General features: G+C 41.2%; 4 protein-coding genes and 1 long non-coding RNA gene across 8 annotated transcripts in view; 3 read left to right on the top strand and 2 right to left on the bottom strand.

Annotated features, from left to right (window-relative positions):
* The window catches only part of LOC124271578 (endoglucanase 8-like), a 3,595-nt gene extending 1,091 nt beyond the window's left edge, over window positions 1-2,504 (top strand). Inside the window, 5 exon segments of the mRNA XM_046706730.1 lie at window positions 229-389; window positions 697-901; window positions 1,135-1,305; window positions 1,689-1,876; window positions 2,297-2,504. Coding sequence (XP_046562686.1) covers window positions 229-389; window positions 697-901; window positions 1,135-1,305; window positions 1,689-1,876; window positions 2,297-2,467 — 896 coding nt within the window. The 3' untranslated portion in view covers window positions 2,468-2,504.
* A 9,280-nt stretch (window positions 2,505-11,784) lies between these two features.
* Window positions 11,785-24,587, bottom strand: LOC124271584 (endoglucanase E-4-like). Its single transcript, XM_046706738.1, has 11 exons — window positions 24,412-24,587; window positions 23,782-24,031; window positions 22,662-22,835; window positions 22,061-22,248; window positions 21,611-21,770; window positions 21,265-21,376; window positions 18,717-18,867; window positions 14,414-14,558; window positions 13,610-13,781; window positions 12,140-12,330; window positions 11,785-11,960 (listed from the first exon to the last, which is right to left on the bottom strand). The coding sequence occupies exons 1-11, from the start codon at window positions 24,580-24,582 to the stop codon at window positions 11,935-11,937; spliced, it is 1,740 nt and encodes a 579-aa protein (XP_046562694.1). The 5' UTR covers window positions 24,583-24,587; the 3' UTR covers window positions 11,785-11,934.
* A 9,990-nt stretch (window positions 24,588-34,577) lies between these two features.
* Window positions 34,578-45,354, bottom strand: LOC124271583 (endoglucanase A-like). Of its 4 annotated transcripts, none has more exons than XM_046706733.1 (12): window positions 45,300-45,354; window positions 42,692-42,867; window positions 41,939-42,146; window positions 39,271-39,444; window positions 38,510-38,697; window positions 38,120-38,279; window positions 37,385-37,496; window positions 36,984-37,134; window positions 36,273-36,417; window positions 35,456-35,627; window positions 34,858-35,048; window positions 34,578-34,677 (listed from the first exon to the last, which is right to left on the bottom strand). In XM_046706733.1, exons 1-12 carry the CDS (start codon window positions 45,337-45,339, stop codon window positions 34,613-34,615), a joined length of 1,782 nt encoding a protein of 593 aa, XP_046562689.1. In that variant the 5' UTR covers window positions 45,340-45,354; the 3' UTR covers window positions 34,578-34,612. The 4 variants fall into 4 exon arrangements, with proteins under 4 accessions (XP_046562689.1, XP_046562692.1, XP_046562690.1 ...); XM_046706736.1 differs by lacking the exon at window positions 45,300-45,354 and adding an exon at window positions 44,183-44,303; XM_046706734.1 differs by lacking the exon at window positions 45,300-45,354 and adding an exon at window positions 44,164-44,185.
* Window positions 45,355-46,061: 707 nt separating this feature from the next.
* LOC124271577 lies at window positions 46,062-48,389 on the top strand. The gene is made up of 4 exons (XM_046706729.1): window positions 46,062-46,232; window positions 46,994-47,191; window positions 47,714-48,014; window positions 48,385-48,389. The coding sequence occupies exons 2-4, from the start codon at window positions 47,018-47,020 to the stop codon at window positions 48,387-48,389; spliced, it is 480 nt and encodes a 159-aa protein (XP_046562685.1). The 5' UTR covers window positions 46,062-46,232; window positions 46,994-47,017.
* Window positions 48,390-48,505: 116 nt separating this feature from the next.
* On the top strand, window positions 48,506-49,118 carry LOC124271586. The gene is made up of 2 exons (XR_006897084.1): window positions 48,506-48,617; window positions 48,928-49,118. It is a non-coding gene; the product is annotated as an uncharacterized LOC124271586 (long non-coding RNA).
* Window positions 49,119-71,252: the final 22,134 nt, after the last annotated feature.

Genomic DNA, 71,252 nt, shown 5'->3' with positions numbered 1-71,252 from the left:
CATACCAGCAAGTCACAACCAGCCACCCAATCCACAGTATTCGAATTAAAATGTCTCTTATGAAATAACCATTTCATAACTTTGATAGGATTTGTGGTGTTTAACTATGTTACTTTCATACTATGCTAACACAGAATAGCAGTCGTTATAATTATGTTCTGAAATGTGTGAGACTTTGAACATTGTCAAGAAAATATATCTTTCAAAATACATGCATGCTGTTATAAGGCACCGGTATTGGTGGCGGTGAGGAAGTTATCACCAACAAGATGCAGATATACAACGACTGGGGTAACAGATTCGAAGCCGAATTTAGTTTTCCTGTCCACCAGAGGATAGAGGGGTGGGAAGTAGCCATCAACTTTTCAGAGCCTGTGGACAAACTGGATGTAAGTTTGTGGATACAATAACCGTATAGAGTTTCGTAGTGTAACAACATGTGTATGGGTTCTCTTTCATTGTAAATTTCTTCCCACGATGTAACATGAAGATGCATGTTCTCCCCAACTGTCTGTTATAATCATTCTTCATGGGGATTATATTATTGAAAGATTAAGTAGTGATAATGATATCAAAAGAATGATTGAGTAGCGATGATGATGATGATGATGATGATGATGATGATGATGACTTTATTGGGTGAAAGTCAATGTTATAGCCAACGTATTTCTTTTAACTCATGTGTACGATATACAGATGTGGGTAGCTGATGTATACAAAAAGTCTGCCGATGGTAAAACCTGGGTGGTCATCAACAAGCAGGATCATGTCTTCTTTGACAAAGGGGACACCATCAAACTCCGCTTCTTCGGCAACACACAGGCGTCGTCCGCCCCATCTGCTGTTGCTACACTCACCAACCTCGGCCACGACGACAATGGATTCCCTAATGTCAAAAACAGCAAGTGCCTTCTCACATAACCCATGAATGTATAAGAAGGGAGGCATGTTTATAAGTGAACCTATATGACAATCCAGCAATAGTGCCAAGGAAGTAAATATAAAGAAGTAAGAATAGGCAAATCTCAAACAAATATGTCAGTTATGCAAATTATTATTTAATTGCAGGTGATCTACAGATTCCTGTTTTCACAAGTAAACACATGTTTAACAGCTTACCTATCCTATAAACAGCCGAAGGCACCAAGTACAACTACGACGAAGTCCTCTACAAGTCCATTCTGTTCTATGACGCTCAGAGGTCAGGCAAACTTGCGGCCAACAACCCCATCCCCTGGAGAGGAGACTCCGCCCTAGGAGACAAGGGAGATAATGGGGAGGACCTCACTGGAGGATGGTAGGATGGTACGAAGTTCTATTGCCACTTGACAATCCATGTGTCTCTTTCTATCAAGACGAATTCACATCCAGGTTATCTTGTCGCTTAGGCGGTATCTCCACTGAACTGTACATCGTGCAATTTGTCAGTATCTTATAAATAAGGCCATCAGATGAAATCGCATAATGACGTCAACGATTGTTGAAGGGAGCGTTGCTGAGATGTTGTCAAGTAAATTGCGTCCCTAAACATGTGATATCAACACCATCATGCTCTGAGCTGGTGACAACCTCAAATGTGTCAAGGGAAAGGGGGAAGGAATGGATGTTTGGTCTTGTCCTGCTACTGATTGTTGAATTTTAACTAAGCAGAAGTGTTACGGTTGGTGAATCTGTCCATGTCTTCCTAGCTGGTGACCACGTCAAGTTCAACTTCCCCATGTCGTGGTCCACCACCATCCTCACCTGGAGTCTGCTGCAGTGGAAGGAGGCGTACGTGGAGTCCGGCCAGTACGACAACATGCTGGACAGCATCAAGTGGCCGCTCGACTACCTCCTTAAGTGTCACACAGCCAAGACGAACTCTATGTACAGGTAAGTCCCTTAGAACTTGCTATTTGGTTTGTTGTTTACGGCCGCACTCACCAATATTCTGCTTTATGTAAATAATCGAGTCTGGACCAGACAATCCAGTGGTCAACAGCATGAGCATCGATGTACGTAATGGGATACGACCAATCGATCACGTTAGTCGCCTTTTTCTGGGGGCTAATTCAACTCACGGGCCTGTGAACTACAGTACAGAGGAGTCTCCTAGAACTCTATGTACAGATGAGTCCCCTGGATCTCTATGTACAGGGCGTCTCCTAGAACTCTATGTACAGATGAGTCTCCCAATGGCCGCTCAACTACTTCCTCAAGTTCCACACAACCAAATGGAACTCTTAAACGCCAAATATGAAAGAACGTATCTGTTCTTCGCTACATTGCGTTTACAAGTGTCTGCTGTATATCGAAGGTTGGAAACGGAGGGGCAGACCACAGTTTCTGGGGACGACCGGAAGACATGAAAATGGCCAGACCCGCGTTTAAGATCACCCCTTCAAAACCCGGAAGTGACGTAGCTGGACAAACTGCAGCTGCCTTTGCCGCAGGATCGATGGCATTTAAGGACAAAGGTAGAGAATAACAATGATCTAGATCTCTCTGATCAGCCGGAATATGCATAATGACGTCAGATAGTTTCAAAAGCATTCACCTGATCATCCCAATCATATGTTTTACAATAAAATATGTATATGTTACTATGTAGCACGATACAAGAGAATCGAGACCCTCTGTATAGATCTTGTCATGATCCTTTCGTTGTGGAAAGTAGTTGGATGAGATCTGAACTTGTCAGCTCTTGCAGTGCACATGGTAACATTTGAGACCCACTTTCATCCCACGTCTTGCTGTGGTATGATTGGTTATAGCTTATATGGGAATACGATTAAAAAAGTGTATAAATATGTAGGCAAAATAGTCACTTGAAATCTATTTACGTTTGCAACGAGTTATTTACGTCAATGCTGTCGACGGCTTGGTCAAAACGAAGATGTGCTGTCCAGGAGTGCAGTTCCTTTGTGATACCAATGCAGGCCTTTGCCTGGAAGCCTCCGTTCCAGTGGTTGTTGAGGGTGACGTCCACCGCCGACCCCACCGCCAGGACTGCCGCCACGTGGAACACGTTCATCGTGACTGAAAGGAAAACACACCTCACTTTCAACATCAACATGTACGAGGACAAGGGATAAAGGACAATTCTGCCGACAAAGCACGCTATAGGTCTACAGGTATAAGTATGTTGGCCATGTTCGATGTTTACGCTGAATAATGTTTCTACGGTCAGAGGAACTAATATGGGGAAGTAACATAATGTGCAATGTAGTTCTTGTAAAAAGAGAGTACATTAGATTTATCTCCGGTCTGCCTTGGTCATTACGCCATTAACCGGACTCCGGAAGGCAAGAAGGCCCTGGTTCGATTGTTCACATTGGAGCAAGGGTTGAAGTCCATCTCTGTGGCTTCTGAAAAACAAAGATGTCCTTACCTTCCTATGTTCAGTCAAGGGACACAGGTCCGTACAAGTCATACACTATATAGGCTTTGGATCCCGCACCCTAACCTTCTAACTTTATTTGCCTATCTAATCGGCTCACCCTTGACTCAACTTTTGCACGTGGTAAGACAAATCAGAGCAACCGTTGGTATTGGATACCCAGTTGTCTCGGTCCTCATAGTGACAATTGCTACAGTTTAAAGACTTTATACCTTCCTTAATGTGGTATCTTTTGTTATCCCCTGCAACGCGTTTTGCTGGGGGAACAATGGACACCGTCCGTCCGTCCGTCCGCGCACATTCGTCTTTTCCGGAGCAGAACTTTAAAACCGTTAACTATTTCTTCACCAAACTTTGCACATAGTTAGGTCTGGTGTTAAACAGGTGCCTTTTGGTAGCTTTGGATTAATATTTACGTTTCCATGGCAACAGGTTTGGCTTCGACTGAATTTGGGGGTAGTTCTTCCACTTTGCTATATACACGCCAAAACATTTTACATAGTCATAACTAGTAGACATATGCATAAAGAGTATTTTACCATTGCTCGGGATATTGATGACTTTGTCTTCTTGTTGTATGTATTTAATACCAAACCCAGAAGAAACCAATATTTTGGAATTATGTAATGCTTGCTATTAGTGCCATTGTTTCGGCAAAATGTATTCATTACAATTAAGGACGTGATACATACGAGATGCGTTCAAAAGGTATTCAGCCTCACCTAGAAAATGATACAAATACATCTGTTTTAATGCTATATTTTTCTACATATTATCTGTCAACCTCAAGCAAAATTGTTGTGCTAAGTTCCAGCCTCACGATCCCCATATTGTTTGACTTATTATCTTGGTGCCCCCCAAAAACGCAAAATCTCACAAATCACAAACCTCAGGAAACAAAACATGAAAGGAACATTTTCGATGTCTGAGATAGGCAGAAGTCCGCTAGAATCAAACTTAGATATTAAAGTGCATAAAAAAGCAATTTGAACCTACAATCGCTTGTTAATGTGACTCCCCCTTCGTGTTAACTGAAAGAGCTGGCTTTGGAGGCACTACCCACCCACCCCTTTCAGATGACGTAATCATAAGGACATAACTTATTCTAATGGTTTCACTTACTCATACATGATGCCAAGGGTTCAAACGAAACACCGAATGGTCACTCAAGTGTCAGCTCTCAATATATTGTAGACAGTGCCACCTTGAATATCTGGACACAATGTTTTTTGAAAGATAAAATGGGGGTGTCTTTAAAAACAGCCCCCGTCTAAATATAAATCAAGCAATCCAAATATTTGAATGTTGATTATGACGGGACGTCATCCAATACTATACTGAACATATTATATATAATCTATAGGGCATACCATTATCCAAAAGGTACCAAATAACAGATCGTTTTTCATTTTCTGCATTTTTTAAGGAAATATTATGCCCCAATGTGATGTGATGACTAATATCTCGATAACAACATTACCCACATGTGTAAACATTTTGGATATGGCTTTGCTAATGATTCATGCATGCAAAACAGAATGGAAGCTTTTCAAACATTGGACATCGAGAATATAGTTAGGCTGAGATGCCTTTTGAACACGTCGTATTGGCCTCTCAGACAAGATATAAAACACTAAACCATCACATTCAATCAGGACGCTTTCCTTCAATCCAGCTAAGACATATCCTTTCAAACTCCTATCAAGACACGTCCATTCAATTCAACCAAGACACATCCAGTTGATCCAAGCTGATCCTTCGACGGGGCTTTATCGTTTGCATCACCTTTATAATGTAAAAACCTTAACACATGTGGGTTAACCGAATATATGCACCTTCTTCTTTTCCCTCCTCATCCCCTCAATGATGCAGAAGTTCAAGGCAGGATCATGACATTATCTTGGTCGTCAGACTGAAATACATTTCGGGAAGAGTCGGCTGTGTTGGTCTATCAACAGAAAGAAGTTGCTGTATTTCTCACAGAACGACATGTTTTGCTAGCTAGGCAAGAGGATACAGAAAGTGTACATGGCCAAATTCATCACCAAATTTTCTCCATGTGGTTTTCGGTTTAATAAGTTATGTGACGGCTACGTTCTGAGCTCTGGCACAAACAAAAGGACATTGGCTGATATTAAATCACCGTGCCTTGCTCGAGCTGCCATCATCACTGAATAGAGACTAAGTACAACAGCTGTATTACTATTGTGCACGACTATAGACATGGTACAGCGTGTCGCAACACCCAAGACACCATGCGTCAACATGAAGTATATGGAATGTATATTGATTTAATTTTCCAGCACACAATGCCTTTAAGAGTTAATACTCTTCAGCAAATCATGGAAATGTTATCAATTTCATCACACATGTCAAGGCATAGGAGGTTTGGGGTATGACATTTTGGATCCTGAATATTTTATTGGGCTCATGTAATAAACGGATGGGAAAAGGAATTGCATATGTTACCATTAACCATAGCAAAGGAACTTATCCAAAAATCAATATATCTTACCGTCTGGGTAAACTGACCCCTTCGGAATAATGACATGGCAAATGTAAACGCAAACAGAAAGCAAGATTGTACTTTATTCATAGAAGTAAACGTGTCAATACGGATGACTCAATTGGTAGTGCTGGTAACTTTGGTCGGTTGACGTAAAAAGGTGTTGTCATTTTTACGTTTCCGGCATACAACCCTCAAGACATCACATAAGTATCAATAGCTGCGCACAATGACAGTATCTGGTGTAACATCCACCAACTTCAATAGCATACTAGACAGTCCTCCTCATTGGCTGTAATAGACGCAGAATTTGACTTTGAGGTATTGCGTTCTATATGTTCCAGTACATCAAGATTTCATACTACAGGATCTCTCTGGCGTATTGTGCACCTCATAATGTCCAGCGAAGCTCTATGGGCTTCAGATGTGAACCCCAGGCGGGCCAATGTATATTTGCTTCCGCCTCTTGCCGTAAGATATCTCCAACGGCACATGCTCGATGTGGCCAAGCATTGTTGTCCATGACGAATGGCCTTGTGTTCAGAGATGTCCCTTTGCCCTTTCAAATTTTGTTTGATCGTCACAAGGTCACGCTTACAGTCACGTGAGAGGTACCGCCCACACCGCCAATGATCCCCTGGCAAACGGTACTTGCTCCAGATATTCCGTTGGGAACATACACTGTTTCTGCAGCCCCGAACACATGAGCCCCGAGGAATGAGCAAAATAAATCGACTTTCGTCATATCAGTGGTCTTTTCCCCATAACCTCAAATTCAAGTGACGTTGAGCTTGACATCAAGCTAGTCGTGCTTCTTTCTGCTCTGTGGATAACAACGGACGTGTAATGGGTCATCTGGCTCTATACCCAGTCGATTGTAGGCGATTTGGGACAAACGACGATCTGGAATCCACTCTGCTTTTAACACGCTACTTGACATGGTAGATATGAAGTCTAAATATTCTGAATATCGCTGTATCCTTCCTATGAGTTTTTACTCTTTAACGTCATACATTGCTATTTTTTTCTGGCCAATCGGCTGATAATCGATGGATGACAACGACCATAGCCTCACTGACATGTCAGCATACCAATAATTTGCTCTCTTTGAGCAGATGTTAGCATTAGAGGAGGCCCCATATTTGCTTGTCAACAACGAAATCAATGTATTTTTCAAAGTTAATTCGAACTGTCAGAACAGTTTACCGAAACGTGCATAATGCCTAATGACGGGTACACGCATTGCACGTGGTGCTCACCCTCTTATATATTGCAAATAAAACATAATTATGATACGAATATAAATGGCTATATAGAGGTAAAAATCAAACGTGTGCGGTACCTTTTTCTATGTGCATATTTAAATATCCTAATTCGAGGTCGCAGATTGTCTGGCTCTGGCTAGACTTTCCTTAGCTCCCTGTGTATGCTGAGTGAGTGAGTTAATCATTGAAGTTCAGATTAGGATGTGAACAGTGAACAATGTGAATGGTAGTTACTCCAGGTGCTGATTATTGTATCGTACCATTACATCGAATGAAATTTGGGGCTTTCTGGAGATATCAGAATCGATAATCGCAAGTGACCCGTATCATATCCTACAATATCATGATAACATCCTTGTAACTGGCATCACTCACTCACTCACTCACTCACTTACTCACTCACTCACTCACTTACTCACTCACTCACTCGTCGATTCCCGATTGGCGAATCATTTCTTTGTCTATCATAAAAATCGTAAAATGGATATTTTGGTTTATGAAGCAAAGTTTTGGCAACCGTAGTTAAGAACACAGACCTAATTAACGATACAGGTGCAGGTGGACCGTACTATATCCGTACGCGTCATGTAAGACGTACAAGGTCGACCTAGTTTGTTCGTCTTGATTGGATTACCTGGGCCTCACGCTACAACCTTTTTATCATGTTAACCTTTGATGTTGGAATTACAATTCCTAACATGAATTATCAATAAGTTGTATGGCTACTTATAGATATGTGGTATTTATAGATATATATTTTAGCTCTATAGATAAGTCTAACAGTAGACACTTTAAATATTAGGCGGTGGTACACGAGATGCGTACGTGTTATGAAACATGTTGGCCAGAATATCATGAATCGGGGAACTACCACAGGCATTGAGTTGGTATAAAAATGAAACAGGTGAGTTAATTGAAAACGTTAACGCTAGACAATAATCAGTGTCGAATAATTACCGACTAGGTGTAAAAGATAAATAGTGACGAGCATTACATTCAAAGATAAATAGTGACGAGCATTACACCAAGAGATACATAGTGACGAGCATTACACACAGAGATAAATAGTGACGAGCATTACATAGAGAGATAAATAGTGACGAGCATTACATAAAGAGATAAATTAGTGACGAGCCTTACATAAGAAGATAAATAGTGACGAGCATTGCATAAAGAGATAAATAGTGACGATCATTACATAAAGAGATAAACAGTGACCAGCACTGCGTACAGAGATAAATAGTAACGAGCATTGCACACAGATATAAATAGTGACGAGCATTATATAGAGAGATACATAATGACGAGCATTCCGTAAGAGATACATAGTGACCAGCACTGCGTACAGAGATAAATATTGACGAGCATTACATAGAGAGATAAATAGTGACGAGCATTACATAGAGAGATAAATAGTGACAAACATTACATTCAAAGATAAATAGTGACGAGCATTACACCAAGAGATAAATAGTGACGAGCATTACACCAAGAGATAAATAGTGACCAGCATTGCGTACAGAGATAAATAGTAACGAGCATTACACACACAGATCAATAGTGCCGAGCATTACACACGGAGATAGATAGTGACGAGCATTACATCCTAAGATAAATAGCGACGAGCATTACTTACTGAGATAAATAGTGACGAGCATTACACACACAGATCAATAGTGCCGAGCATTACACACGGAGATAGATAGTGACCAGCATTACATCCTAAGATAAATAGCGACGAGCATTACTTACTGAGATAAATAGTGACGAGCATTACACACACAGATCAATAGTGCCGAGCATTACACACGGAGATAGATAGTGACCAGCATTACATCCTAAGATAAATAGCGACGAGCATTACTTACTGAGATAAATAGTGACGAGCATTACACACACAGATCAATAGTGCCGAGCATTACACACGGAGATAGATAGTGACGAGCATTACATCCTAAGATAAATAGCGACGAGCATTACTTACTGAGATAAATAGTGACGAGCATTACACACACAGATCAATAGTGCCGAGCATTACACACGGAGATAGATAGTGACGAGCATTACATCCTAAGATAATTAGTGACGAGCATTACACACGGAGATAGATAGTGACCAGCATTACATCCTAAGATAATTAGTGACGAGCATTACTTACTGAGATAAATGGTGCCGAGCACTACTTACTGAGATAAATAGTGACGAGCGTTACACACAGATATAAATAGTGACGAGCATTACATACAGAGATAAATAGTGACGAGCATTACATACAGAGTTAAATAGTGACGAGCATTACATACAGAAACGAGCATAATATAGAGAAATACACAGTGACGAGCATTCCATAAGCGATGAACAGTGACGAACATTACATGCAGAGGTATATAGAGCATTGCAGAGAGATTAATGTGATAATCGTATGTTCGCCACTTACACAATTTGAATATCAAAGGGGCGGTGGGGTAGCCTAGTGGTTAAAGCGTTGGCTTGTCACGCCGAAGACCCGGGTTCGATTCCCCACATGGGCACAATGTGTTAAGCCCATTTCTGGTGTCCCCCGCCGTGATATTGCTGGAATATTGCTAAAAGCGGCGTAAAACTAAACTCAGTCAGTCAGTCAGTCAGTTGAATATCAAAACAAGTCGTATATGTGTCTAACGCTGTACAAAGGAACGGGTCAACCACCAGATGTAAGCAATCGATTCTGGCCCAGACAATCCAATAACAACTGCTTTCACTGAATTTGATTAACGAAAGGTTTTGTTGCAGTCTAACAAAGAGATGCATTTGTGCATATAATTTACAACCCAAATGTGTATGTTGAGGGTTGAGCTCAGTTTTAATGTTCTCGAAATTATTAAATGTCTTCCAATTCATGTCATAATGTAATCACAAGCTGTTCACCATTTAACATACCGATACGGATGTCACTGAAATCACTCATGATATTTGCAATGTCTATTGTTCGTTCGTATATTATTTGTATTGATGTTTGGTGGTGGTTTCATGCTTCATACGCCTATTACAATCACCGATGTCACTGCGAGCAAATGAGCAAATGAAAACAGAAAGATAAGAACCGACATGTATTATTCACAGGACATCAAGGCAAATACATTCAAAGGTACTACATATTTTACTCAGTTTTTCGTCTTATATTTCTATTTTCTTAATTGATTATTATTCAAATAGCAATTGCATACGCCATAAATGATTGGTTGATTAGGAATGTAGCCATACACTACCTGAATCAATATAATTATATACTTACTGAAATATTATAGCAATACATTCACTGAAGGGAAGACATAGCCACAAGGAACATAGCCATATATTTACCGAAGGAACATACCCGAAGGAACATAGCCATATATTTACCGAAGGAACATATATATTTACCATATATATTTATCGAAGGAACATAGCCATATATTTACCGAAGGAACATATATTTACCGAAGGAACATAGCCATATATTTACCGAAGGAACATAGCCATATATTTACCGAAGGAACATAGTAATATATTTACTGAAGGAACATAGCCATATATTTACCAAAGGAACATAGCCATATATTTACTGAAGGAACATAGCCATATATTTACCGAAGGAACATAACCATATATTTACTGAAGGAACATAGCCATATATTTACCGAAGGAACATAGCCATATATTTACCGAAGGAACATAAGAAGAACATAGCCATATATTTACCCATATTTTTACCGAAGGAACATAGCCATATATTTACCGACATGAAGGAACATAGCCATATATTTACCAAAGGAACATAGCCATATATTTACTGCCATATATTTACTGAACATAGCCATATATTTACCGAAGGAATATATTTACTGAAGGAACATAGTCATATATAGCCATTATTTACGAAGGAACATATTTACCGAAGGATTATAACCATATATTTACTGAAAGAACATAGCCATATATTTACTGAAGGAATATTTCTGAAAGTCGACATATTGGAACCTAAGTGTACATTTACTGACGAAGCGAAGCCATGATCTGAAGAACGTTCAACCATTTACGAAATCATATGTCGTCTAAGAAATAATACAGCCTTTAGTGACACTTTTGCTAAAAATCAAAACATATTGTTAGATCGTGTGAAGCCCACTTCTAGTATGATCTTACTGTAATATTGCAACAAGCGGCGTAAAACTAACTTCACTCCTATATCCATTTCGAGCAAGTGACCGTTATCTGAAAGGACAATCGATGGCGTTTCTCTGGAGTTACCAAGGAACATCAGCATCAGACGCATAGGCCATCGTCGCATGGTGGGAATACAGCTCTGTCACGTCATGCAATAAATACCATTTGTAGGCAAGTTTTGTGAGTAACATATATTATTGGCAGCTCAGGACGTGCCTACCCTGATACGCTAACCTCTTGAGCCATTTCTGATTTTTAGAGATCCGTTCATACAACTATTTTCCCCTTTACACCTTATATAATTTGTTTGGGTTGAAAGTCTAGACTGTGTGTTCTTTCTTTTCACTAATGTTCTATGTTTTGTTTTATGCTTGCTACTAGACGAGTTGACACTAGACGCACTACCGTGCGTTTACCTCAGTGAGTGAGCACTGATACAATCACAACACCAAGACTTTTTATAAAACATATTCACACTGTCACAAAAGCTACTAACAAAATAAACTAATTCAATGCCATTCAGTATTTTATTTCATTTTTAATACAAACACGTTATGTCTCAACCATGACACTTTGGTGCAGGAACTGCTGGCAACTCCTTAGCTTTTTACAAGATGAGTGAGACCTGAAACAGAATGTTGTAATTAGTTAAATACCTAATTACTCATAATAACTGATTCGTATGATCGGTACCGATTGCAGTTATTGCCTATCTACTAGAACATAACACGAAAATAATAAGTGGGCAGATTGCACTTTCATGATGTTTAGGAACTCTGGCTACAGAAAACACCTGACACTTACCAGCTAAAGCAGACTGGAAGCCTGAGTTGTAGTCGCAGGCCACCTCGTTGTGGACGTAGTCCTCCCTGTCGTCCTTGTAGGAGTCATCTTTACCAGGACCTCCCACTATGGCGCCCACAAGGATATGGGGGCTGGGACCGGAAGAGTGTAAGTTGACCTCTGTGCAGGGAGCTGGAATGTCGGGACAGGAGCTGAAGCGAAGAATGAAGGTAACGTGACACTCACATACGACGTACATAAATATGAGTAAAACTTAGTATTAGTGGTGGTCCGATTATTTGAAATAATCGAAGATTGGTCGCAATGACTAAACGACTAAGCAATCGATCATGTTTTCTCATAATCGAACACAAACAATTTTGGAACACGTGTTTGCATTAACAAATTAACAACATTTTTCGAAAGGTTGGTTTTGTCTGTTACATTTCATAAGTACTAAAAGCTCATTCCAAGTCCTGATTTAATTTATCTTAAAGATTCCAGGAAATTTATGCTCCTAACATAATAGTCATCCTTTAAAGATGTGAAATTTGTAAATGCATTTTTGTGCATTTTGCAAAAAACAACAAAAGAACTACATGTTTTTTGTATGTTTTTTGTGCATTAACAAACATAACCAGGATAATTTGATAAATCTCGCTAAACATTTTCTTTCGATGATTGATCGGTTGTAATGAACCAGTCATCAATTGTGAGATTTTAACCAATTCCCAACACTACTGCAAAATATGCAATATAGAACCCTAACACCTATTAGACTACTGAAATGTAAGTGACCATGTATATTTGACCGTTGTTCCTGACCTCTAATGACGGCACCGAGTCTTCAATAATTTTCAGAGGGCCATTCATAAAATTTTCACAGTTCTTTTGCCCTTCACATGTCTTCAAAGAGAAACCTGGGAATTCTGTTGCACTGATGTTACTGATTTACATGAGGGGCGGTGGGGTAGCCTAGTGGGTAAATCGTTGGCTCGTCACGCCGTAGACCCGGGTTCAAATCCCGACTTGGGTACAATGTGTGAAGCCCATTTCTGGTGTCCCCCGCCATGATGTTGCTTGAATATTGCTAAAAGCGGCATAAAATCAAACTCACTCACTCACTCACTCACTCACTTATTTACATGACCTTCTGATAACCACGTGTTTCACGGACAGATATAGGATTATTAATTAATCACACGTATTTTTAAGAAAGTGGAACTAAGAAGTATTGTTTTGGTTAAATCCGTATAAAGTCAAGAGTATTGTGTTGAAAGACATAGTTTCAAGTTGCAGCAAATTATGGAATACACCTTTGACAGCGTCCGAATAAGGTTGCAGCAAGTTACAGTCTGGACCGTAAACTTCCCGGATGTGCAAAAGAATGTAGTGACAATAGCAACAAACATTAATTTTGTTTTAAAGACATCCACGAGTTATTGTTAAAAATGGAATTTTACAGTGTTTCACCAGTGAAAAACAACTTACGCAGATCTGTGATGAGGATTCCTGGGATATTTGGAGCCGAAGCCGATCTGGTAGCTGATGCCGTACTTGTTGTCCCCGAGGATGTAGTTGATCTGCTCAACTGCCCACTTCCTGTAGGTTGCAGTGTCAATACCAGCATCAGCAGCCAACAGCGCAACAAAGGCAGAGTTAGCTGCAGATACAAGTGACAGAGAGTGTCAAACGGATATACTTTATGACCCAATGAAGATCACTTTCTAGTCCAGTACAGCTTGGCCATGAGTACAACTGATCAAATTTCATTATATTGATATAATTCACCTGCACCTTTTCTCTGAAGCATCTGATAGCAGCTTCTCTATTTTGAGTGAGTGAGTTAGTGAGTCGGGTTTTACTCCGCCTTTAGCAATATTCCAGCAATATCACGGAGGAGGACACCACGACTGGCGAAAACAGCCATCAGTTGGTACCCTTGGCTGATTGATGACAACTGTGTGGCTGACAACTTCTTGTTTATGGCATAGAGAGACGTCTTCACGTAGATTCCTACACTATTATCAAGCTAGAAGAATCAAAACGTCGATCTGTGCAATAAATAAGGAGTTGCCACCCATAAAGTTGTTAGCTTTGTATTTTTGGCTAATGCCGATCAAACAGCCTACAATAAAAGTTTGCATTCTTTTTTATTCAGGAACACAGTGGAGTACGTATCCTCACGAAGTGCACCCTCGTGGTGATTTCCTGTTTTAAATAATTCACTTTTAGAACAAGCATTAACGTTTTCTCAACTGTGTCCCGGACTCCTGCGATATTTGTCATACTGACCTGCATATCTGTTGGAGCCCCACTGGTCTCTCCACGCCTGTCCACATGGAGTGTAGGTGATGGAGCCACCAGGGAGCCAGCCCTTGAAGAAACCCACCACTTCGTCTTTGTAAGCAGAGTCCTTGGTAGCCTCGTACAACAGCAGCTGAATACAGGGACAGGGTCAGGTAAGCATGGATGTAATACAGATCACTAGATATATGTATTCATCAGTATCCACCTTTCCATGAGACCCGTGAAGATCTGGGGTAGAATGGATATTCAGTTACCCATGCTTGTCGTAAGAGGCAACTAACGGGATCGGCAGGTCAGGCTCGCTGACTTGGTTGACACATGTGATCGTATCCCAATTTCGTAGATCGATGCTCATGCTGTTGATCATAGGATTGTCTGGTCGAGACTCGATTATTTACAGATCGTTGCCTTATAGCTGGAATATTGCGGAGTGCGGCGTAAAACTAAACTCACTCGCTCTCTCACTCACTCAATCACCTTTCCATGACATTAATGGAATATGGCTCATACTCTAATACGTTCTCTAAATTTTACAACACAACAAGCTGGGGTTTTTACTATATATTATCCTTATTTGAAGAAGTCAAAACGATACAATTCAAGTTACAATGTTTCTTTCAGAAATGGTAATGACATATGTTGTGAATATTATATAAATATTTAGGAAATATGTAGCCCTGATTTAATTAGTTTTTGGGAACTGAACAAAAGAAGACAATAACAACATGTTATTCACTTTGACACAAACAGCGCCCCATCCAAAGTGCAAACATGTTGATTGATTTAAACATATTTTATTCACAAATGTGAAAGGGATTGGGGACAAGTAATCCAACTTAAAATACCCGCTCCCTAATATTTACATACATACATTTTCAATTATATACAAATTAGGAAAGAATAGAGAGAAGAGATAGGAAAGTTAAGTAGAGGAAGGGATACAACTCATGTGATCACACAAAACGTTTCGATTGATGAATAAAAGTTTGCATACCTTTAGAAACGTATTCATTCAGTTGAATGGTCATATCAGGACTTCCAAATAACATCAATGACAATGTGATTGGAGAGTCTCGATTTACAATACTTTTTAAATTTAACATTAATATTTCCTTTTGGATGTTGTACAGTTTACATTCTAATAGGAAGTGATGTACATTTTCACAAGTATTGCCACAGTAACAAGAAGCTGAATCTTTTATGTTGAAACGATACAGATCATAATTTAGCTGACTAGTCATATATCTCAACTTTGTGTGTATAATATTTAATTTTCTAATTCCAAACGAGTAATATGATGGAGCTACAGGTTGCTCGCACTTTAAGTACGACTTGAAACTTTGTAATGAAGGTCGATTTCTTTCGGTATCAGAAATATTATTCCACATTCTTACAGTTGATGGAAAAAAGGAATCATATGAAAGTCTTAACCTTGCAGAAGGTAGAATTATTTTACTAGCATTCCTAAGGTTATAATTAGATCTTGATCCAACACTATCTGGAGTAATATCTTTTAAGTATACAGGGGCTAAATCATTTTGAATTTTGTAGAATAGACAAAGTTTTCTTTTTTTTCTTCGTTCATCCAGCCTTTCCCAGCCTGTCTCATAATATAGAATTTGACGTGAAGTATATCTAGGTAGACCCGTAACTATTCTGGCAGCTTCTAACTGAAGTTTCTCTAAGTTTTCTTTCTGTTTTACAGTACAGCCATCCCATAATTCACAAGCATATTCAAAGTGTGGTCTGATAAATATCTTATAAATAGTATTGATTGTATTTCTGTTAAGTAAGTATTTCAATTTCCGCATTGATGATATCATTTTGGAGCACGACTTGATAATTTGATTAGTATGACAAGACCATTTGCCTTTTGCTTCAAATGTTGTTCCGAGATGTTTATGATTGTTTACCAAATTGATTTGCTTTCCGTCAAAAAATAATTTCAATTCTTCAGTTTCATCAATCATGGAAAACAACACTGCTTCTGTTTTTTCAGGATTATATGAGACCAGCCAGTTTTTGCTCCAGCTATATAATATGTCTAAATTAGTATTAAGAGGTTTCGATTTCTTTTAGTATTTTTCGATGATTTTCCAAGCGAGGTATCGTCAGCAAAAGTCTTGTTACACAATCTAATTTATCAGCAATATCGTTAACATAGACCACGAACAAAAGGGTCCCAATACTGATCCCTGGGGACGCCAGCTGTTAAGTACCTGGGCTTGGATATAGCTCCGTTTACAAAGACGTGTTGACTGCGATCACTTATGTAACTCGATATCCATTGCAAAAGCAGGCCTCTAATACCATACATCTCTAATTTACGTACAAGCCCTTTGTGCCACACACGATCAAAAGCTTTGGATACATCGCAAAATACCATACAATATTTTTCTTTGTTGTCGAGAGATGTACAAATATGATGGTAAAGTTCAATTAATTGATGGACAGTTGAATGACCTGCTTGAAAGCCTGATTGGTACTTATATAAAAAAGTTTGTTAACAAGGAAATAGTTATACAAGTGTTTGTATACCACTCTTTCAAACAGTTTTCCTATGCAACTTATAAGAGAAATAGGTCTATAATTGGAAACAATAGAGTGATCACCTTTCTTAAACAGAGGCATGACATATGCACTTTTCCACATATTTGGATACACACTATATTGCAATGATAAGTTGAACAGTAAACACAGGGGCTTGGATATGGAATAAACGGTATTCTTTAATAATTTATGACTTATTCTATCCGGCCCTGAAGCTTTGTTTAACTGTAAACATTTTATAACATCAGATACTTCCTTCTCAGAAATTACTATTTTATCTAACTGCATATTGGTCCTTGAGGGAAAATGTGGTAATGGTACATCTTTATCATTCAAACGGGAAATTGATTCGAAATATGTATTAAGTTTTTCAGCTTTTTCCAAATCAGAAAATAGCGTTGGAAATTCATCAACAACATTCTGCTTGAGAGGAGGAATATGCGAAGTAGAGCCCGAGGTTTTAACAATATAACGTAATAATTTCCAATATGAAGATTTATTTTCAGAGTATAATTCCAAAAGTAGGCCATTAATATTAGAGTAGAAGTTTTCTTTCGCATAACATTTCATGTTGTTTACTCTATTTCTCTGATGTTTATAAGCTTTTTTATCACTCTCCTTTTTAGTTTCCTTCGCCTTTCTCCGTAATCGGTCTCTTTTTCGGGATTCCCTCCTCAAATTAGAGTCATACCATGGTTTGTCATTTGGACGAATAGTTACTATTTTTGAAGGAATACATGATTTCACATGTTGAGTAAATTTGTTATAAAATAGTGAACAAGCATTATTAACATTTGAACATCCATTATATAAATCCTTCCATTCTGTATTTTCTATAAGATAATTGAGCATTTCATAAACTCCCTTATTGTAACATCAGATTTCTCGCTTATAAGATATGTTGTTACATAACTGTGTACTTATGTTTACATATGTTCCTCTGTGATCACTTATATTGCTGCAAACATGTTTAACTCACATTATCATTATCACCCTTTGTCTGAATAAACACCACGGATTCGTAACAAGTCCAGAGAAACCTGGGTGCTGTATATTGTTTTAGTAGATACCTGATCAACATTGTCTTAAGTGTACATATTCTGGTTAAATTAATTTGGAACATCTGAATAACAGTTATGAAACACGTAACGCATGCTTGATAAATGTAAGTGGATAAACCATGTAATAGGGACAAAGCTCTGGATGGTCATTCAGGTTTGTGTGTCCCCATTGTCAAATGTCGAAATGAGAATTCGCCACGTGTATCATATCATTTACTGTTCTTCATCGTAAGTGAAGTAAAGTTGCCAACCAAACTGGGTTATGAAAGACATGTATTGACTGCCAGTAGCCTGCTTCAGTTCCTCTTCATAACGGTTGTTGTTGTGTTTGCTTAGATGTTGTTTAACGCCGCACTCAGCAATATTACAGCAATATGGCGGCGGTTTGTGAATAATCGAGTCTGCACCTGACAATCCAGTGATCAATATCATGAATATTGATCTACGCAACTGTCAACCATGTCAGAGAACCTGATCGTCCGATGCCGTTAGTGCCTCTTACGACGAGAATTGGTTGCTGAAGGAAAAGTTTAAACCGGATCTTCACTGGTCAAAAATGTCTAGCGAAATGGGCATCAAACCTATGATGTCGTACAGAAAACACTCTTGTGAACACATCACCACACAGTCAAAACAAAAATGCCCTTCAACATGAACAAGACAAAGACTTGTTTCACCTGGCAAGCGATTTTCTTGTCGTCCCATCCTAGAGCCCATGCCCAGGCATTCTCGTGGAATCCCTTGGCATCGGCCAGGTAGGACTTGTCATTTGTTGCCTTGTACAGCCACATGGCGCCCTCACACATCTCGTCCTTGTCATCACTTGATCTGAAGTAAAAGTTCATGCAAATTGTAGTATGTGCACACTACGGTATATACACAATGAGAGACAACTCCTGCAGCCTTATGTGACGGTAGCGGCAAGCCGATTAGAGTTGCGTCCCTTGGTGACCTTGCATGTAACCCCACCTCCGTAGTAAACAATGAACGTTGAAGTCACGGCTTTATGTGTTCTGTTCGGCTACGGCCTTAGAAGTGTATAGTATTCAAATAAACAGCATAAACTGTTAAATTTAATCGGGTAAACATAATCCGCTGGACCTGGATTCAAGACAAATTGCCAAGTCATTTGATAACCTTTATCCCATTTGGAATTTATCATAAGTAATCTTTTCGCAACCATATACCCTATAATGATCATCACAACATCCACAGAGCGATAATATGTCCAAATCACCTTCCTCCTCTACAAACGTGGTTGCCAACCATTGCAGCTCTGATAATAAAAACACGCCTGTATGTGGCTTACAGAATTTGCGCTTTAAGGGGAAACACGAAGCATTCGTTACTTTCCAGCTGAAGAAGATGACTAGGTATTTCCTCAATAGCAAACTGAATCTGTCCGAAATCAGTAAACACTTTAAAGAATTAAGAGCTTGGTTTGAACTGGTATGAAGTGTGCCATCACTCTAGATGTAGGCTATTAGCTTATATACATCAATATGCCATTCATATGCGAAGAAATATACTCTCCCAAAAAAGAAACGCATATAGGAATTTCAACTGTATTTTTATGTTTATTTTGAAACATCTTGTAGGCTTTATGAGTTAATGAAATATAGCGAAATTGCACACTGGGAATGCAGACGTATCCGTCTTTGGCACCAACTCGAGGAAAGTCAGTTTGAGTGTCACATGGAGACGTGTGGTGGCGCTGAAGTCAATACCTCGTGTGACCACCGTGGGCATCCAGAACTGCACGGCATCGCCTCGGCATCCAAACGAATAAGTCTCAGAATCCCGTGTTGCCCAATCGCAGCCCACTCTGCCTGAAGTGCCTGTGCGAAGTGCTGAAGTGTCTGGGGCTGAGGGTTACGGCGTCGCACCCGTCTGTCCAGGGCAGCCCACAGATGTTCGATTGGGTTTAAGTCCGGTGATCTTGAGGGCCAGGGGAGCACATTGATGTTGTGGTTCTGGAGGAAGTCTCTAGTGTGACGTGCTGTGTGGGGCCTGGCATTGTCCTGTTGAAACAACTCCCTCTGGCGATCAATGATTGGAAAGAGGTGTGGGCGTAGGATTTCGTCACAGTACCGTTGAGCTGTCAGGTTGCCCTGGATCATCACCAAATCACTTCTCCTACGGCAGGTGATCGCTCCCCACATCATAACACTTTCCCGGCCGAATCTGTCGACATGGGGAACGCAAGCGTCGGCGAAACGTTCACGTTGACGTCTGTACACCCGCATTCTTCCATCGCGTCGTTCCAATAGAAATCGTGATTCATCACTGAACCAGATTCTACGCCAATTTGGTAGGTTCCAGGCCAGAACGTTGGTGCACCATTGAACTCGATGTCGACGATGTTGTTGTCGAAGCACAGGGCAAAAAAAAGGTCTTCTGGCACGTAAACCAGCCTCTCTCAACCTGTTCCTGACGGTCTGTGCAGAAAGCCTCCTCAATCCGGGTATTTGTCGAGCGGTACTGGTCGCCCTAGCTGTTCGATGACGCAAGTGATGTACCCGAATGTAGCGATCCTGCGCCGCAGTGGTCGCTCGAGGTCGCCCACTACGAGGGGCATCTGCTACCGAATTCTGCCGGCGATATCTCTCCCAGAGTCGTGAAATGGTGCTTTGGTGAACATTCATGCGTCGGGCAACTGCACGTTGAGACTGGCCTGCTTCAAGCAAACTAATGGCGATATGACGGTTGGCTTCACTTACACGTGGCATTTTGCGTTCGTCAACAATATTCCAAATACAGTGACTAATCGACAGACAGCGATTAACCTTTTTATACCCATCATTGAGACTATCAGATCCCCAACTTTCACGTGCATTGCATGTGAATTGTGTATTCTGTGATACTACACGCCGAAGTTGAAAATCATGCTGTTAAATACGGGTATTTTACGGATGGTGCGTTTTGTTGTGATGTTTCAAAACATAAACACCATAGGACTCATAAACAGAGCAAAACCTTTTGTAAAATAAATCACGTTTTAATTCATTGCTACATGAAATTGCTATTTTCCTGATGCGTTTCTTTTTTGGGAGAGTATACTTTACGTGTAACCTTAAACCCGTTACGAGGACACCACAAGATCGCTAGACATACGTACGAGCATAATGGCACGTGTCTATGGATGAATATATCCATATGTTAGAATTGATATGCGTACGGTTAGAGCTTCACTCTGAAAATGACATGCACAAAGACCATACGTACGAGTAGAACTGGCCGGCATCCGAGATACTCTGACTGTACTTTCCAGGGTACTTCTTTCCGAACGCATAGATTTGCTTGGATGCAGCCAGAAGTTTATTTGCGTAGGCATGATCTAGCATGGGAAACATTTTGTCATGTCAGCAAGATATCCACAAATGACTGATCAGAATGTCATCAACTATAGGTAAGAGGACAGACGTTTCAACAACATGTTGTTACAATTGTACTTTAAGTGCTCGGTGCTTATCTATTATAAGCTTCACCATTTGAAGATCTGTCCAAAATATGGAAAGGAATTTAACACTGATACTGCCAATATCATACATTTCCTTGACGTATTTCTCACCTCTCTGTTTGAATGCCAGATACCCAGCAGCTAGGGAGGCAGCAATCTCTCCAGCAACATCTGATCCAGGTTTGCTTGGTGTGAGTTTGTAGGCGGGTCTGGCCATCTTCATGTCCTCAGCACGGCCCCAGAAGTGGTGGTCATCATTTCCTTCTCCAACCTTTTTAAAACCAGAAACTAAATATGGGAACACAAAATAATATATTGATCGTGTGTTTACAACGTGTGTTGAATAGTTACTCACGATTATCTACCCAAACAGATTACACACGGGGTAAACATGGCGTCCTGCTATACTGCAATAGCGGCAGACATATAAGCGAGTTATTTTTATTTGCAACTTTGCATCATCTATTGCTCAAGGTGCAGTTCATGATCTATTCCACATCGTTCAGCCATACCCATCAGTACAAACCTGCTTTAGAATACACCTGGTATACTGCATCTCACCTGTGCATACAGAGTCTGACTGGATGGAATCCAGCACTTCAAGAAGTAGTCTAAGGGCCACTTGATCATGTCAAAGAATTTGTCTGTTTGTTTCGTTGTGGCATAGGCATCTTTCCACTGTAAGTAGCCCCACAGCAGGAGGGTGGAGGAGCTGGACATGGGCAAGCTGAACTTGACGTGGTCACCGGCTGGAGGGAAGAGTAAGTACATTGGAAGCCCTCTAAACCGGCATGCATTGGGACCGGCAAAAATGGCGGTATAGAGGGCCTGCCAGTTAGAGAACCTTTGTAGTTCAAAGTCTCTTTTTACGAGGACACGGAAAAGTACCAGATAGAGTCATAACTTACAGAAAAATAAGGGAAGCTGAACCCAAAAGTCTCCTCACAACTTTTGAGGTAAATCCAGCATGCTCATTATACCAAGTGTCCAAACAACGTCATGTGATTAAAATACGAAATGGTGTTCGAAAAGGACATTTCAGAGTTTCAAACTTCACTGACAAAGAATAAAAATTCCCTATTTTAATTCGATCATTTTGACTTGGACAGTGTTTATGGGTTCTAAATATAATCAAATAGTGTCCAGGGAACCAACTACTGACCATCATACCAGCCCCCGGTCAGATCCTCCCCATTATCTCCCTTGTCTCCCAGGGCGGAGTCACCTCGCCACTTGATGGGGTTGTTGGCCGGAAGTTTGCCGGATCTCTGAGCGTCATAGAACAGGATGGACTTGCCAAGAGCTTCGCCATAGTTGTATCTTTCTTTACCGCCTCCTGCAACACGGAATATACCCTTTACATAACTTGTGCCTTTACAGATATATGTCATTCTCTACATCTTCAACTACCACAATTTGCTATGCAGAGTTGCGCTCCGTAGGCGTGCCAGAAGATCTGTGCCTGTGGCTTTGAATTTCTAGATTTTTTAACATTATACCCTTTTAGCAAAATGACAAACTTCATAAACCTGCATTATACTTGTCGTTACTTCATTGTCGGGCGGCCTTAGAACACCCCCCTCACTGGTTGATTCATGACTATGCCATTAGCTAAACCCCACGTGTATGTGTTGTCGAATGATTGTTGCATGACTTCTGTTGATTTTAGTTTAAGCTCATTTTGGAACGGTCAACAGTTTACTATTCAGAGTTAAAAGTGGTTTTAAAATACTTATATGTAGACAGAGAAAACATGGCTTTAATAAAACCCTAAAGTTAGATTGCTAGAATGCCCAATCTCTGGTCCATAATCGATTATTTACAAACCGCATTTTGAACCCGTGAAGATCCGTGTTACAAATAGTCTTCAGTAATCCATGTTTGTCATAAAAGGCGACTAACAGGGTCGGGTGGTCAGGCTTGCTGACTTGGTTGACCGGCATCGTATCCCAATTGCGTAGATCGATGCTCATGCTGCTGATCACAGAATTGTCTGGTCCAGACTCAATTATTTAAAGACCACTGCAATATAGCTGGAATTTTGCTGAGTCCGGCGTTAAACAACAAACCACGACAAGCGTACCGCATTTAACAGAAAACATTGCCACATATCGTCAATATTTAAATCTACATGCCCTTGACACGAACAGACAACACGTAGTTGGACTACATCTGGCTATCAATCTCATTCCAGCCCTGTAAGAGTACATAACTTTTTCTGTTCATCTTTGAAACAGCAACTTTATATCGATGCTATCACAAAGCACATCTGGGAAAAGCACCTGTATGCACAGGGGCCTGAGTACCGCTATGGGTACTGGTGGGGGTGCCGGTGTTGGAACCACCGGAGTGGGAGCTACCGGCAGCCATGCCCTCAACTGTCAGGGTGGCCTTAGGGGCGATGTTGCCACTTGTGTGACCCACAAAATCCAGACAGAGTTTGTCTCCGGCGTGTTCATCAGCGTTCCACTGTTTGTTCGTCAGGATGTATTCCTTCCCTCCATTGGTCTTCTGGACATTGGCCGTGCTGACCTGTAACCAACAGTATGGCATTATACCTTGTACATACAGTCGTACCTACAATCACGTGTAGTATAGGATATCGGTCGAAAGAAGCACTTTACTTCTTCAGCATGTAATTACAGCGTACATAACCATAACGCTTCCCGTGTCGTCCTAAGATACCTAAGATTAAATCAAATGTCACATTGTCCGGAAAGTGTGGTTCTGAATAGTTTTAGATACGTTATTATTGTCTGGATAGGTATTTTGTCCGTGGTATTTATAAGTATATATAGAAGACGGCTTCACCTTTTATTGTTTTATCAACGCTAAGGAGCCTTGAGCGTGAATAGTATAGTTAAGTATACGTTCCATATGCATAAACCAATATTAAACCATTTTAACCTCACATCTAGAGAATCGACGGCCTGAGAGAACGTTAAGTGTGCCTTCCAGCTATGAAGGTCTTTCGTGATCGTGACGCAGCCCTTCGCCTGGAAGCCGCCGTCCCAGTGGTTACTAATGGGGACGTCAACCGCCGAAGCTGCAGCCGCTAGAGCTGCCAATACCAACACCAGCATGATGTCTGAGGAGAACAGAAAATACTATCTAGATTATCCTTCGGTAATGTTTCTATAAAAGCAACAAATAAACATTTCTAATAATCACGATAAAATCTACTGAAAACAGAGTATAATTCCGAGAAAATGACATGAGCACGTGTCTATGAATCACTATCAAGTAGTAACGACACCAGGTGTTCAAGAAATACGTGAGCGGATTCTGCCCCAGCGACAGAGCCCATAATAAACACTTGCAATGACGTGAGATTGTTTCACCTGAACAGGAACATCTGGCCTAAGTCACAAGGAGATTGTACCTGACATCACGTTGGTGGGAAACACGACTCACGTAACACCCGTTTGTTACACAAAGCATGCTGCGAGTGCCAACATTCTGATATCACTGGATATCAAAGGATATCGGGGCGGTGTGGTAGCCTAGAGGTTAGAGCGTTGGCTCGTCACGCCGAAGACCCGGGTTCGAATCCCCACATGGGTACAATGTGTGAAGCCCATTTCTGGTGTCCCCCGCCTTGATGTTGCTGGAATATTGCTTAAAGCGGCATAAAACCAAACTCACTCACTCACTCATTTATTTACATGACCTTCTGATATTCAGAGGACAAGTTGTAAGGACAGAAATATGATGATTAATTAATCACACGTATTTTTAAGAAAGTGGAACTAAGAAGTATTCTTATGGTTAAATCCGTATAAAGTCAAGTAAGTCAGTCAGTCAAAGGATATCACTGATACTCATTCTAAATATGTGCAAAAACAGCGTTTCACCCAGCTCACTCATCCACAACTGTCATTGATGTGAGTTTTTATGGGTCACTATGCATAAATATCAACTTGTTGGACATATTATACATGATTGTCAGGGGTGTAACATCAACGTTACATGTGTCATCAAGGTGTCCCTCATTAATCCATATCTGTAGACGGATGGCCTTGAAGAGCCATGTAATAATGGCCACATGCTGCTAATGTCACCGCTATGTGTTGATAAGGTAATTGCGTTTTCCTTTAGCAAATGGACAATCAAACCCACTCCATTGTGTAAATCTGGCATTGCAGATCCTAACATATTTTCTGGAAAAATGTGTTGATATCTGTTTTAAATGTTTCATTTTACACATTTCCACAACAATACGTATGTCTGAAAACATAAACAATTAGGGGAATAACAATAAATATAGTTATATTTTTTTTTTTTAATTTATGTGGTCCAAATTAGCGGGAACTAATCCTCACATGTTCTATCTTCCATACATTCTAAACTGGACATGTGTTGTGAAGGAGATCGATGTAAGACTGACCCACAGATAGAAGCATAGAAATCTGAAGCTCCGAAAAACACAGTGTCATTGTGTCTACATAACTGCCAAACAATCTGTCTATATAGATAAACTAGAGGAAGGCAATGCTATCCAAAACATGTCGCACCTCTCTCCCATCGATGGTATGGTATCTTACCGCAATATGGAATCAGCTATATACCTCACGTAGTCTCCGAATGCATGTTTGCTACTGCTACATTAAATGTCTCACCTTTGTTGAGGTTGCTCCAAACCTAAGTCTTTCCTTTTTATAAATAAACATTTAGTTTTGTCTGATATGGCCAAATGCGTATGTGTTTCTAAAGGTTCATTATTAATAAAGGCAAGTCCTTCACCCATAATGGTATTTTCATAATATGGTGCTTCAAGACGTATGAAGACCAGATTGTGCCAGAGACTGACGGGAGTTTAGATATTAGACTAACACTCCTGAAAACATGACAAACCATCATTTCCCATCAGTGGTATCCTTACCTGTAACCCGGAGCTGTTGCAGGATGGCTACCACCTGCTACCATCCTTATCGGATAGTGGTTGATGAACACAAGCACATGAGAGAGTCGAATCATGCTGTCGATATTTGGTCAAATACCATAACATTGTTCGTAAACATCTAACAACCGATATCTGTCGGAATATTGTTTAAATCTTTTGCTTAATTTTCATATATTACAGATCCTAAGAACCAAATCGGCTGTTTTGAGAGATGGTATTTCATTTGAGGCATACACGGGATGAAGATGTTCGATAACATACATTCACTTCTTTAACCATGATCTCGGTGTCCTGTGATAGAAGTGACATGGCAAGCATGCGTGCCACAGAATAATTCGTATATCAGTCGTGAAAACCTAGCAGTTGAAACATACACTGTATACACAGGCTTACCTCCTGCCTTCCGACCTGTTACAAGGCTACAATAGACACTGTAGTCGTCCCACCTCGCCTCAAATAGTTACCAAGCACCCGTCTTATCTTGTAAGCTACTTATCACTCACCAATAACAATGAAACACGTAGACCCAAGTCGCTTTACATAGGAACGTTTAAAAGTATCATACACATTTAGAACCGTTTGTAAAATTAAAAAATGTTGAAGGATTTGCCACAGCATGGGCGTGGCCAAACGTGAGTCTGTGTACACGGCACATGCCACAAATCATGTGAGCAATGTTTGGCAGCATGAGTGTCTTTGGTCCTCCCCCACACTGAAGCAAATACACTCCCATTGGATCTGGAAAGGAACACTGACTGCACAGGAAGACATTGCCCGTGGTTAACAGTGGCATGTGTATTTCATTGATGATTGCATGCAGGCTCATAATGACTCAGTGAATTATGCCATTGGTACAATAACGAAGACCCATCAGAGCTGTGTAGGAGGGGCATGAATGTGGTGATTTAATGTCAACGACAAAATTCATTATTTCCACAATTATTTTGATGTAGAGCAAAGCCGGGCCTTCCGAGTATTTGGGTGGGTGACCGTCATGGCTTCTGATAGCGTCTAGGGCTACCTACTGAAGCATATGCAGTGTTTTCTTGGCAAATGTAAGCAGTGCATGAGTATCCGGAATAGCTGTTGTCAGACTAAAAATCGAGTAAAAATGATCCATTGTAGCTCCACGAGTATAAACGAATTAATTACAGTAAAACATATTCTTCGGAAACAGAAATCTACGTTCCTAGTGTAAAACGCCGTTTGAGGGACAACAACCCGATGTGACGTTCCTTAGGAGTTTATCACATTGTCATTGTCATTGTACCCCAGTTGCGTAGATCGATGCTGATCACAGGATTGTCTGGTCCAGACTCGAATAATTACAGACCGCATCCATATAGGTGGAATATTGCTAAGTGCGGCGTAAAACAACAAACAAAACTCTTTTGAAAAGGTTGTGATAATGGAAAGCGACAAAATTCATTCAAGACAGTTATACGATTCAGGTTGCAATGAAGATGTTAATGTATGTAAAGACCTATGTTTGGTGCAGGCTAAATATGCAACCAGCTAGGATTCGATAGCATTTTACTATTGTTATAATCATTGAACTTTAAGTGTTTTTTTCTAACCTTTGTAATTGTTGTTGTCTAATCAAAGTACGATTACCTTTCGTTGTCTGGAAGTACATATATTAACCACCTCTTGGTATTGAAATGTGTTCACGAAAAAGCTAGCGTATCCTGCCTAACCAGGCAGCTGTAAAATAAATGCAAGTTGTTTTGTGGTAGTGCAATTCATTGTGAAACACTCATTCTCTCGAATTGTAGGACAATGATGTGCTTGTTGCTGTATGTCGATTAGGGGGTCACGTGTAATCTGGAAGCTTCTTGAACAACATAGATCTACCCAGTATTGTCTAATCTAGCATGTTACAGAATGTTCTGGAAAGACCGACACCAATTAAAGGAACAAGGACCCGCATGACATCAAGACTACTTGTCTATGAAGACGGTTACATTCAACCTGGATAGCCAGCCTAGGAAGCTCGACCATTGGTGCTGCTAGGAGAATATGGATAGCCAGCCAAGGAAGCTCGACCATTGGCGCTGCTAGGAGAATATGGATAGCCAGCCAAGGAAGCTCGACCATTGGTGCTGCTAGGAGAATATGGATAGCCAGCCAAGGAAGCTCGACCATTGGTGCTGCTAGGAGAATATGGATAGCCAGCCAAGGAAGCTCGACCACTGGTGCTGCTAGGAGAATATGGATAGCCAGCCAAGGAAGCTCGCTCGACCATAGGTGCTGCTAGGAGAATATGGATAGCCAGCCAGGAAGCTCGACCATTGGTGCTGCTAGGAATATGGATAGCCAGCCAAGGAAGCTCGAGGTGCTGCTAGAGAATATGGATAGCCAGCCAAGGAAGCTCGACCATTGGTGCTGCTAGGAGAATATGGATAGCCAGCCAAGGAAGCTCGACCATTGGTGCTGCTAGGAGAATATGGATAGCCAGCCTAGGAAGCTCGACCACTGGTGCTGCTAGGAGAATATGGATAGCCAGCCAGCTCGACCATTGGTGCTGCTAGGAGAATATGGATAGCCAGCCAAGGAAGCTCGACCATTGGTAGCTGCTAGGAGAAGAATATGGATAGCCAGCCAAGGAAGCTCGACCATTGGTGCTGCTAGGAGAATATGGATAGCCAGCCATAAGCTCGACCAGGTGCTGCTAGGAGAATATGGATAGCCAGCCAAGGAAGCTCGACCATTGGTGCTGCTAGGAGAATATGGATAGCCAGCCAGCCTCGACCACTGGTGCTGCTAGGAGAATATGGATAGCCAGCCAAGGAAGCTCGACCATTGGTGCTGCTAGGAGAATATGGATAGCCAGCCAAGGAAGCTCGACCACTGAAGCTGCTAGACCATATGTCGACCATTGGTGCTGCTAGGAGAATATGGATAGCCAGCCAAAGGAAGCTCGACCATTGGTGCTAGGAGAATATGGATAGCCAGCCAAGGAAGCTCGACCATTGGTGCTGCTAGGAGAATATGGATAGCCAGCCAAGGAAGCTCGACCATTGGTGCTGCTAGGAGAATATGGATAGCCAGCCAAGGAAGCTCGACCATTGGTGCTGCTAGGAGAATATGAATAGCCAGCCAAGGATGCTCGACCATTGGTGCTGCTAGGAGAATATGAGTAGCCAGCCTAGCAAGCAAGCTTGACCTTTGAACAGTTATTCCATTAAATAGTTATTCATTATTAAATACTGGTAAGAGAGGCAACCATTTGGTTGAGAAGCTTTCAAAAGTATTATTTCTTCTGGAAATGAATTTTTCAGTGGTGAATATGTCTTTCAACATTCTTAGAAGAGCAAGTACATGTATAAACATATCTCTTAGCAGAGAAAGTTGTGCGATTTAGTAATGGATTCTTATCTCAAATACCAAATCCAAATCAAACTTTTTGTCAAATACTTTCCCGAATTCCTGAGTACTTTCCTTGAATCTAGTTTGTACTTCCATTGTGACTGTGTTGCAGTAATACATGGCGTCCAAGACCACAGGTGCGACCCCATGTCCAGTCACGCCATTCGGTAATGAACATATATTGCTGTACCTATAGGGGTACTCTAAAGACAATTTTGATATATGGTTCTTGTTTTCCCCAGCATGTTGAAGCACAATCAAATTTTGATCCCTCAAGTGATCTTGGCCCTTGAAATATGCTTACCGGGTTGGATTAGGGTGAAGGTCTTCATGTGTTTTCTGCTGTGAAGGACTATGTTTATAATCCTTTTGGCCTTGCCTCATGATAATTCTGAGATGGGTTTGTTAGTGTATGTTTTATCATTTGGTTTGGGCTTTGGGAGTTTGTGAGGCTGCTATGGGTAATTTAATAGAAATGGACAAAATGAAAAGAATTCATAATGATAACGTCACACTCAGCACTATGCCAGCTATTTGTCTAATCATCATGATAAAGGTAAACATGACAGCCGGGTGACAAATTCCTAGCGTTTTTGGCACTCCCCGGTCAACTACGACTGCTACGGGCCATATGTTTTTTTTATCAGAAAGTTATGTAACTGACTATGTTGTGCTAACACTAGGCTATCGTAAAATGATACAACTTTGACATGCCAATATAACTAGAAAGAAATAGAATGTTTCTATTCAGAGTATTGCCACTATTGCATCTGTACTTAATGTATCAGACTGAGATAGGGCTGAGAATTGTTATGTAAAATTGTAATAACTTTCTGTCTTTTCTAGACTAAGCTGACTAAGATAATCAGTTCTGAAGAGAAATTAGTACAGATCATTTATCATCTTCTTCAAGCTTCGAGATTCGTTTAAGAGTTTGTTTACTTGTGTATGGTTATATCTGGCCGTGCAGATTGAGTGTGTCATGATGTAGATATGGGTGACGCCATGTGAAACAACATCCCTATGCTATTGATCCGATCAGCTTGAAACCTCCATGAAGGAAGGTCAATAGATGCTGGACCACACTATAGTTCCTCCGCTATTTTTGTGCGTAAACATGATGGTAGCTACAAACACTGTTCAGACATGGAACGAGTGATCGTTCTTTCTCAAACTGATTCTTTCCCAAGAATCGATAACGTCACGATCAGTCACGTTAAGTACATCAGAAAGTTTAACCTAATGAAAGGGTATTGGCAAATTCCACTGACGGATGATTCCAAGCCTTTGTGAGTCCAGATGTACTTTATCAATACAAATGTAGGCCATATGTGCCATAGACAGGTCAGATCTGTTCATGCAGTGGTGGTAGCTAGTTCACCTATCCCACTTTCCCAATACGAAAAAGAATTGATGAGATTCCTGGAATATAGTTACTGAAATAACTTTTGCTGAAAGGACATATCCATTACATGTACTGAAATAAGGTAGCCTTGCATTTACTGATGGAATGTTGTCCATCATTTACTGCAGACACATTGCCGTACTTAATGTACTAAGTCTCATATACTGAGTCAAAAAAGAAACTTCACATTCTTTCTTCAGGGCACTATAAAAGAACAAGAGATGGTAAGATGGTGAAATTGTTATTATTTCATTGCTGAGATCTGTGTGATGTACTCGATACACTTACAGTGCCATAATCAGTTCCATTAGACTACACCGCCGTTCCAAAACATGGGTATACAGAATGTCAAGTCACAAGAATATAAATGCGAAATTTCTCAGTCCAATATCGTGTATGGCCGCCCTGCGCATTCACCACTGCCAAACACCATCTCCTCATCGACTGCCTGATGCTTGTGAACACGTGGTTGGGGATTCTGCGCCAAGTTCCTGCAAACTCTGAGGTTGGTTCCTACCACGAAGCCTTCTCCCAAGTGCATCCCAAACGTGCTCTATTGGATTAAGGTCAGGGGACCTCGATGGCCAGTCCATGACGTTCATTCCAGCGTTTTGAAGGAAATTTCGTGTCAACATCGGGGTATGCGGCCGAGCATTATCATGCTGGAACTGTAGACCTGGGCCATGAGCCGCCATGAAAGGAACGAGTTCAGGGGTGAGCACCTGGTTGCGGTAAGCAGCAGCTGTGAGGTTTCCACGGATGACCAGAAGTCGGGAACGGTTGTTCCCACAGAAAGCATTCCAACACCATGCAACTTCCGCCCCCGAATCTGTCGACTTCCTGTACACAACATTGGGCATACCGTTCACGACGTCGTCTCCAGACTCTATGCCTGCCGTCCGCGAATCTGAGGGTAACCCTGGATTCATCGCTAAAGACGACTCGATTCCAGTCTCTCTGGGTCCATCGGAGGTGACGTTGGGCCCACAGCAGACGTTGACGTTGATGAAACGGCGTCAATATTGGCCCACGATATGGACATGGAGAATGGAGATAGGTAGCCCTAACCCGATTTCGAATGGTCTGTGAGGACAGTCGACCTCTAAACATCTCAGCCCTTGTTCGTGTAGCCGGCAGAAATCTGTCACGTAGGTGACGTAGGACGATTTGACGGTCTTCTGCTCGTGACGTCACACGTGGACGACCCGACCTTGGGCGATCAGAAGTGGTGCCAGTTTGTTGTAGACGAACTTGCAAGTCATACACAGTACGACGGCTGCATCCTGTTGCTCTTGCGACGTCAATAACTGATCTTCCCGCTTGCAACATGCCAACGGCACGTTCACGTCGCACATTTGACAATCGTGGCATTTCAAGTACCGTTAGAACTGTGGTTTAAAAGTGTTTTTTCAATTCTTGAGACCAATGCAAACACGTGCATATGACGAAAACTTCGATGCGAAGATCACGTGATCGACTGCACGTGCAAAACCTGATTTGGCACTAACGTCATTTGCACGACGAATGGATGGGTTTGAGTGGGTTTTGCTAACGTTTTTCTAGAGTCGAAGGATAGGGATCCCATTTCGGATACATAGATGTATCATCAGAGACAAATTATTCATTATTTTTCAAATTACATTTTGTGAAGTTTCTTTTTTGACTCAGTATATTTACAGCAGGGAACAGAACTGGATTTTTAAGGAGTGGGTGACACATACTCATTATGTACATGTTCACAATACGCCTTTGTTTTAGAGAAATCAGATATCAAATTTCTGAGCATATGCTGCAGAAAATGGCTCAAAACAATAACGTTATGATGTCTACCATGAAGGCCTATAGCATACAAGCAAACTTGAAATGTTACAGAAGTTTAGTGTTGTTTGCTAACAAGAACAGCCTTTTAAAACCAAACCTTGAAGGCACCTGAGAACTTTAATGAGATGGACGTGAGATGATGTGTGTGTGCGCGTGCGTGCGTGTGAAGCTGATTTCAAGAGCATCACGGTTACCATACCTCTGTCGGAGATCGGTACTCGCATCGTAAATTATTTATACGTTACTCTCGTCTCCAGTATATACCATTTCACATCAAAGGTCTTGTCAACCCATGTCTTAGCTAAGATACATAGCGCTCACATATGCTATGAAGCACCTCTATAGACCGCAATAGGGGATATCTTTTGTCACACTTTCCCGCACCCGTTACGATTATTACGCATGAAAAACTTATATGTATCACTTCTTTGTACTTAAACCTACAAATGTGCACTATTTTCGTTATCAAAATAGCCATATTTGCAAGCCATGAAACATCTAAGTCGATCTCTCGCATGTGAGCGGCGCCATTTTGAATTAGGTGACCTGTGACACGTCGGGATTCCCTTACTGAAATAGTAATACACCTCAGCGCTATGTAACTCATGTATGTAAGCGCTATTGCTCAGCTATTGTCTGGAAATGAAGTACGAGTGGACGGAGGAAACATGGTCCTATATAGTGCCACTGCGGGGCCAGCGTATATATGCACGCGTGGGTTCGCACAGTGATTAAAAAGACGGTAGAACATGTACGCTCAGCGCTCACCACTCGCGTTCCTGTTACTGAAGACGCCTTTCGAACCGATTCTCAGAAACCAGTCGGCTTTTCGATAAATTCCAGTAAAAGCTAATGGTTGCTACCGAAATGGAATGGATTTTCCGATTCTGCAATTCAAAATTATGCACTGAACTAGTACAAGTGTGTTTTTTTATGTGTAAAATTGTTTTGAATTGAAAGTGTATCAGTTTATTAACGTTTCTCTATCAGTATATGTGTTGACAAATTAGGGATTCATAGAAAACTCGATTTCCGCATTGTTTTCAGCAACCCACACCTGTCGTAAGAGGCAACAAAAGGGATCGATTGGTCAACCTCACTGATTTGGTTGACTCATGTTGTGAAATACACAATGCCATTTTAGAAGGGATTACACTTTCTCAGTAAAGTACAGATTGGTACCCATCCGGGATTCGAACCCACACCCTCAGAGTCAGGCACCTAATCGACAGCACACAAAGACAGATGCCTAAACTCAACCCCCTAAAAGTACTAGAATCTGTACTTTACTGAGAAAGTGTAATCCCAAATATAACATATGTTGACTCATGTTGTTGATCTCTGGATTGTCTGGTCCAGGCTCGATTATTGCCATAAAACTAGAATATTGCTGAGTGCGGCGTAAAACAACTAACAAACAAACAGATACAAGACATAAAGCAAACATAACTCGCAGGTACAATAGCAATGTTTACCAGAATCTATGAAATAAGCTTTTATGTGATCTTTTATGCCTTTACGTCATTATTTTTTTCAAATTTATACCATCCGACGTTAACTTAACAACAGTACATGGACAATACAATGACTATTTTTTATTCAAAGAATAATATTTTTAACCATGACACTTTGGTGCGGGAATGGCTGGCAGCTCCTTGGTGTTGACAAGATGAGTGAGACCTGAAGTAAAATATTTGTGTTAGGTAAAAACATAATTAACCTAAATGATTGAATCTAATAATCACGATCTATTACAGAAATTGTAATAAATTACCAAGATTAAAAAATCTTAATCTTTGTATGAACTTTTCGATTTCCTTCAATTCCGGTTGCACCTCACACCTGAGTCGACATACTTACCAGCCAGAGCAGACTGGAAGCCTGAGTTGTAGTCGCAGGCCACCTCGTTGTGGACGTAGTCCTCCCTGTTGTCCTTGTAGGAGTCATCTTTACCAGGGCCTCCCACTATGGCGCCCACAAGGAGCTGGGGGCTAGGACCGGAAGAGTGTAGGTTGGCCTCTGTGCAGGGAGCTGGACGGTCGGGGCAGGAACTGGAGTGAAGATCGTCGTGTAATGGTTATTGTCGAATGACAGCTTTGAGTCCATGAAGATTTTGTGACATACAATATTGTTTTGAATACGAATGTGATGATTGGACAATCATAATTTTTTAATTGGATATTTAATTAAGTAGTTTTTTCTTCATAGTCTTGTCCAGTTGTAGCCATTGTGTATTGTTCATCTTGCAAGAAGATAATTTCCTTCATACAACGATGGTGTTCCATCGAGAGTGTGAGAAGAAGGTCAATGGTAAGTTTCAGGAACTATACACACGATTCTTCCTGTGGGTGTGCAACAAACAAACATAATTGTCTCATCAATTATTATTCACAATGATGTGTTCAGAAATGTTCAAAATGATACTACTGCCAGCATGTCTTGAGGTGAAAGAACGTACGCGGATCTGTGATGAGGACTCCTCGGGTATTTGGAGCCGAAGCCGATCTGGTAACTGATACCGTAGTTGTTGTCGCCGAGGATGTAGTTGATCTGCCCAACTGCCCACTTCCTGTAGGTTGCAGTGTCAAGACCAGCATCAGCAGCCACCAGAGCGGCGAATGCTGCATCACCTGAGAGCATAGAAAGGTGCTGATATTACTCAATTATCATATTATGTACTGTCGATGAACAGTTTACCGTCATATATCAGTGAACAGCAATGTATTTGGTGATTTCATGTTTAAATGATCAACTATAACGACTTGCATTTGGACGTTCCTCTTAACAGCAGAGACAAGCGTTAGACACTGTCAAAGAGATAGTTTGTCACAAAATATTTCATTGTCCATCTTCCTGTCTAGTACAACCAAAGAGACCTTCAACTATACCTGGTAGTTACTTTGTTTTACTACAAACACGTTTGGTTGGGATACAACTTTAATGCAACTATGAACGGATATTGTCAGTTATGGTTATGTGCAAGGTCAAATTCCACTGGGTGTAAAAGTGATAATAGGGCCAAAAACGGCACTCATAGCTTGAGTGCTAGCGCAGTGATAAACGGGGTAGACTTTTTACACCAAAACTAAAGTACTTTAGTATGTCGCTTATCATAAATATTTGTTGTCAAATGCATTTTTTGGTAAAACGACAAATTTACCGAAAAGTATGATTTACAATAGTTACTAAAAGATCTGTCAAAAAGGATTGCCCTTTATTTTATGATATCCCTTGTTTGTTTTAAGAGAAAAACGCCGTAATATGTAACATCTGACCTGCATATCTGTTGGATCCCCACTGGTCCCTCCACGCCTGTCCACATGGAGTGTAGGTGATGGAGCCACCAGGGAGCCAGCCCTTGAAGAAACCCTCCACTTCGTCCTTGTAGGCCGTGTCTTTTGTAGCCTCGTACAACATCAGCTGAATGCAGATACACGTGTTAGCATGGATGAAACAAAAACAACTGAGTGAAATTCCGTTACCTGCCGTCACATTAAATATTTCCAACAAGCCATAGTACTTCATTCAATACTTTTTCAAAATTCTACAAAGCAAAAGATGTCAACACTGATTTTTTTAAAGTATTTGTGTAAGAAATAGTAATGATTTTGAACTAATTCGTAATTTGAATATGTCGGCAATATATGTAGTTCTTTGAGTGACATTTAGAAGCTGGTATGATGAACGGGGACGACTTTATGGACAGACAACTTCTTTATAGCAATGGATGCAACGTTTCGGTGTAGATGCAACGTCGTTATCATCACTTGCTTGATAACGGTGTTAGCATATACACCCAGATGTAGCATTTAATATATGCTAAATGTATGTAAGATATCACCTTGCGTATTTTAGGTATCCATATACTTCCATGCCTCACGAGTAAAGGTCGGCTGACAATGAAAGTAGGCTCTGACATATTTACATTTAACATAACTGGCCTGCTTTAGTGCCCTATAACTTCAACAGGGAAAAGAGCTGTTCACCTGGCAAGCTATTTTCTTATCGTCCCATCCTAGAGCCCACGCCCAGGCATTCTCGTGGTATCCCTTGGCATCGGCCAGGTAGGACTTGTCACCTGTTGCTTTGTACAGCCACATGGCGCCCTCACACATCTCGTCCTTGAATCCGCTGGATCTGGATCAAGACATAAATGGCTGAGTCATGTTTCTCACCTCTGACATGTGGCATCATCACGACGGTATACTTTATGACGATCATGGCAGTAATTTCTTGAATATTTCTTTCCAGAACTGTCACGTTTAGACCAAACAATGTGCATGTGTGACTTTATCACGAAGCTGCCTAGAAATATGTACATATGATTAGAGATGTATGTTGGAATTGACATATGAACAGATTTACACCTGACAATGGACATACGTACGAGTAGAACTGGCCGGCATCCGAGATACTCTGGCTGTACTTTCCAGGATACTTCTTTCCGAACTCATATATCTGCTTTGATGCAGTCAGAAGTTTGGTGGCATAGGCCTTATCTGGCATGGGAAATATTTTGTCAGCATAAAATATACACACAAGGGTTGACTGATTATAACTCCGGGGTCCATATGTCTACAGTGGTTTGAAATTTTCACAACAAATGCTGCTGCAATGTGAATGTAAAAGTAATGGCTTTAATGTAGAACGAGATATCCAAGGTCATGGCCTGATCAACGTTACTACGACTAGGGCCGCAAAACATGAATAATGTTGAATAACCTTGTAGATGTTCGACTAACTCTCCCCAACAAGAGGTATTTCTTCATCTTTCTAATTGTAAACGTTCCAGCAGATACACCCTTTGTTATACACCCTACACTTTACAGACTTTCCAGTACAATTCACCTTCTTCTTTTATGTCTCAGCATAAAACGAATCTCGCTCATCAGTAACAAAAATGAGGTGAGATGAAATTTCCTATTTGTATTAGTGTCATGTGCATTTCCTTATGATTCTAGAAATGTGTGTGGTCGCTATTATTTTTGATTGGGTTTTCAAAGTGAGATTTCTCCAATCGTTTATCCGCCACTCGCAATTATGTATGTTTCACATTTGGTCATGTCATAAAAACTGCTACTGACAACTACATTCTTTCGCCTGTCGACTTTGCTATTTTCACCTCTTTCCTTGAATGCCATATACCCAGCAGCTAGGGAGGCAGCAATCTCTCCAGCAACATCTGATCCAGGTTTGCTTGGTGTGAGTTTGTAGGCGGGTCTGGCCATCTTCATGTCCTCAGCACGGCCCCAGAAGTGGTGGTCGTCATTGCCTTCTCCAACCTTGAGGAAATCAGAAGCTATGTTTGAAAACATGAATGGATACGGTGATTAACAATTCCAAATTCTGTTCCAAACGTCTCGATTATTTGCGCAACACATACCATTAGGCATAAAAGGCAAAATCGTAACATTACTTTCTTTCTACAAGGAATATGATCCTGACCATAGATGTAGGGAACTAACATTCACTCAAATCATTTCCTGGAAAACATACCAAAACGACATCTCACCTGTGCATACAGCGTCTGACTAGCTGGAATCCAGCACTTCAAGTAGTAGTCCAAGGGCCACTTGATCATGTCAAAGAATTTGTCTGTTTGTTTCGTTGTGGCATAGGCATCTTTCCACTGTAAGTAGCCCCACAGCAGGAGGGTGGAGGAGCTGGACATGGGCAAGCTGAACTTGACGTGATCACCAGCTGGAGAGAAAGTCAGTAGTTCATAGCAAAGATAGGCAACGGGGTTCCCGTGTTAAAGAACAATGATACGTTTGGGAATATGCGGTTTTAATTATGTATTATAGTACACATTTGGTCATTATACTCAGATTTTCATCACAATGCTTTTTAGCACAAGAGCATAGCACTTTGGTTGAAACGTTCGCTCGTCACTCGAGGCCAAGATCAATGGACCAGTACAATATATGAATGTAAACTTACTTCTGGTGTCAACTTTTCCACTCACATTTAGCTATGCTTGTCGTAATTGGGACTTAGACAATGATTTATTGACAATTTGAAACGGTGTGCATCAATACGCTGAATTAACATCATCACTGTAAATTGTAAATGGGGTATACACAACAATATTTTGTGGGTGGTAACGAATTATCTGTTACATCTGACCATCGTGTTTAAGATTGCTCTGTGACATGGATGTGGCATATTTCACAATTTTAACAATAATGTACACATTTTTTCCCAATGGCAATTTCGAAAGTGTTTATGGGTTCTAAATATAACCAAATAGTGTCCAGGGAACCGACTACTGACCATCATACCAGCCTCCGGTCAGATCCTCCCCATTATCTCCCTTGTCTCCCAGGGCGGAGTCACCTCGCCACTTGATGGGGTTGTTGGCCGGAAGTTTGCCGGATCTCTGAGCGTCATAGAACAGGATGGACTTGCCAAGAGCCTCGCCATAGTTGTATCTTGCTGTACCGCCTCCTGCAACACGGAATATACCGTACACATTACTTGTGCATCTCCATATCATTTCGGATATAGGTTATTCTTTAATCTTCCATCGTCACAATTTGATATGCAGAGTTGCATCCCTTTGACGAACCAGCGGCTTATCCTCGACGAGCCTGTGTTTCAAGAACTGTCTGGCGGCCAAATGAATACGTTTGTCAGACTCGCTGAGAAACCGAAGCAGGTCTCTGGATTATCTGTTATCCAGGATGTTTGGGCTACTGCCATACAGCTGGGATCGTTAAGTACCACCTTCAACAACAAAGTTAATTAACAAACATGGTAACATACTCGACCAATCCCACTGGTGGATATGTGTACAGCTATATAATACTGTTGCAACCATAAACAGAACGCACCTGTGTGCAATCACAAACAACAGAACGCACCTGTGTGCAATCACAAACAACAGAATGCACCTGTGTGCAATCACAAACAACAGAACGCACCTGTGTGCAATCACAAACAACAGAACGCACCTGTGTACAATCACAAACAACAGAACGCACCTGTGTGCAATCACAAACAACAGAACGCACCTGTGTGCAATCACAAACAACAGAACGCACCTGTGTGCAATCACAAACAACAGAACGCACCTGTGTGCAATCACAAACAACAGAACGCACCTGTGTGCAATCACAAACAACAAAACGCACCTGTGTGCAATCACAAACAACAGAACGCACCTGTGTGCAATCACAAACAACAAAACGCACCTGTGTGCAATCACAAACAACAGAACGCACCTGTGTGCAATCACAAACAACAGAACGCACCTGTGTGCAAACATCAAACAACAAAACGCACCTGTGTGCAATCATAAACAACAAAACGCACCTGTGTGCAATCACATACAACAGAACGCACCTGTGTGCAATCACAAACAACAGAATGCACCTGTGTGCAATCACAAACAACAGAACCCACCTGTGTGCAATCACAAACAACAGAACGCACCTGTGTGCAATCACAAACAACAAAACGCACCTGTGTGCAAACATCAAACAACAAAACGCACATGTGTGCAATCACAAACAACAGAACGCACCTGTGTGCAATCACAAACAACAAAACGCACCTGTGTGCAATCACAAACAACAAAACGCAGCTATGTGCAAACATCAAAGAACAGAACGCACCTGTGTGCAATCACAAACAACAGAACGCACCTGTGTACAATCACAAACAACAGAACGCACCTGTGTGCAATCACAAACAACAGAACGCACCTGTGTGCAATCACAAACAACAGAACCCACCTGTGTGCAATCACAAACTACAGAACGCACCTGTGTGCAATCACAAACAACAGAACCCACCTGTGTGCAATCACAAACTACAGAACCCACCTGTGTGCAATCACAAACAACAGAATGCACCTGTGTGCAATCACAAACAACAAAACGCACCTGTGTGCAAACATCAAACAACAAAACGCACATGTGTGCAATCACAAACAACAGAACGCACCTGTGTGCAATCACAAACAACAAAACGCACCTGTGTGCAATCACAAACAACAAAACGCAGCTATGTGCAAACATCAAAGAACAGAACGCACCTGTGTGCAATCACAAACAACAGAACGCACCTGTGTACAATCACAAACAACAGAACGCACCTGTGTGCAATCACAAACAACAGAACGCACCTGTGTGCAATCACAAACAACAGAACGCACCTGTGTGCAATCACAAACAACAGAACGCACCTGTGTGCAATCACAAACAACAGAACCCACCTGTGTGCAATCACAAACTACAGAACGCACCTGTGTGCAATCACAAACAACAGAACCCACCTGTGTGCAATCACAAACTACAGAACCCACCTGTGTGCAATCACAAACAACAGAATGCACCTGTGTGCAATCACAAACAACAGAACCCACCTGTGTGCAATCACAAACTACAGAACCCACCTGTGTGCAATCACAAACAACAGAACTCACCTGTGTGCAATCACAAACTACAGAACGCACCTGTGTGCAATCACAAACTACAGAACGCACCTGTGTGCAATCACAAACAACAGAACGCACCCGTGTGCAATCACAAACTACAGAACGCACCCAGTGTGTGCAATCACAAACTACAGAACGCACCTGTGTGCAATCACAAACAACAGAACGCACCTGTGTGCAATCACAAACAACAGAATGCACCTGTGTGCAATCACAAACTACAGAACGCACCTGTGTGCAATCACAAACAACAGAACGCACCTGTGTGCAATCACAAACAACAGAATGCACCTGTGTGCAATCACAAACAACAGAACGCACCTGTGTGCAATCACAAACTACAGAACGCACCTGTGTGCAATCACAAACTACAGAACGCACCTGTGTGCAATCACAAACAACAGAACGCACCTGTGTGCAATCACAAACAACAGAATGCACCTGTGTGCAATCACAAACTACAGAACGCACCTGTGTGCAATCACAAACTACAGAACGCACCTGTGTGAACCACCTTCGGAGGTGCCTGAGTAGCTCCAGCCACATTGCCCTCTATAGTGATGGTTGTTTTAGGGTTGATGTCACCAGTGGTGTGGCCGACAATGTCCAGACACAGTGTGTCACCAGCGTGTTCATCTGCGTTCCACTGCTTGTTCGTCAGGACGAATTCCTTTCCGCCACTCAACTTCTGGACATCGGCTGTACCGACCTGTCAACAAGGTTTCAGTATAGAGTTTTACGCGACCGACGTTACTGAACAGACTGGGCTCCTACACTGTAATGGTTACAGGTGCATGTTGAGTAGTAATACCACGGAGCAATCAGAAACAAGCCCTCGATTTTGGTGAATCTTGAGTTCGACCCGACTACCAGCGGGCCCGAGCACGGATTGGGACCATGATCATATCGCTCGTCCGATTACCCTTACCTTCTTAGCACAAGATGGGCAAGCAAATTTTACATAAATTTAGATCATTACTCGTTCTGGTTGTGTAAAAATAGGTAAGAAATATTGAAAAAACATTTGCTGCAGTAAGTTGGATCGGAACAGTGATAGAATCTGTCATGAATATGGAATAACATAATATATCTAGATTTCTATTTATTTAAAGAAAAAACATTGCCTCTGTTTTATTAACATCCACTCCATACACTTGAAGTTTGAAGCCTGAAGAGACATATTTGCTACAAGCAGGGTCCATATGTATGACCCATTCAATCGATGGCTATTAAAGATCAACACTATATCCTCACTTCTACGGTGTCCACAGCCTCAGAGAACTTCAAGTGAGCCTTCCAGCTGTGAAGCTCAGTGGTGATGGGGACGCAGGCCTTCGCCTGGAACCCGCCGTTCCAATGGTTACCGATGGTGACGTCCGCCGCCGAGGCCGCAGCCGCTAGAGCCGCCAATACCAACACCAGCATGATGTCTGATAAGAGCAGAAAATACCAATAGTATCTAGATAAATTGCAATGATATTACAACAAGACCGACAAAGTCTTCTTCCGTTAAGCGATAAAAGAGGCCATGGAACGATTCATATTCATAAACCCTTGTTTATGTGTCAATATGTTAAAAACATTTATACCAGGCCTTCGCCGAAAGGGGAACCGACAAATTCTTGGCAAAGGCAAGGTTATTGCTTAAATGAACAACCACAGACGCATGTCCATGTAGTTGAGAATCGATCTACCAAGTCAGAGGGCGTGACGACCACCTTGAACCGCTAAATGTTTAGTCGTCTCTTACGACCAGGGTCCCGTTCCTCAAAGCAATCGTAGCGCTAAGTTGATCGTAACTCCTATACTTTAACATAGACTTACGATAGTCGTAGCGCTACAATTGCTTTCAGGAACGGGGCCCAGTGTAGTTTGCTGAAGACCAGGTGTAACCCGGATCTTCACAAGGTTCGTGTTCAGTTGGTAGTGGACTTTGTAACATATGTAACACCAACTTAAGAACCCATATTAATACAGATATGAGCCACTCTGCGCTCTACGTGGAAGGAATGTTCCACAACTAAATGAATGTTAGGAAAACACATGATTCACTCTCACGAAACGCTTGATAACGCATGCTGTCATCACCAGGATTTTCCTTTGCGAATTTGAAACAGTGTGCGCGAGTGAATATAGCAAATATGCCAGCAATCTCACAGCAATTGAAACAGATCATAGAGTAATTATCAGTAAGAAAACATATCGTACGGGGTTTAACAACCTTCCGCTTAACTCGCGCATCACAAACATGCAGTGATTTAACTTCTTGGAAAGCCTTTGCTATATAATCTGCAGTCTGTATCAATGTACATCCAAAATAGGTCTATCCTATAAAGCAATGGCGTGATATGATGTTAGAATATGTTGCACACGTTTTAATTTTTTTTCTGCGATTTAAAATCAACGCTCACACATTTCTTCATTGTCAAGTTGACCCACATCTCAGCCTTATCTCCATAGACGGGTGGCCTTGAAGGGTAACGTGGATGTTAATCCTGAATGGTCATGTCAATCACATGCAGGTAAGATTATCACTTGTTGTTTGTCGACAAGCAAAAAAACCCATTAAAATGGCTGCTCGTTTTACAAACGTACAACGATCAATAAACCAATTCTACTTCACAAATATGAAAATGTATACAGATATATTCTTGAAATATCTTCAGGAATGTATAATTTAGACATCAGGATAAAGTAACGAAAACCTGGCTGTTTGAGCGACGTACAATACATACGTAGGCTTACCTCTTGACTCCTTGACTGTGGTAAGGCTACAAAAGACACTGTAGTCGTCCAGCCTCGCCTAAAATAGTTACCTATCACCCGTCTTATCTTGCAACCTACTTTACATACACCAATAGTAATGATACACGCACTTAAAATAGAAACCTTTAAACGTATTATACTGAGACAAAATATAGTATTTAAGCGTCTTCAAAATGAAAACTGCGGCAAAGTTGTTGCATGTGAACCTGTGGATGAGTAAGAAATCAGGTGAAATAAAGAAACCTTTGTCACAGAGAATAGTTGAATTGGGGACTACCTTCGGCTGCTTGATTCCTGAGAGTTCCTTGGAAGCATGAAGCACATGTGTCTACTTTAACAAGTGAACGGGTACCCGGTATAATGAGATATGTTCACTTTCTAGCGCCGAAACATTAGGCTGGGTCGTATACTCCCCAAGGAGCTGAGAACGACAATTGGCTATGGATGATAACAATATACTGGATCTCCTACATCTTCCAACACATTTCCATCTAGAGAGTAGACGTCTATGATATCTTCGTAGACAGAGAATGTTTGATTGAACCTAAAACATATTATAAAATGTGGACACAAAAGATTGGCGCTAAAGGAACATCGTCCACTAGAAAAACAACACAAGAATTGACATCAGCGTGAAGCTAATATCTGAACCCGCGAACAAATGGTTGTGACGCGCCTAAGGGAGGTACGTTTGTATACAGCTATTTCCGACCCCCAGGTCATTTGTTCACCCGCTCCTCAGGTCGAACAGTCGATTGTTTACCAAAAATACCATATATGGGCATACTTGAGACAGTCCATTTCTCCTCAAGGAATTCCGTATTCACGGGTAAATCAGTGGATTTACAACTGGCTGTTTGACTATTATTGGACTATATCGGACAGAGAATCGTCATTTCAATCTCGTGTGGTGTTTCATGAACCCAGCGTTATTCCTGCGACGGTGGCCCTTTACCCAGTCATGTTTGGTCAATACAATCTTGTGACAGCAAATCGAAGCCCGATAAGTCAGTGACAATATAGCGCTTTTGCTGATTTTGCTGTAACTAAAACAATAAGTTAAATTTCAGTGATACTACAACAAATTAATGATCACCTGATAATTTCTTGTTATTGAAGTTAATCCCTCGTGCCATGACAGATTAACCGGTATGGAAAGATCAGATTTTTTTTAATAGGATACTTCTACCAGCGATCTTATTGGACATGTTTAATGTATAGCCAGTCAGATCGCGGCCTCTTGTCAGTGCTGGGCAGGTCAAGGCCAAGGTGATGTGACAATGCACGGGCAATACACAGGCCCGCTAGCGATGAATAAATGGGTGTAAATTCTTTATGACACTTAGGTGTATGTGTCCCCGAAAGAATGGAGATTAGTGCGCTGACAGGTGCCATCAATTCAGCATGTCTTGGGGCGTATCGTTAGTGTATAGCTATAACTCTGAGGGTGTGGGTTCGAATCCCGGATGGGACGCAACCCAAAAAGTACTAGAATTTGTACTTTACTAAGAAACTGTAATCCCAAATATAGCATAAGTTATTAGTGTATAGGATGAAATAACGATGTTTCGAGCTTTCGAAGATCCTAGCTCCCAAAGTACGTCTTCGATTTTTGTGATCTATATCTCATTTTGTTGGTGACTCGGGTGGCTTGAAACGCATACAGGTTTTAAGTGGATATATACACTGAGCATTGTTGAATTCACCCTGAAACGAACTTGTTATATTGGCCTCGTTACACCCATTTCCTTTTATATACCGTTAAGACCCCGTCAGTAGAAGTTTATACCTTGATGCCAGATTTCTTGCGTTACAATCCTGTGTGTAAATGAGTTGATTTTCGCAAGTACGCAGTTCAAATTAGTGTCATGTTACAATTCATTGAGGTCAGATTGTGTTTGTAAAATACAACGTTATTTGATCTTGTTTCTTTAATTTGTTGACATAAGTCTTTGAAATCAAAGATTATTTAGCTAAAGAGATAACAACTGACAACACAGACAGACAGTCACGAGAACCGCTGAGCCAGGTAGGACCCATATGCTTGTCATGAAACAACTATCCGTGTTATGAAACAGGACAATAATTTTTTAACCGTTATACTTATACTAAAGTGGAACTCTTTTTATGGATAGACAACCTCTTTGTTGCAGTAGATATCCACTAGCTGCGACGTTTCGGAAGATCATTTGCTTGATAACGGTGTAAGGATCTGCATGAAGATCATTTGCTTCATAACGGTGTTAGGATTTGCATGAAGATCATTTGCTTCATAACGGTGTTAGGATCTACATGAAGATCATTTGCTTGATAACTGCAAGAATCTACATTAAGATCATTTGCTTGATAACGGTGTTAGGATCTACATGAAGATCATTTGCTTGATAACGGTGTTAGGATCTATATGATGATCATTTGCTTGATAACGGTGTTAGGATCTACATGATGATCATTTGCTTAATAACGGTGTTAGGATCTACATGATGACCATTTGCTTGATAACGGTGTTAGGATCTACATGATGATCATTTGCTTGATAACGGTGTTAGGATCTACACCGAAACGTCGCAACTACTACTGCAACAAAGAAGTTGTCTATCCATAAAAGTGTCTCACTTCATCATACCAGCTTCTAAATGCCACTTAAGGAAGAAATACTTATACTACATATGAAAAATAAAGACATTTTCTGAATATACGAACCTGTCAGAGGTGGAATAAAATTTGCATCACCACTATGATGTGAAGCAGCTATATGTCACATGTGTCACAGTATATGGTTACATACAGGTCATCAGAACATTCAACTCCACGATGAGACTGTTGCTGCTACTGCTGCTGCTGGCGAATGGGCACGCCGAATCAGAGGTTAAGATAACTGGACATTGGGAAGGAGGGTTTAATGGTCAGTTTTGTATCCCTGTCACGGAAGACCTGCACGGATGGTCAGCCCATGTCATCTTTGACCAGTCAATCAAGTCACTTGATGTACGTATTATCAATTTACACCATAAACAAGGCTCGTTCAACGTCTAATATACACTGACCAGTTATTATTGCGCTCCACAAGTACGGACGCAAAACATGTTGGTGCTATTGATTACTGTGGTGACTTTAGGGTGAAATAGTCATGTGGATATGATTAGAAGCGTCTAGGTACCTAGAGGAAATATGGTATTTTGGACAGTAGCGTTTCAAGTAAAAATGCACAGGCTTGGACCCATGCTTGTAGTAAGAGACGGTTAACAGGATCGGGACACCGTGCTCGCTGGATGTGTGTCATCGTACCCCAGTTGTGGTGATCGAAGTCAGCCACTGGATCGTCTGGTCCTGGTGAAATTATTTTCAGACAGATTAGTTGTGATATAAACTACTAAAACTATAAACTATAAAAAAACATTAATACCTATAATAACATGTCAAGGTCACGTCGGGGTGACATTTTGCTATGTTGATATCCTACCCACAATGATTATCCGGACTAGCGATGCTATATATATATATCTGAAGGTGCAACAAGCTGCTGAAATTGTGGAGACCAGAAACAACAACACAGAGTTCATCATGCACAACAAAGACTGGAACAAAGAAGAACATGTTGGCTCCCAGATCTGTATCAACCTTCTGGGAAAAACGGATGGCAATATTATCCCTTCCGCCACAGTCTACATCGCCGGTATGGACGGTCCTACTAATCAGCCGCCTACGGCTGGACCACAAAACTCCCTACTTCCAGGAAGTAGTGGGCAGACACCCGGCATCGGTGCAACGTCCGGCGTCGGTGCCACGTCAGCTCCTTTTGTGACATCAGGTATCAAACAATGTCTCCCGAAGTTCAGGGAAATAATCAGTCTTCAATATCTGCCTCCATCTATATGTAGCTGTTGTCGCGTAGAGTGAGTGAGTGAGTGAGATTACGTTTACGCCGCTTTTAGCAATGTTTTAGCAATATCACGGCAGGGGACACCAGAAATGGGCTTCATTGGTGTCGTGTAGCTTAACCTGAAGTAAGACTTGTAGTTCAGATCCATTGACAGAGGAGGTTGACATACCAGCAAGTCACAACCAGCCACCCAATCCACAGTATTCGAATTAAAATGTCTCTTATGAAATAACCATTTCATAACTTTGATAGGATTTGTGGTGTTTAACTATGTTACTTCCATACTATGCTAACACAGAATAGCAGTCGTTATAATTATGTTCTGAAATGTGTGAGACTTTGAACATTGTCAAGAAAATATATCTTTCAAAATACATGCATGCTGTTATAAGGCACCGGTATTGGTGACGGTGAGGAAGTTACAACGACTGGGGTAACAGATTCGAAGCCGAGTTTAGTTTTCCTGTCCACCAGAGGATAGAGGGGTGGGAAGTAGCCATCAACTTTTCAGAGCCTGTGGACAAACTGGATGTACGTTTGTGGATACAATAACCGTATAGAGTTTCGTAGTGTAACAACATGTGTATGGGTTCTCTTTCATTGTAAATTTCTACCCACGATGTAACATGAAGATGCATGTTCTCCCCAACTGTCTGTTATAATCATTCTTCATGGGGATTATATTATTGAAAGATTAAGTAGTGATAATGATATCAAAAGAATGATTGAGTAGCGATGATGATGATGATGATGATGATGATGATGATGATGATGACTTTATTGGGTGAAAGTCAATGTTATAGCCAACGTATTTCTTTTAACTCATGTGTACGATATACAGATGTGGGTAGCCGATGTATACAAAAAGTCTGCCGATGGTAAAACCTGGGTGGTCATCAACAAGCAGGATCATGTCTTCTTTGACAAAGGGGACACCATCAAACTCCGCTTCTTCGGCAACACACAGGCGTCGTCCGCCCCATCTGCTGTTGCTACACTCACCAACCTCGGCCACGACGACAATGGATTCCCTAATGTCAAAAACAGCAAGTGCCTTCTCACATAACCCATGAATGTTTAAGAAGGGAGGCATGTTTATAAGTGAACCTATATGACAATCCAGCAATAGTGCCAAGGAAGTAAATATATAGAAGTAAGAATAGGCAAATCTCAAACAAATATGTCAGTTATGCAAATTATTATTTAATTGCAGGTGATCTACAGATTCCTGTTTTCACAAGTAAACACATGTTTAACAGCTTACCTATCCTATAAACAGCCGGGGGCACCAAGTACAACTACGACGAAGTCCTCTACAAGTCCATTCTCTTCTATGGCGCTCAGAGGTCAGGCAGACTTGCGGCCAACAACCCCATCCCCTGGAGAGGAGACTCCGCCCTAGGAGACAAGGGAGATAATGGGGAGGACCTCACTGGAGGATGGTAGGATGGTACGAAGTTCTATTGCCACTTTACAATCCATGTGTCTCTTTCTATCAAGACGAATTCACATCCAGGTTATCTTGTCGCTTAGGCGGTATCTCCACTGAACTGTACATCGTGCAATTTGTCAGTATCTTATAAATAAGGCCATCAGATGAAATCGCATAATGACGTCAACGATTGTTGAAGGGAGCGTTGCTGAGATGTTGTCAAGTAAATTGCGTCCCTAAACATGTGATATCAACACCATCATGCTCTGAGCTGGTGACAACCTCAAATGTGTCAAGGGAAAGGGGGAAGGAATGGATGTTTGGTCTTGTCCTGCCGCTGCTGATTGTTGAATTTTAACTAAGCAGAAGTGTTACGGTTGGTGAATCTGTCCATGTCTTCCTAGCTGGTGACCACGTCAAGTTCAACTTCCCCATGTCGTGGTCCACCACCATCCTCACCTGGAGTCTGCTGCAGTGGAAGGAGGCGTACGTGGAGTCCGGCCAGTACGACAACATGCTGGACAGCATCAAGTGGCCGCTCGACTACCTCCTTAAGTGTCACACAGCCAAAGACGAACTCTATGTACAGGTAAGTCCCTTAGAACTTGCTATTTGGTTTGTTGTTTACGGCCGCACTCACCAATATTCTGCTTTATGTAAATAATCGAGTCTGGACCAGACAATCCAGTGGTCAACAGCATGAGCATCGATCTACGTAATTAGGATACGACCAATCGATCACGTTAGTCGCCTTTTTTCTGGGGGGCTAATTCAACTCACGGGCCTGTGAACTACAGTACAGAGGAGTCTCCTAGAACTCTATGTACAGATGAGTCCTCTGGATCTCTATGTACAGGGCGTCTCCTAGAACTCTATGTACAGATGAGTCTCCCAATGGCCGCTCAACTACTTCCTCAAGTTCCACACAACCAAAATGGAACTCTTAAACGCCAAATATGAAAGAACGTATCTGTTCTTCGCTACATTGCGTTTACAAGTGTCTGCTGTATATCGAAGGTTGGAAACGGAGGGGGCAGACCACAGTTTCTGGGGCCGACCGGAAGACATGAAAATGGCCAGACCCGCGTTTAAGATCACCCCTTCAAAACCCGGAAGTGACGTAGCTGGACAAACTGCAGCTGCCTTTGCCGCAGGATCCATGGCATTTAAGGACAAAGGTAGAGAATAACAATGATCTAGATCTCTCTGATCAGCCGGAATATGCATAATGACGTCAGATAGTTTCAAAAGCATTCACCTGATCATCCCAATCATATGTTTTACAATAAAATATGTATATGTTACTATGTAGCACGATACAAGAGAATCGAGACCCTCTGTATAGATCTTGTCATGATCCTTTCGTTGTGGAAAGTAGTTGGATGAGATCTGAACTTGTCAGCTCTTGCAGTGCACATGGTAACATTTGAGACCCACTTTCATCCCACGTCTTGCTGTGGTATGATTGGTTATAGCTTATATGGGAATACGATTAAAAAAGTGTATAAATATGTAGGTAAAATAGTCACTTGAAATCTATTTACGTTTGCAACGAATTAATTACGTCAATGCTGTCGACGGCTTGGTCAAAACGTAGATATGCAGTCCAAGAGTGCAGTTCCTTTGTGATACCAATGCAGGCCTTTGCCTGGAAGCCTCCGTTCCAGTGGTTGTTGAGGGGGACGTCCACCGCCGACCCCACCGCCAGGACTGCCGCCACGAGGAACACGTTCATCGTGACTGAAAGGAAAACACACCTCACTTTCAACATCAACATGTACGAGGACAAGGGATAAAGGACAATTCTGCCGACAAAGCACGCTATAGGTCTACAGGTATAAGTATGTTGGCCATGTTCGATGTTTACGCTGAATAATGTTTCTACGGCCAGAGGAACTAATATGGGGAAGTAACATAATGTGCAATGTAGTTCTTGTAAAAAGAGAGTACATTAGATTTATCTCCGGTCTGCCTTGGTCATTTCGCCATTAACCGGACTCCGGAAGGCAAGAAGGCCCTGGTTCGATTGTTCACATTGGAGCAAGGGTTGAAGTCCATCTCTGTGGCTTCTGAAAAACAAAGATGTCCTTACCTTCCTATGTTCAGTCAAGGGACACAGGTCCGTACAAGTCATACACTATATAGGCTTTGGATCCCGCACCCTAACCTTCTAACTTTATTTGCCTATCTAATCGGCTCACCCTTGACTCAACTTTTGCACGTGGTAAGACAAATCAGAGCAACCGTTGGTATTGGATACCCAGTTGTCTCGGCCCTCATTGTGACAATTGCTACAGTTTAAAGACTTTATACCTTCTATTCCTTAATGTGGTATCTTTTGTTATCCTGCAACGTTTTGCTGGGGAACAATGGACACCGTCCGTCCGTCCGTCCGCGCACATCGTCTTTTCCGGAGCAGAACTTTAAAACCGTTAACTATTTCTTCACCAAACTTTGCACATAGTTAGGTCTGGTGTTGAACAGGTGCCTTTTGGTAGCTTTGGATTAATATTTACCTTTCCATGGCAACAGGTTTGGCTTCGACTGAATTTGGGGTAGTTCTTCCACTTTGCTATATACACGCCAAAACATTTGACATAGTGATAACTAGAAGACATATGCATAAAAGAGTATTTTACCATTGCTCGGGATATTGATGACTTTGTCTTCTTGTTGTATGTATTTAATACCAAACCCAGAAGAAACCAATATTTTGGAATTCTGTAATGCTTGCTATAAGTGCCATTGTTTCGGCAAAATGTATTCATTACAATTAAGGACGTGATACATACGAGGAGCGTTCAAAAAGTATTCAGCCTCACCTAGAAAATGATACGAATACATCTGTTTTAATGCTATATTTTTCTACATATTATCTGTCAACCTCAAGCAAAATTGTTGTGCTAAGTTCCAGCCTCACGATCCCCATATTGTTTGACTTATTATTTTGGTGCCCCCCAAAAACGCAAAATCTCACAAATCACAAACCTCAGGAAACAAAACATAGAAAGGAACATTTTCGATGTCTGGAGATAGGCAGAAGTCCGCTAGAATCAAACTTAGATATTAAAGAAGTGCATAAAAACGCAATTTGAACCTACAATCGCTTGTTAGTGTGACTCCCCTTCGTGTTAACTGAAAGAGCTGGCTTTGGAGGCACTACCCACCCACCCCTTTCAGATGACGTAATCATAAGGACATAACTTATTCTAATGGTTTCACTTACTCATACATGATGCCAAAGGTTCAAACGAAACACTGAATGGTCCTCCAAATTGTCAGCTCAATATATTGTAGACAGTGCCACCTTAGAATATCTGGACACAATGTTTTGAAAGATAAAAATGGGGGTGTCTTTAAGAAACAGCCCCCGTCACAAATATATAAATCAAAACAATCCAAATATTTGAATGTTGATTATGACGGGACGTCATCAATACTATTATACTGTTCATATTATATATGATATTATCTGAGGGGCATACCATTATCCAAAAGGTACCAAATAACAGATCGTTTTCATTTTCTGCATTTTTAAAGAAATATTATAACCCAATGTGATGTGATGACTAATATCTCGATAACAACATTACCCATATGTGTAGCATTTCGGATATGGCTTTGCTAATGTTCTATGCATACAAAACAGAATGGAAGCTTTTCAAACATTGGACATCAGTGCCATTTGGAGGCTGAGATGCCTTTTGAACACGTCGTATTGGCCTCTCAGACAAGATATAAAACACTGATATTCCGTTGGGAACATACACTGTTTCTGCAGCCCCGAACACATGAGCCCCGAGGAATGAGCAAAATAAATCGACTTTCGTCATATCAGTGGGTTTTTCCCCATAACCTCAAATTCAAGTGACGTTGAGCTTGACATCAAGCTAGTCGTGCTTCTCTCGCTGCTCCGTGGATAACAACGGACGTCTAATGGGTCATCTGGCTCTATACCCAGTCGATTGTAGGCGATTTGGGACAAACGATGATCTGGAATCATCTGCATTTAACACGCTACTTGACATGGTAGATGAAGTCAAATATTCGAATATCGCTGTATCCTTCCTAGGAGTTTTACTCTTTAACGTCAATACATTGCTATTTTTTCTGGCCAATCGGCTGATAATCGATGGATGACAACGACCATAGCCTCACTGACATGTCAGCATACCAATAATTTACTCTCTTTGAGCAGATGTTTAGCATTTGAGGAGGCCCCATATTTGCTTGTCAACAACGAAATCAATGTATTTTTCAAAGTTAATTCGAACTGTCAGAACAGTTTACCGAAACGTGCATAATGCCCTAATGACGGGTACACGCATTGCACGTGGTGCTCACCCTCTTATATATTGCAAATAAAACATAATTATGATACACGAATATAAATATGGCTATATAGAGGTAAAAATCAAACGTGTGCGGTACCTTTTCCATGTGCATATTTAAATATCCTAATTCGAGGTCGCAGATTGTCTGGCTCTGGCTAGACTTTACTTGGCTCCTGTGTATGCTGAGTGAGTGAGTTAATCATTGAAGTTCAGATTAGGGATGTGAGCAGTGAACAATGTGAATGGTAGGTTACTCCCAGGTGCTGATTATTGCATTTTTCCATTACATCGACTGAAATTTGGAACTTTCTGGAGATATCAGAATCGATAATGGCAAGTGACCCGTATCATATCCTACAATATCATGATAACATCCTTGTAACTGGCATCACTCACTCACTCACTCACTTTACTTCACTTCACTCACTCGTCGATTCCTGATTGGCGAATCATTTCTTTGTCTAACATAAAAATCGTGAAATGGATATTTTGGTTTATGAAGCAAAGTTTTAGCAAGCCGTAGTTAAGAACACAGACCTAATTAACGATACAGGTGCAGGTGGGCCGTACTATATCCGTACGCGTCATGTAAGACGTACAAGGTCGACCTAGTTTGTTCGTCTTGATTGGATTACCTGGGCCTCACCTTCCTGACCTTTTTATCATGTTAACCTTTTGATGTTGGAATTACAATTCCTAACATGAATTATCAATAAGTTGTCTGGCTACTTATAGATATGTGGTATTTATAGATATATATTTTAGCTCTATAGATAAGTCTAACAGTAGACACTTTAAATATTAGGCGGTGGTACACGAGATGCGTACGTGTTATGAAACATGTTGGCCAGAATATCATGAATCGGGAACTACCACGGGCATTGAGTTGGTATAAAAATGAAACAGGTGAGTTAATTCGAAAAACGTTAACGCTAGACAATAATCAGTGTCGAATAATTACCCGACTAGGTGTAACAGATAAATAGTGACGAGCATTACATTCAAAGATAAATAGCGACGAACATTACACCAAGAGATACATAGTGACGAGCATTACACACAGAGATAAATAGTGACGAGCATTACATAGAGATAAATAGTGACTTGGCAGGCATTATATAGAGATACATAGTGACGGGCATTCCGTAAGAGATACATAGTGACCTCAGCACTGCGTACACAGAGATAAATAGTGACGAGCATTACATAGAGAGTTAAATAGTGACGAGCATTGCTACATAGAGATAAATAGTGACAACATTACATGTTGAGATAAATAGTGACGAGCGTTACACCAAGAGATAAATAGTGACGAGCATTACACCAAGAGATAAATAGTGACCAGCATTGCGTACAGAGATAAATAAAGTAACGAGCATTACACACAGATCAATAGTGCCGGGGCATTACACGGAGATAGATAGTGACGAGCATTACATCCTAAGATGGTAGTGACGAGCATTACTTACTGAGATAAATGGTGCCGAGCACTACTTACTGAATAAATAGTGACGAGCGTTACACACAGATATAAATAGTGACGAGCATTACATACAGAGATAAATAGTGACGAGCATTACACACACAGATCAATAGTGCCGAGCATTACACGGAGATAGATAGTGACCAGCATTACATCCTAAGATAATTAGTGACGAGCATTACTTACTGAGATAAATGGTGCCGAGCACTACTTACTGAGATAAATAGTGACGAGCGTTACACACAGATATAAATAGTGACGAGCATTACATACAGAGAGATAAATAGTGACGAGCATTACATACAGAGTTAAATAGTGACGAGCATTACATACAAGAACAGGCATAATATAGAAATATACACAGTGACAGAGCATTCCATAAGCGATGAACAGTGACCGAACATTACATGCAGAGGTATGGCAGAGCATTGCAGAGAGATTAATGTGATAATCGTGTGCTCCGCCACTCAAACAATTTGAATATCAAAGGGGCGATTGGGGTAGCCTAGTGGTTTAAAGCGTTGGCTTGTCGCGCTGAAGACCCGGTTCGATTCCCCACATGGGCACAATGTTAGTTTCTCCATTTCTGGTGTCCTGCGCCGTGATATTGTTGGAATATTAGCACAAAAAGCGGCGTAAAACTAAACTCAGTCAGTCAGTCCAGTCCGGTTGAATATCAAACTAAGTCGTATATGTGTCTAACGCTGTACAAAGTTGAACGGGTCAACTGATCAGATGTAAGCAATCGATTCTGACCCCAGACAATCCAATAACAACTGCTTTCACTGAATTTTATTAACGAGAGGTTTTGTTGCAGTCTAACAAAGAGGGTACATTTGTGTACATAATTTACAACCAAATAACCGTGTATGTTGCGAGGTTTGAGCCTTCAGGCCTTAACCGTTCTCAGAAATTATTAAATGTCTTCCAGGTCACATGTCATAATGTAATCAATAAGCTGTTCACTTGTTGTAACATACCGATACGGATGTCACTGAAATCACTCCTTGATATTTGGTAATGTCTATTGTTCGTTCGTATATTATTTGTATTGATGTTTGGTGGTGGTTTCCATGCTTCATACACCTATTACGATCACCGATGTCACTGCGAGCAAATGAAAACAGAAAGATAAGAACAAACATGTAGTACACAGGACATCAAGGCAAATACATTCAAGGGTACTACGTTTTTCCGTTTTCGTCTTATATTTCTATTTTCTTAATTCGGTCATTATTCAAATAGCAATTGCGCTAAATGATTGGTTGATTAGAGATGTAGCCATACACTACCTGAATCAAATATAATTATATACTTACTGAAATGTTATAGCAATACATTCACTGAAGGGACCTTAATATATACTTACTGAAGGAACATAGCCATATATTTATCGAAGAGACATAGCCATATATTTACTGAAGGAACATAGCCATATATTTACCGAAGAACATAGCCATATATTTACCAAAGGAACATAGCCATATATTTATCCGAGAGGAACATAGCCATATATTTACTGAAGGAACATAATATATATTTACCGAAGGAACATAGCCATATATATTTACCGAAGGAACGCTTAGCCATATATTTACCAAAGGAACATAGCCATATATTTACCGAAGGAACATTGTCATATATTTACTGAAGGAACATAGCCATATATTTATCGAAGGAAAATAGCCATATATTTACTGAAAGGAACATAGCCATATATATTTACCGAAGGATTATAACCATATATTTACTGAAAGAACATAGCCATATATTTACGGAAGGAACATAGCCATATATTTACTGGGAAGGAACATAGCCATATATTTATCGAGAGGAAAATAGCCATATATTTACCAAAGGAACATAGCCATATATTTACCGAAGCCGAAAATAGCCATATATTTACCGAAGGAACATAGCCATATATTTAATACGAAGGAACATAGCCATATATTTACCGAAGGAACATAGCCATATATTTACTGAAGGAACATAGCCATATATTTACCGAAGGAACATAGCCATATATTTTACCGAAGGAACATAGCCATATATTTACTGAAGGAACATAGCCATATATTTTACCGAAGGAACATAGCCATATATTTACCAAAGGAACATTGTCACATATTTACGGAAGGAACATAGTCATATATTTATGGAAGGAAAATAGCCATATATTTACTGAAGGAACATAGCCATATTTATCGAAGGAAAATAGCCATATATTTACCGAAGGAACTTAGCCATATATTTATCGAAGGAACATAGCCATATATTTACTGAAAGGAACAAAGCCATATATTTACTGAAGGAACATAGCCATACCGACCGAAGGAACATAGCCATATATATTTACTGAGGAACATAGCCATATATATTTACCGAAGGAACATAGCCATCTATTTACTGAAAGAACATACCATATATTTACTGAAGGAACATAGCCATATATTTACCAGAAGGAACTTAGCCATATTTACTGAAGAGACACATAACCATATATTTACTGAAGGAACATAGCCATATATTTACCGAAGGAACATATAGCATATTTACTGAAAAGAACATAGCCATATATTTACTGAAGGAACATAATCCATATTTTTACCGAAGGAACTTAGCCATATATTTACCGAAGGAACATAGTCATATATTTACTGAAAGAACATAACCATATATTTTACCGAAGGAACATAGCCATATATTTACCAAAGAACATAGCCATATATTTACTGAAGAACATAGCCATATTTACTGAAGGAACATAGTCGCCCTTATTTTGCTGAAGGCGGCGCGGCAGGGTTGCGGCAGCGCAACGGAGGGCGAACAGAGGGCGGCAGTGGGGCTGGGCGAGGCGTGGAAGGCGTTGGGCGAATGGCGGTAAATGGTAAAGGCGGTGGATGTTTGCAGCGGGCTGTATACGTAAGACGGGCGATGAAGGACGATGGGTGAACAGGGTGCGAGAACGTGGCATGGGGCGGGCCGTATTGGTGGGTAAAATCGTAAAAGTGGTGGCGGGCGAACGATGACGGGATGAACACCGGGCGGTGCGATGCGGTGTTCGCGGTAACCGAGCGCCATCGATTTGTCGCCGGAATGGCGGCCGCGGCAAAATGAATTCCATAGGGAAGTGAAGATTGATTTTACGCTATTTACAACTATTACAATATCATGAGTGGGCTTCTACGATCTAACTGTATCGTTTGATTTTTTAACGAAATCTTCAAAACGTATTATTTGGGTGTTCGTAAATGATTGATGCTCGAATCGTAACTCGTCGGCTAAATGTACGCCAGGTCCAATATCGATAAACTTCAATATTCCTTCGGCTGGCCATGTTCTTTCGATAATATACTCGGTTATAATCGCTTCGTATCTCAACAATGTTCGCTTCGTATATATTGCTCGTTCGATAATATGAGCTATGTTCCTTTCGGCTAATACTGTAATATGTTAACTTTCGGCATCCATATGACTTTATGTTCGCTTTTGGCCGTCGCCGGCTCGCTGTTTCGTAATATGACTATGTTCGCTTCATTATCTATGACTGGATAAAATATTGATATTAATTCTTTCATTAAATATATGTTATGTTCTTCGTGGCTTCTCGGCTATGTTCCTTTCATTAAATATAATGGTTATGTTAACAAATGAAAATGTAATGACTGTCGCTTCATTGGCTTCATCGATTCGCTTCAATAAACCTGTGGCTATCGACAAATAATTGGCGGCTTCTATGACATGTTCCTCATTAAACTATATGACTGTATTCGCTTCGATAGCTATATGATATGTTCACTTCGTATATATATGTCGGCTAAATATGTGGCTATGTTCGCTCGACTAAATAGCAATATTCCTTTCGTGCAAATATAATAATGACTATGTTCCTTTCGATATGCTGGCTATATTTATGCTGTTGTTCGCTTTCCGTAAATATGACGCAATGTTCGCTTTTATTAAATATTATCGCTTTCGACTGTATCGGCTGTTCTTCATTAATATATGACATGTTCCTTTCGGCTAAACTATCGGCATGTTCCTTCGTCATATTTATCGTTCGCTTCGGCTAAATATCAATGACTTATGTTTCGGCTATCGTTCCTTCGGTCATTAATATATTATTTATTTTCTTTCATTAAACTAACATGTTCGCTGACAAATATATGTTATTTCGATAAATATGGCTATGTCCTTCGATAATATATGGCTATGTTCCTTCCGTAAATATAACCGGCTGTCGTTCTTTCGGTAAATATATTGGTTATGTCATTTCGTGTCATATGGCTATGTTCCTTTCGATATTGACGCTTTCGATGTTCACTTCGACTGGCTCATAACGACGAAATGTTCCTTCGATAAGCTATGTTCGGCTGTATATTTCCTTCATTAAATAACAACATCGTTCCTTTCGTTAAATATGGCTATCGTTCCTTTCATTCGATATATGGCTATGTTCCTTCGATAAATATATTATTGTTCTTTTATTCCTTCGATATATTGACTGTTCGCTGACCTAAAATATGTTTATGTTCATCGTCTGTATTCCTTCGACGAGAATATTATCTTCGTGGTGATTGCTATGTTTTCGTCGAAGTATATATTATGTTGATTCGGTGGTCTATCGGTTCTAATCGATGATTTGAATGCGATTATTTGAATAATGTCAATTGAAATGGAGTATGAAGACGAAAACTGAAAACGACGGTATTTACTGTGATATTCTGTTAATATGTCGTTCTTATCAACTGTTTTCGACTATGCGGTGACGTCGTTAACAATAATTGAAATGATCACCGCCAAACGTCAATACAATAATGTACGAACGGAACAATAACATTAATTGTTTCGGTGACATATCGATATGTTAAATGATGAACGGCTTTATTGATTGTGACATGAACGGAAGACGACTATTGGTTCGAACGTGAAACGAACGTATCGACGATTTGATTGACCAAATTCATAATAGCACCAAATGCGTCATAATGATTAGCTGCTGGAATATCTCGTTATCGAAATTCGGTAACGGTTATTATTGAATTCGACGAAGGCCAGGCCAACATCTGATCGATTGACCATTCGCTTGTGCGGCGTTGAACGCATGCTGATGACTGTTTGCCGTATGATATTCCATGATATCGTGAACGGTAACGATGATTGGTCGGCGTGTTTAAAACCGACGGCAACCATGAACTACCCTTTGATATTCGGAATTGTTTGATGACGAACGCGATTATCGATAATGCTCTATATATAACCGTGGTTAGATCGCTATTCGTCGTACATGGAACAATTCAATAACCGTTCTGATATTTCGTCATGTTAATATGATAACAGATATGATGATATTCGTCATGTTATCGTATTGACGCTCGTCTGTTATCGGTCGATTTATCGATAATGATAGATCATATTATCGGCGGAATCGATAACGGATATCGATGATGACGATAATAGACTATTGATCTGATGATTATTGATAACAAGATCGCTGTTATCTTCGATATTAACAAGTGCTGTTTATGTCTGTCGACTTTCGTCATATTCGTCGTTATCGTCAATGGCATCACCGGGATGATAACTGGTCTATCTATCTTCGTTGATGTTGATATTTCGATGATTTCGTTATCTTCTTGCTGATGCTGATCATGATGTGATGATAACAGATCGCTATTTATCTGTTGATTCAACAGATATGGTCAATGATGTTTGTCGCTGTTTATCTTCTTCTATGATAACTCGTTAATCGATAACAGATCATGATTGTCTCTGTTACGCGATTCTTCGATACTAATATTGATATAACGTATCGTTCATATCACTATACCTTAAATAACAGATGCATCAACGATAATGGTCATATGATGATCGATAATAAGTCGCTGATTGATGTTCGTCTGTTGTCTTTGAATCTTGATATTTCGTCATATTGTTACCTAGTCGTCGATAGACATGAACGACGATCTGGCGATATTCGATTAACTCGTTTTCGATCAATAACCTCAATGATGATTCCCCGATTCTCGATATTCTGTGTTTGCGTCGTTGCCATACAATGTTAGGGATCTGCTATTGAACTTATCTATGGAACTAAAATATAATCTATAATACCGTATCTATGATATCTGACTTTGATTCGTGTTGAGATTATTAATTCAATCGGATGACGGGTTGTGTTTAATTAATCGAACGATTAGATCGTTGTCGTCCATGGAAGGATATGTGCGACTTCACCTATTCAGATAACAACTACGGTTATTAAAACTTTTATTCATCGACGAATATCCGTTCGTTTTATCGTTGAACAAAGAAATGATTCGTCAATCGAGGATCGTTTGATGATGATGATGAATGATTGATTGATTGGTGATTATGATTGGGATCGATCCATCGTGATGATGACGGATTATCGATTACGGATCGCTTCGATGGCTTCAAACTGGTCGATAATCGGTGCGATACAATAATCGTACCTGAATACCGTTCACGTGTTCATGATTCAATCTGAACTCGTGATCAACTCTTCACTCGGCATACGGAAATTATACCGGCCGGAATACGATCAATTAAATGTACGTTGTTTACCTCTATATGACCGTTATATTCGTGATCATCATTGCGGAAGATTGACCGATCGATGCGTGTTATCGTCGTTTTCGATAACTGGTTAATACGTTGATTTCGTTGATTGATAATATGGACCTCTGATATGACATCTGTCGAAGATGGCATCGATGATATGATCGTCCATCGATTCATCGGCTTCGATTGATGAAAAAACTATTAACGTTAATAAAACTTTCTGATACCGGCGACTGTTCGAATATTGAGACTTCATCTACCATCGATCGAAAATGACATCGATTAGCGGTGGATTCCGGATAAATCGTTTGATCGATGATCAAACCGAATGATGATAGATAAAAGTTGATCACGGAACGAAACGATGTCGGCTTCAATCATGGTTATGGAAAACCATGATGCTGACGGTCATTTGTCGTCGAAGTCGTTCGGACTTCGAAGCGTGTTCTGACGGATATCGGTGTTTTATCTTGTCGGTATTACAAAGGCATCTCGACTATCGATCAATGTTTGACTTCCGTTCTTGTTTGATATCGAACATTAACGAAGCCATATCAAAATGTTTGTCAATGGTCGATGTTGATTATCGGATCGATCGTGGTTATAATATTTCTTTGAAATGCGGAATGAAGCGATCGATTCCATTTATTTGGATAATCGACATTAACCTCGATATCATCAAATCGGATGACGTCGTCATGATTTATATTTGAACTTGAGGGGCTTTGAACTGCAGGAACACTACCCCATCTTTCGAGCATTTGACGATCGAATTCGAATTATTTACAATGCCGAGCTGACATTCAGTGGATCATGTGGTGGTTATGTCATATGTTGCGTCGTCTGGTGGTGCGCTCGAAACCACATCTCGATTGGCACGAGATGCGTAACGAAGCGTTGAGTTCAGAACAACATGCGCGCAACTGGCTCTGAGATTCTGGCCTATGCTCGGTGCATCATGTTCTATGTTTTTGTTTCCTGAGTTTTGTGTTTGTGAGACTTTTGCGTTTGGTCTGAAATAATGAAGTCGAGCAACTAATGAAGTGAACTGAATTTTGCCCGGGCCCGGCAATATTAATGAAATATGTAGCTTTGGCTGAATATTCTCATCATTTCTGAAGTGGCAATACTTTTGAGCGCTCTCGTATGTATCGTCTGTATTAATTTTGTAATATTTTACCGCCAACAACGTCACGAAATTCCAAATATGGTTTCTTCTGGAGTTTATTCGATAAACTGCATGCAACTGAAGACAGAGTCATCAATATCCCGGCTCAAATATAGCATATATGTCTTCAGTTATCTTATGTCAAATGTTTTGTCGTGTATAACGAAGTGCTACCCCAAAACCGATAAACCCGTTACCGTGAAAGATGAAACCAATCCCGAGAAAGCACCAAGCACCGACACCGAACGCTTGTGATGAGATTTGATGAAAAGCGGATAGCGGGTGCAAGTTCTGCTACGTGGCGGACGATGATCGTGTTCCCCGGCAAACGTGCGAAGGCAACAAAGATGCCGCGATGAGAATAGAAGGTATGAAATCTTGGCTTCAACGTGATACTGACGAGGCCGGGCTAACTGAACATCCAACTGCCAACGGTTGCTGTTGTCTTTACCGTCGCGAGTCGAGGAATTGACCGGTGAATGAACGAATATAAAGTGAAGGTGCGGAATCAAACTTATGGTGTGTGACTTGTGCGAACTATTGTCATGACTGAATATGGAAGGCATCTTTAGTTTTCGAAGCCACGAGATGGACTTCGGCCTGTATTTCAGTGACCGAGCCTTCTTGCGGAAGTCGATTATCTCAATGTTGAAGATATCTGATATTATACTCTTTGCAAACTACATTGCGCATTATCGTTGCCTATTCTGATAACCAGAAAACGACCATTCGGCGTGGCGTAACTTAACATACTTATACCTATGTTCTATAGCGTCTTTAATAAATCGAATCATCCTGATCACTGTTATGTTGATGATTGTCGTTTTCACCGTCACGATAGTGACGTCTGACGTGGTGCGACCGGACGTCCCCATAATGGCTGGAACGAATTACCATTGATCGCAAGGAACTTTCTATCGTTTGACCGTCGACGCGTGGGCGTATTGAATAGTTGCAAACGACAAATAGGTCATTTCCGCTTTTTAATCGTGATTCCCCATATAAAGCGTAACCAATCATGCCGCGACGAAGGATGTGTTGCGCTACGGATCGTCAACTTTTCACGGCGAAAGGATCATGATACGAAGTCTCGACATCGTGCTTATGGCCGGCTGCTGCTGCATATTTTTATTGGCCAAAACATATGTTGGAGATTGATCACTATGCGAACGTCATTCCGGCTGATCAGCGAATCTTGATTTATATGCGGCTTTGATAAACCGAAATAGGCGCGGAAACGACTTACCGGTTCGTCGACCGTCGCCTCCGGTTTTGAAGGGGTGATGTTTAAACGCGGTCTGACCTTTCGTATTCGATAAACTCGAAAACGGATGCTGCCCTCGTTCCAACCTTTCGATATACGGCAGACGCTTTATTGGCACGATGGCGAAGAACGAGATGCGTTCTTCGCTGCGTTTTATTGATACTGATATTGACGACCGTTGAACTCATCTGTGCGGCAAGTTCTGAAGTACATGGTCGGAAGAACCATCGGAGACTTCTACTGCGCTGGCCAGAAGAGACTAACGCGATCGTTGATCATCATTGCGTGGTCGTGCTCATGTTGATGCTTCAGTTGTCTGGTCAGACTTTCGATTATTGCATGAAACGATGACCGACTGGTAACACAGGCCGAATAACGAGTTCTGAGGGACTTGCCTGCGGGATTCAGATATTTTGACTTTGTGGCTGCTTTAAGGAGATTGTCGACGACCGCTTGTCCGGCGCCATGTTGATAAAACGGCGATCCGCGTACTGCGGTACGAAGATGGTGGTTGACGTGAAGATTGAGCGACGTGATCACCAACTAGGAACGGTTGAATTCACCGGCTTAAACCGGTACTTCTTAACTTTAGTTAAGTTGGCTGTCGGCTTTGTCGAACGAACTGGCATTCATTTCCTTTCGGTTGTCGCCAGCTCGAAGCGTGATATTGATCTGTTTGGGCGCAAATCTCGGCAACGGCTTTCCCTTTCGCTGTCGTTGATCGTCATTCATCTGATATTTATTATAAAGACGCGACAAAATTGCGTCGTACGGTTCGATGGTACCTAACGACGGAACAACGGATGTAATTAATGTTGATAGAAAGACATGAACAACAAGGAACGATAAACTTTTCGTACCGTCTACCAAATCCTCCGGTGAAGGTCTCCCCATTATCTCCTTTGTCTCCTGAAGCGTCTCTCTAAGTTGGAGTTGTTACCCGACCTCACAGTGAATGAATAAACCAGTTATTAACCCCCATTTACTAAGGATGGAGAATATTGTTAAACGCTCGTGTTTACTCACCTACGAGTAAATAATGGTACGCCAACTGACTCTTACTTCATGGCTCATATTACTGGTTATCGCTATGGAGTTCGCTTACAAGCGTATCCCTTCTTAAACGATTATCATGAAACTGCTGATTTTGACGGTAATCGATCGTCGTGTAACCGGAACGGTGTAACAACTGGCCGGAAATTATACGGGCGTTTACGTATCGATTGCCGAAGGATGATGATGCTGATGAAAGAAGACATCGATCACTGCTGATTTTATCGACAGGCACTTTTCTTCATCGATACCCGCATCTTGGCGCATCGTACATCGAGTTAAAACAGATTGGCTACTGGCCGCTTGTAAGTGTCGTCGTCATCATCATCATCATCATCATCATACTCAATCATTCTTTGATATCATTATCTTATGTCTTTCAATAATAATCCCCATGAAGAATGATTATAACTGAACGATTGAAGGCGATGAGACTGAAGAACCCATACTGCGTCGTTACACTACGGCTCTATTTCGATTACAACATTGCGTCCGGTTGTCACGAGCTCTGGCGATGACTTATCTATCTCTGGTGAACGAAGAAAACAAACTCGACTTCGAATCTGCTTCGTCGTTAACAACTTTTCGCCGTCTGGTATGCTGGCGTACGTATGTTACGAATATATTTTCTTGACAATATTCAAAGTCTTCGCATTTTAGGTATTCTGTATTATCAGTTAACACCGCAAATCTATCGAAGATTACATCGAATAGTTTACATTCATAAGAACATTTTAATTCGAATAACGGTTGAATGACTGGTTGACTTTTGCTTCGGTAATATCGGCTTTGCTCCTGCTGTCGTGGATCTGAACTTTAATCTTACTTCGGGACCAAGCACGTACCAATGGCGATCTGCCGTGACTATTCTTAAAGCCTTTAAAACGGCGTCAACACTTCACTTCGTTGTTTTATGGTGAATATTGAACTGATTATTTCCTGAACTCGAACGTGTTTGATGCCACTGATGAAAGAACTTTGACGTGACCGACATAAACCGCCGATATACACTTCGCGAATGAGACTTAATGATCGGCAACCAGGCGTTTACGATTGGGCCGTCCACTGTTGACAGACGACGACGGTTAATGTTATATCCTTTCGGCGATACCCGGATCACGGGGTAACGTATTCTTCTTTGTTCCGGTCTTTGTTGTTAAGATTGATTTCTGTCGTTACTGATGCTCCCTTTCGGCGGCTGTTATACCTTCGAATCATATGTAACGTCGTAGTCCGGATAATGGTATTGGTGGAGATCGGCATGGCACAAATCAATGCTATTGTTGATGATGATGTCGAACGCATGGTTTGCGGATGCGTCTGCGAAAATGAATTTCACCGGGACGAACGCGATCCAGTGGCTGACGTTTCCTGACTTGGTACGTGACGTCCGGCGATACGATCCTGATGTACTGATCTTCTGGTGTCATTTTTGCTGGTTGTCCAAAATATATATTTCTGGAGTACTGAACGCTTTCTGTCATGTCACATGTTTATTTCTTACAAAGTCTCGCCGTCAACGCCAATTTTGCGTCGTAACGAATCAGCAGACGTTGAACGACTATGGATATTGAAATGATAATGCGTGCGTCAATCGACGATTGGTCGAAATGAACGATGACGATGAATTAACCATATTCCCCAATGTCGGTCATCTTAACTTCGACTTTCCGGCGGCAACGATAACGGCAACGATATCGTCGAGTTGTTCACGATGTTCAGCTGTCGCTGACCGTATGCTGTGATGCGCATATTGACATATAACATGCGTCGCCAATTGACGAACGTTCATCATTCGAAAATGATGTTATTTTCGCTATTAGTATGTTCAGCGTAAGTGGCATTCCAGAAGCTGTTATGATGATTGAACGCATCGGATGAACAACTTCTTTTATTTGCGGTATTAATTGCGGCGACAGGTGTAGATCTATTTGCCGTTATCAAATGATGCGTCGTAGATCTAACGCCGTGTCAATGAAATGATCGTGATCTAACACCGTTGATAAACTGAAATGATCATCGTGAATCTAACGCCGTTATCGAACTGATGATATAGATCATCGCCGTTATCAACAAATGATCTTCATCGAATCAACGCCAGATTATCAAACGAATGATAACCAATGAATTCTTGCGGTTATCAACGAAATGATAAACCGAATCTATTCGACCATGTGAAGTGATTAACAAATGCAATCTAACACCGTTAATAACCAAATGATATTTCATGCAGCTACGCGATTATCAACGGCTCGTCTTCAGCGTGCGGCTTATTATCTACTGCAACAGGTTATCTATCCCGCGAAAGTTCCCGCTTTGTGCTGAAACAACGGTTAAGAGGCCGGTGATAAACTTGCCGGTCAGGTGTTTCATGACGAGCATATGGTCTACTAATAACGTTCGTGACTGTCGTCTGTGTTACGTCGTTGTTATCTCTTCCTTCAAACAATCTTTGATTTCAGACATGTCGGCAAATTAATATCGCTCGGCGTTGCGTATTTACAAACTGTCGTAACATGTTTAATTTGAGCGCGTACTTTGCGAAATCGATTTGCACACGGGATTAGCTGACGCGAAATCGCGTCTTCTGCTGACAACGATATTGGTGCCGGCAGGGCCAATATATTTGGTTTAGTTTTCCGGTGATTCGGCAATGCTAAATGTATATATCGCCAAAACCGCAGCAATGCGTTTCGAAGCGCCTAAGTCTGTACAAATAGTCTGCGTCGAACGCCTGGCTTCCAGATCTCGGCTCAGGCTGTCGTTAAATCACCGCTACGCAATATGCTTATCGGCTGAGTTACGGTTTCAGTGAAGTACCGGAATTCTGAGCACTTTTTGGTACGTCCTACCGGTCGAGCCCCGAACGTATTACGATGACTTCGTCGCTTCCGCTTTAATCTCCGTTCTTTCGGTTTGAACAAATGTAAGGAGGCCCTTGTCTGGCGGCAATGTGACCTTGTGTCACGTCACCTTGACTTGACGCGATAGCGACTGATGCCATTAGGCGTGATCAATAGTCGTGGCGTGTCTGTTAAAGATCTCGATCTCTTTTCATGCGGGTGGCTTTCGGTAACACGAAGGCCATCAGTCATGAACTGGCTCGCTGAACTTATTGTTTTGGTTACGAAGCGAAAGATCGGCAAAGCGTATTGATAGCGGCTTATCAGAACTCATTTGCTGATACGAACGTGAGCTGGTCAAAGGCCGTCACTTTGAGTTCATGAAACGCCACGCGGATGAAATGACGTTCTTACGTCGATATGGTAATGTCGAGCGACCGGTTAAATCGCTGTCACGGAGATTTGTCGGACTTTGATAACAGTAATGCCCGTATGTTTGTTTTGTTGAGCAATCGTTTCAGGAGCGGTGAACGCGGTCGGCTTCAATGATGCTGAGCGGTCGCAACTTCTTGTTCGCTGAACGACGGCTTCGCGTGATAATTCTTTGTCGTTGTTTTCTGGTGTTCGCTTTGGCGATGTTTTATTGATCACGTTTATGTGCTGGGTTTGATCAGGCGTTCTCTGTCTGCAGTGTCTTGAACATCGCTATACAGATGGTAATGGGAAGATATCGGTCCGGTATATTACGTTAAATAATCGCAATGATTGATAGTTCTTAAGCTCGCGAGGAAACAGCATGCGACTGACCCTAATGTTTCGTGGTGAACGCTTCCTCTTCGTCGCTGCCAGGGTGCGCCCGTTACTTCGTTAAAGAACAGACATCGCTTCGTAGCTTCGAAACTTCTCGAGGAATCGAGAAGCGACGAAGATGATCCTATTCAACTTGTTAACGACTTTCGCCTGATTTCTTGCTCATCACGGGCTACTGCATTTATTTTGTGCGGTTCAATTTAAATATGCCTGTTTTGTCGATAATGCGTTTTAAGGTTTCTGTTTTAGTTAGTATCAAACCATTGATTATCGCGGGTTGCGAACTGGAGCGGTGAACGACTGACTGGTGCATTACGATGTTTTTGGCAACGCTTGCGGTCGAGAATCGCCGTATGTTTGTTGACCGTCGGCTCGAAGCGGCCGGTTTTCGTTGCTGATGATGCAAATTATGCGTTTTCGCAGTGTTTCGAGTATAATCTTGTATGCGTTTTTCGTATTTATTGATGAAATTGATTTTGACCCGATCGTTGTGAACCGTTTTGCTGATCGACTGAAGCAACGAGAAGTGATAATCTTGCTGCATGACCGATTGAGCATGAACCATTCGTAATATCGTTATTCAGGCTTCGCCGTCGTAATTAGACGAATAATAGTCAACTTGATGAAATGTGACATTGATACCGTCGCCGAAAAATTAAGGCTGCGTGTGCAACATACAGCGTCGCTGTCGCCATTAACACCCGCCAGAATGAACTTATTTTGGATTGTACGATGATACGGGCGGGTATATGGCTGAAGGCAGAGATGAAATCACTGCATCGGGCACGATTATCAGCGGAAGACGTTAAACTTCGTGCCGATATTTCAGCCGCGTATTACTCATGATTGTTTCGGCAACAGCCAATTACTGACGCCGACTGTATTCGCTTTCGCGCGCCTGTTTCAATTAGCGAAAGGCATGCGACCCTCAGCGTTTCGACAATCTGGCATTCAGTTGATGAACATTCGCTTCCGTGAAACATATCTGGTATTAACCTGTGGGGTTCCCGATTGTTGCTGGTACGAATCACTTTACCGGCTGGTACATTGCCAGTCGGTTACCACCTGATGTTCGGCAAACTACGCTGGGCCCCGTTCACCAAAACGGTTGGCGGCGCTATCGTGGTCTATGTTAAAGGCAGGGACACGTCCCAACTTCCGGAACCCTGTTGAAGAACGACTAGGCGACACAACGGACCAGGTGATAATCATCTCAACCGTGGACCGTGCGGTGATTTGTTCGTTGGCAACCGACTTGCCGAAAGAACGATGGGTTACACTGGAAACGAAAACTGTTCAATGCAACGGCGTATTCGAACACGCCAAACAAGGACATGGTATGAATCGTTCCATGACCTCGTAAGCAACCGGAAACTTTGTCATTCTTCACTAACAACTGTCGTGCGAATTTATCTGAACGCTGTTGTTTTCTGTATCGAACGTCATGTATTCGGTGACCATTGACGACTTCGGCGTCGGTATGCCATCATTGTGAATTCCCGTGCGTCATCACCATGACTTCTTTGACGGAAACTTCGCGAAGTTATGCCGAACGGTTTTCGTAAGAAATCGAAGGTCGATGAATAACCAACCGTCGACCAGTCGGGTGCGCTATGGACCTGCTTTAACGTAATATCAATGCTCTTCGAGCATCGAAACTTCAATATTATCGGAGATGGATGTTAATATAACTGAAGCATAAATGAGAATCTGGTTTCATATTGAATGATTCCATATTCATGACGAACTATCGCTTGTTCGATCGGCTTTACCCGAAGCGAATGTTTTTCAGTATATTTCTTTACACCACCGGCCAGAACGGTAATGATAACCGCCCATCTTATTCTTCAGAAGGCAAAACGTCGCGATCGTGGTCTATCCGTTCGTGAATATGATGTCGGGATAAGATTCGCCGAAATCGACTTGTTTCTGGGTAGCTTCCGTGTTCGACCACTTTACTTTCGGCATCTTCTTTGACTTCGATACGTGTGGGAAAACAGATAGATGCGTAGAAACTTCGTAAACGCGTTGACTGAATGTTGACCGTCGATCGAGGACGATGAAGGTATTCGATAAACACGCCGCTGATGGGCATCGACACAAAACAACCGATAACATATGAAGGACGATGACGATACCGAATTACTGTTTTCTCTCCGAAGGTGTTCACGAACTGGTTATTCGGTTCATC

This window comes from Haliotis rubra, unplaced genomic scaffold, assembly GCF_003918875.1.
Source record: "Haliotis rubra isolate DU_JTF1 unplaced genomic scaffold, ASM391887v1 Scf1612, whole genome shotgun sequence".
Classification (NCBI taxonomy): domain Eukaryota; kingdom Metazoa; phylum Mollusca; class Gastropoda; order Lepetellida; family Haliotidae; genus Haliotis; species Haliotis rubra.
This window is presented reverse-complemented; position numbering and strand designations above follow the sequence as displayed.

Bases quoted from the DNA above. Each gene is read 5' to 3' on its own strand.
- LOC124271584 (XM_046706738.1), bottom strand. From the start codon at position 24,582: ATGCTGGTGTTGGTATTGGCAGCTCTAGCGGCTGCAGCTTCGGCGGTT. The intron at 22,836-23,781 runs GTGCTTTTCCCA...TCCGTGTTGCAG, and splicing joins TCAGGCCCCTGTGCATACAG to GAGGCGGTAAAGAAAGATAC. The intron at 22,249-22,661 runs GTCAGTAGTTGG...TCTTCCCTCCAG, and splicing joins GACCGGGGGCTGGTATGATG to CCGGTGACCACGTCAAGTTC.
- LOC124271583 (XM_046706733.1), bottom strand. From the start codon at position 45,339: ATGGCACGAGGGATTAACTTCAATAACAAGAAATTATCAG. The intron at 39,445-41,938 runs GTGCGTTCTGTA...TCCGTGTTGCAG, and splicing joins TCCGAAGGTGGTTCACACAG to GAGGCGGTACAGCAAGATAC. The intron at 36,418-36,983 runs GTGAACAGCTCT...ATCTGCATTCAG, and splicing joins ATAAGAAAATAGCTTGCCAG to CTGATGTTGTACGAGGCTAC.
- LOC124271577 (XM_046706729.1), top strand. From the start codon at position 47,018: ATGAGACTGTTGCTGCTACTGCTGCTGCTGGCGAATGGGCACGCCGAA. The intron at 47,192-47,713 runs GTACGTATTATC...ATATATCTGAAG, and splicing joins AGTCAATCAAGTCACTTGAT to GTGCAACAAGCTGCTGAAAT.